Source organism: Caretta caretta, chromosome 2, assembly GCF_965140235.1.
Source record: "Caretta caretta isolate rCarCar2 chromosome 2, rCarCar1.hap1, whole genome shotgun sequence".
NCBI lineage: Eukaryota > Metazoa > Chordata > Testudines > Cheloniidae > Caretta > Caretta caretta.
Genome location: NC_134207.1, coordinates 221,258,136 through 221,330,224, shown reverse-complemented (window position 1 = coordinate 221,330,224; position 72,089 = coordinate 221,258,136). Strand labels below are relative to the sequence as shown.

The 72,089-nt window shown below is 42.5% G+C and overlaps 1 protein-coding gene and 2 long non-coding RNA genes across 3 annotated transcripts; 1 reads left to right on the top strand and 2 right to left on the bottom strand.

The window, feature by feature from the left end:
• Positions 1-15,480: 15,480 nt before the first annotated feature.
• On the bottom strand, positions 15,481-68,463 carry LOC125631458 (uncharacterized). The gene is made up of 3 exons (XR_007354948.2): positions 67,826-68,463; positions 67,476-67,582; positions 15,481-17,711 (listed from the first exon to the last, which is right to left on the bottom strand). It is a non-coding gene; the product is annotated as an uncharacterized LOC125631458 (long non-coding RNA).
• LOC125631457 (uncharacterized) lies at positions 35,509-66,079 on the bottom strand. The gene is made up of 2 exons (XR_007354947.1): positions 65,730-66,079; positions 35,509-36,059 (listed from the first exon to the last, which is right to left on the bottom strand). It is a non-coding gene; the product is annotated as an uncharacterized LOC125631457 (long non-coding RNA).
• DLX6 (distal-less homeobox 6) lies at positions 59,433-65,032 on the top strand. Its single transcript, XM_048838207.2, has 3 exons — positions 59,433-60,814; positions 61,978-62,171; positions 63,945-65,032. Exons 1-3 carry the CDS (start codon positions 60,448-60,450, stop codon positions 64,194-64,196), a joined length of 813 nt encoding a protein of 270 aa, XP_048694164.1. The 5' UTR covers positions 59,433-60,447; the 3' UTR covers positions 64,197-65,032.
• Positions 68,464-72,089: the final 3,626 nt, after the last annotated feature.

Below are 72,089 nucleotides of genomic sequence, written 5' to 3'. Positions count from 1 at the left end.
TGACTCTGCTCCTGTTCTCTTTCATTGTCTTTGCAGATCAGTACAAGTTTGGCTTGAAGAAAATCATGGCACAGGGGTTTTTGTGTCTTTGTTTGTTTAAATATTTCAACCAAAAGATAATTACCTTTTCCAGTATAATATCTGTTTACATTCGGTACAAATAGAAGCCAAAAGCTTGTGACCAGTCTTTTAGGATGGAAGATTAAAAGCTGACCTCAGCTACCAACCCCTGCAGCCAGGTAACTGTTATAGAACATGATGTTTACAGCAGGATGATTTCCTAACTGATAAAATCCATGGATAAATAGTGGTACTCACAGTTCTTAGCAGAACTTTGTATGCCTAATACAAGGTGAGTCTACCTTTCTGTTTCTGTTCTTACTTAGCACTATCTGGGAGTTCCTTCTCATTTCTGGAAGGAGAAACCCTATTATATTATCATAAAATTATCTTTTTCTGGGCTAAATACCACATTTGTTTATGCATGTTTTACTCAGCAAAACTCCCATTGATTTCAACGAGCAATTTACCTGAGTAAGGACACTGGACCCGAGCCTGTAAATCCCTAGTAATCCTCACTTATGTGAGTAATCCCATTGACTTCAACAAAGCCATCTGACCTCAGAGGAACTACCTGCAAGTGTGAGGGTTTGCAAAACAAGCCCAGGAAAAGGATTGTAGGATTTAGTCTTGTCATTTTTAAAAAATACACAAAGAGAAATCTGGAATTATATATAAGTAAAGTTGCTTTTTGATATTACCACTTAATTTCCACTTCTGGCAAAGAGACTTTGCGGAGGCTAATTTGGACACATTTTCAGTGAGCACCTTGGCACTCTTATGTAATTTTCATAGAGGTCTTATTCACTGAAGAGTTGTGGCTGCCCGTTCCCTAGTTCTTCAAACAGAGCTATTTGTTGAGTCTCTTGAACTGCTGTATGAACAGATAAACATGTTACACATGAAGTACATTAGGTGGAGGTAAAATACAGATGATTATATTTAAGGGCTTACAATAGTCATTAAGAGCTTCTAACCACAGGCTCTGGCAGAGCTAGTCTTGGGCCTGCGCTGCATGTCTTGGCTACATCCTTAACTGGCTTTCTGTTTCTATGCATTGACACATGGCCAATCTTGTCAGTCTGGTGGCAATGAAAAATGAAATTTTGTTAATAGGATTATAAGATTTAGGGAATATAATGTTGTTGCAGATGATTTATTTTGAAAGCTGATTTTGTTTTAGTCCAAACAAGCTCAGCCCAGCACACTAGGGGTTTACAGCCATTATGCCAAACACAATCATTGCTGGTTTGAAAGATGTGATTGCTTTTTAATGTGGAAATTTCACAAGGTTACAAAGAGGAAAAAAATTAAACTCCTTTCTTATAACAAAGTCACTTTGGGATATGTGCTACAATGCCCTGACAGTGTCCAGACACCCTGGCCACATTACACATCAGAAATGTGGATCCGTTTGATTTACACCATTTCTCAATTGTGTTTCTGCTATGCCTTTGAAAGAGCCTATGTTTTTAGCAAAAATAAATACGGAGGTTTGTAAAATGTATTATGAATTGCAAAACCACAACACAAGGGCCAACCAAGAACAGGATGGATAGGAAGAGCACAGACAAGCAAATAGATATTATGGGGACAAAATAATCTCTCACCATTTCATAGCTGTGGGTCCAGAATAACAGCTGACAATTTGGCATACGCAAAACTAGTGGGATTGTCTTGGTTCTTCAGGGCACTAGACAAGCTTCTTTTAATTGGCTAACAAGATAAACAAATATAGTACTAAACAGCCCAATCATTTCCCAAAGCAATTTCCCTAAGGATGTAAATAGATTTCCGAAATGATGGCTAAGCCCTGTTTCTCCCTGAGTTTTAGCAGAGATTGTATCGCTGGCTTTGCAAAATCTTTGTTGTGACAAGAGCCTAATGGCACATACTGGATGGGGCTTCTTAGGAAAACATGCATTGAGCCAGGATAACCTACATCAAGGAATTAAGCAGCAGAGCCAGAAAAGAATTAATTAATTCACATCTTTCAAGTGTGCCCTTAAAATAATTATGTGAATGGAGTAGCTATGCTGTGTGTATGGAGGGCAGGATGCAATAACTGGACCTATTTTCCCCCTTTCCAGCAAAGACTTCCTATTGCTCTGTAGTGCAGGGACTTCTCCTTCCGGAGGGAAATTGGGGTGTGGGGGGAGGGCACACAAATGATGAAGCTGAAACCTTGCCTTGTAACCGTGGGTTGAATTGACATGTGCGCTACGGAACCTTTTTCTTTTCAAAGTAATTTGCTACCATTATATTGCCTGTGCATTTTGAATCCATGTCAGCCTGTTCTCTTTTACCTTGGGGGAGGGGAAGGGGATAGTATTGCAAGACTCCTTGCAAAAGCTCAGCAGCCATTATTATTACATCTGCTGGCTGCGGCAGAGAGAGCACAAAATGATACGTGTTTATTGAAAGGAAGAGGGAAGGAAATGCATTCAGTTGTTTTTAGGGATAGCTGGGTTGGGAGAGGGGTTGAAGGATTTAGCATGAAGAAATATTCCAAAGACAAATTTAGGCTGGCTTCCATCTCTGTCACTGCCATTCAGCGTCTAGCTGGTGCCATTGAAATACATTCGCCTCATTTGCCTGGATGCATTCAATGGGAGATATCCAGAGACTCTCAGCAACAAATCTGACCAAGAGTTTAATTCAGCTGTGGCAAACAACAGGATTCCTATTGCCTCAGGTATTTTCATTAAGACTCCCCTTCTATCCCACAATCTCCTGTTCTCCTTCTACCTGGCTGGAAACATTGTGCGGCTGTTTTATCTGTGCAGTCCATTCCATTTCCAAATGGCCTGGGAACATCCAAAACTTTCGGATAACTGGGCGTCTGGATAAACAGAAGTGCTATTTTGAGCTGCAGTTTCACTGATCCAGAAATATGGAGAACAAGGACTAACACTGATGCTTGCTTAATATTTTGCACTTGATGAAAGAGTTAGAAAACAACTTTATTGATCTTATTAAAATCCCAGAATGGGATTAAAGCCACTGTGGACCTAATTTAATTCTGAAGAATTTATCTTTAAAAAAAAAAAAAAAAGACTAATCACAGTCTGTCATTTGTGAGCATTTCTTTTTTGTACACCCTTTTGATGGAGTTGACACAACAGTAGAATTTTACGTCATCTGCGTCAGCCTGCTTTTCTAATCAAATGATAGCTTTCTCCAGGCACCAGTCAGGACTCCCACATCACCAGTTTCACGAACTTTGGTCTGCTCCTGCTGTAACCCAGATTACACAAGCTCACTGCCGGACTAGTCTCTGTACCCCACATCAGCTTTGTCGGTCTCAACCCGGTTTTCCGCCTCCTGGGCATGAAAAGAAAATTGTTTGCGAATGGTGCAGAGGTTGTGATTGCTTCTTGCTCTTGATCAGAGGCATCAGATACACCAGGGGTCTGGGAGCCCGATATTCATAGGTGCTGGAACTAGGGATGCTGCTGCACACCCTGGTTTGAAGTGGTTTCCATCATATCTAGGATTTGCAGTTTGGTTCAATGGCTCTCAGCACCCGCACTGTACAAATTGTACCAGCACCCCTGCCTATGTTTCCATAATCTCCAGCAGTTGGCTACAGAAAGGTGTGATTGGAATCATTAGCTGTGCTCATTATTTCACTGATACTCATCTGATGGGTGCCATGCCGCTGTTCAAACCAGTTGAACTGTAAAAACTGCCTCTTGGCCATTCAGCTCTCTGTGGAAGTGCTTTACCTTCTCTTTAAGCCCAGAGCCGGATATCAGGGTACCTTTCATGCAATTGTGTACAACCCACATGTGTACTGCATAATCCAAGGCCTTGTCATGGCACACATGCATGGTTTTCCTTTCTTTCACCCAGACGCCGCTGTCCATGCTCACAGCACAGCTCTGCAGCTTGTCCCTCACCTCCCAGACGTTGCAGATGGTGGAGTGATCAGTGTTGCACCCAGGAGTGGCAGAAGCTTCCTAAAAGTGGGAGAGGGGCACTAGAGCCCGACTGGTGGCCCCTCCCCTTACACCACCCCTCCCTCCGAGGCCCCGCCCTCACACGGCCCCTTCTCCCCGAGTCACCACCCGTGCACCACCCCTTCTCCTCTAGCCCTGCTCGCTCCTCTCCTCCCCTTCCCACCGTCTCTCACCCTTACAGCCAGTAAAAAGTAGGGCGGGGCCGGGTCACCCTGTTCCGGCACCCCCGATTGTAACACTGCATGACGTCAAAAATATCAGTAAACAACCTCAAGAATCTGTGGTTTCTGCTCTAGATCCAATACAGATCTTTTTCTTTTTGACATTGTCCTGCAGCGCTGCTGTTGCTGCTGAAACAGAATTAGGTCTCACTAACCACAGGTAACCTCTCAGAACCACTATACAAATGCAGCACTGTTTATTAAAGCGAACAGGTGCTAAGAAGCTAATTGAGAGGTTACAGGTGGATAACAAGGATTGTCAGATAAAGGGCATTTGGATAAATGGGAGTGGAGTGTATATATAATAATGAGTGGGGGTGTGTTTGTGACAAAGTGGGGTTTTTTTCACCTTGTTATGTTGCATGTGAGTCTTATCGTCCTATACTAATACTGTGTGTACCTCAGTTTCCCTCTGTATTGCACCAATGCCTAGACGGTGGGAATTGGGTGTGTGACTTTTGCTGAGGCCCTCAGGGCATGGGAGGCTGCTCAGAGGTCTGCACATAGGTGATGGCTGACACCCTTTGTAACCTGAGATCCAGGAGGGGGATGCAACAAGGTGACACCTTTTGCCAGGGAAACAGGACAAAAGACCAGAGGAGAAGCAATGGGCTTGTCAGAGGCCAGGCAGGAGGATGCGGGGCAGTCTGCTGTGGGGGACTGGAAGAGGGGGAATCCAGGCCATCTGGCCTGGAGTTCCCCCAAGAGGGACTCTGCTGAAAGTCACTGACTTCTGAACAACCACACTTTGTGCTATGCTCTGTTCCTGTTGACCAGTAAAGCCTTCTGCTTTACAACGGTGGCTGCGAAGCACTGATGACTGCAGAGTTGGGGTGCGGGGCCCTCTGGCTTCCCCCACCAAGGTGAAGTATGTGGCATGAACCGGGATGCTGAATGCTCCAGGATCAGACCAGGAAGGCCATTGCCAAGGTGGCTTTTTGCCCTGGACAGCATGCCCTGAGTGGAGCCACGCTACCCAGAATCCTGTCTGGCTTCCTACCAAGCAGTTCCAGAGCATCGAGCCTGTGACTCTGTCACAGAGTTGGGTTAGAGAGAGGGCAGGATGTGTATTTTGGGGGCAGAAAAAGATTTTAAACAAAATGATAATGTTTCACTTCTTCAGCTGTTTCCCTTCCTGATCAGATCCGTGGTAGTAGAGTCTATATGGCAATGTTCCTGGGGTGAGCAAGTGTTTGCTTTGAGGCCTGACCTATATATTCAGTATTCGGAGGTTTTCATCTCCGTTTCTGTGCTTCTACTTATTATGAGAAGGAAGGGCAAATAGAGCAGGAAATCTAGTTTTGGTTTATGATTCTATTTTCCCCTCGTGTTGATTTGACTGAGAATGACTGAGCTATTTCTACAAAAAGGCTTTCATTCTCTTTTTGGATTGAAAAGTTAATAATGGTTGGAAGTGACCTTCAGGTGAGAGAAGGGCAAATCGTGACCATCTCTGACAGTTTTGCTTTCAGCTAAGAGATTCTACTTAGGGTTCTTAATGATACTGAGAGGTGATACAAATTCATTAGCTTCTCCTGGTCAATTATATATAGCATGAGTTGCCTCTTCCTGGGTTTCAGTGGTTGACGAGATATAGGATACTAGAATAGAAATCTTATGCAACCAAAACCCTACAGCAAAGACCATTCACCAGAAAACTGCAGTGGTATTTTGCAATACAGACCCATTAAATCCTTCTGCAATATTGCGGTTCAGTAGTTGACTTCCTTTTTATTTTAATAATAATAATAAAATGGTGGTGATTTACATTTGTCCCCATCTGTCTCAGAGCCATTGACAGAAATCTGAAAAGGAAGGTGGCATTGATGCCTGGTGATGATGCCTTTAATACTTCACTCTGTAATGATAGCCTCATAAAGTGCTTTAAAAGGACTTGAGTGGTCAGGGCCAGGATTTGGGTTTGGAAGGAGAGGCAAACAGGCCTCGCTCTGTGGTTTGTCATGCGATCTGGAGGAGTGTTGAGCAGTGAGGAGCCTTTGTGTGTGTGTGTGTGTGTGTGTGCACAGAAGGCCCAACAAACATAATGAAAAGCGGAGCTTGAAAGGACACCACTGCATACAGGTTTCTTCTGGTATGACAGGCTATTGCAGCCCTAATGGTAGGCTGCTGGACTAGAAGCAGTCTTTCATTGAGTTTGTCTTACTGAGAGGAAAAACTGCTTTGTGTAATAACTTTATGGCAAATGTTGGCAGAAGATTTGCGCTGCATACTGAAAGAGAGACATTTCTGACCGCAGCTCATGAACCACACGTATTTACTCTGGCACTGGTCCATTATTTGTTCACAGGCTTTCTGTCTCTGCTAAATGTGTTCCAATTTTGGGGGCTAAATCGTTGCCAGTAGTTTCCAGGACATTCTGCTAGGCTAAGCAAAATTGCCCTAAGCAGTAGTCAGAAACCACTGGAGTAGTATTTTAAATACAGAGTATTTGCAGAAAATGAAAGATACTGAGTGCCCTATCTGTCTGGCTCATGGCGCTTGTGTGTTGTAAAAAGTCATGTAGGACAGAAGAGGAGGGATTCAGGCTATATGTCTTCCTTTAACCATTTCTTGTCACTTCACTTTAAAACCGGAATAAAAGGGAATGTTTTAAAATCTGTATCAGTCGTTCCCCAGGTATAGCATATGCTCACATTAGCAAACTGTAGCGTGCAGAATTCTAATTATTCAATCATAAGATCTCTTTGTTGCCAAACACATGAAGAAAGCCATGGCTGTTGTTGACAGTCAATTGATATTATATAGCCCAGCAAAAACACCTATCTAAACTCAGATGGCATATGAAAACAGGAACTGCTATAATGGATCAGACCTATGGTCTGTCTACTCCAGTATCGTGTCTCCAACTGTGGCCAGCACCAGATGCTTTGGAGGAAGGTGGAAGGAATCCCACAGTAGGTATATGTGGGATTATCTCCCTCCCTGGAAGGTCTCGACTTAATCCCTAATACTCAAAGATTGGCTCAAAGCATGAGATTTTATATCTTTCCATACTCTTTTTCTTAGCATCAACTATGATAACGCTGGATATTGTTGTCCATATGAATGTCCAGTCCTTCTCTGAAGCTTGCTGAACTTGGCCTCAGTGACATCCTGTGGCAAGGAGTTCCTTGGTCTAAGTAAGCACTCTGTGGGGGAAAATCTTTCCTTTTATCAGTGTTAAATTTGCTGCCTTTTATCTTCATTGAACGTCCCCTTGTTCTTGTGTTAAGAGACAGGTAAAACAGAAGATCCTGATCTATCTTCTTAGACAATTCATTATTTTATATATTTTTAACATGCCTCTTCTTATCCTTCTCCTTTTTAAGGTGAACAATCCCATCTCTTTCGATATGAGACCATTTCCATCATTCTTTATATTCATCTCTGATCTCCCTCTTATTCCGCAATGCCCTTTTTAAGATGAGGTGACAAGTCCTGCACACAATATTCCAGATGAGGCCACACCATTGATGTATATAATGGCATTGTAATATTTTCTGAATTATTCTCCATCCAATTTCTTATGCTTCCTAATTTTTCTATTTTAATGCAGTTGCACATTGAGTCTTCAGTGAACCAGCCACAATGATGCCCAGGTCCCTTTCTTCAGTCAGTATTGTTAATTTAGAATCCTGTAAGCTGTCTGAGAAGTACAATTTCTTCCCCTTCAATGTGCATTACATTGCATTTGCTAACACTGAATTTCATCTTCCACTGTATTACCCATTTACCTAACTTGGTTACTACCCTCTGAAGTTCCTCACAGTCCTCTCTGAATGACTAAGAAATGAATGACTAAGAAAAATAATTTTGTGTCATCTGCAAATTTTCTAGATTCCCCTTTTCCTGATCTTTAATAAATAGACTAAATGTCAGGCTCTAGATTCCAGATGGTCAGGTCTGGTGGTTGGAGCAGTGGTCAAAAATAGTTACCAAGGGTTGAGGCCAGATGTAGAGTTGGAACCAGGCCAAGAGCAGTGCTGAAACTGGGGTCCAGGGACAGGTCAGAACCAGGATCAAAATCCATAGACAAGCCAAATCAGGATTGTAGTCTGAGTCTGGAAGCAGGCCAAAGGTCAAAGCTGGGTTGGAGTGAGTCCAAGGGTCTGGGTTTCAGGAGGCAGGTGCAGGGCTGGAGTAGGTCAGGAACAGGATATGGATAAGCTGAAGTGGGCTGGAATTAGGCTCAGGCAGGGACAGGATCAAGGGGGTAGGTTGGAAGTCTAGGGAGTCTGTAACACCATGAGACAGCAGTAGGTTTCCTAGCACAGATTAACCTGTGGCTCTGGTAGTAAGAGTGAAATACCTGTGCCCTGGGGTCATCTGACCCAGGCTCTGCCCAGGGATAGGCTGCTGCAGCGTGCCTGAGAGATGAGTCACTGCACGTTCTGCAGCAAGCGGTCCTGGTCCTGCTGCAGGTTTGCCTTTGCACTAAATGACATTGGTTCGAGTATGGAACATTGACATATCACACTCTTAATGTTTTCCTCTGTTGAAAACTGACCATTTAATCTTACTCTTTCTTTCCTGTCTCGTAGCCAGTTTTGGATCTATGACAATACTGTACCACACCCCCTTTACTAGTTTACTTGTTTCTTCAGTGGCCTTTTGTGGGGGACCTTGTCAAAGTCCTTTCATAGATTCCAAGACCAGAAGGGACCATTGTGATCATCTAGTCTGACCTCCTCTATCCTCTAAAAGGCAAACTGTAGAACTCCACCCCCCCCCGCAACAAAAAAAAAATCCAAGAGCGTAACTTTTAGAAAAGCACTCTTCTTGATTTCAAAATTATCAGTGATGGAGAATACACCATGACCCTTAGTCAATTGTTCCAAAGGTTAATTACCCTCACAGTTAAAAATTTACACCTTATCTGTAGTCTAAGGTTGTCTAGCTTCAACTTCTAGCTGTTGGATCATGTTATACGTTTCTCTGCTAGATAGCAGAGCCCATTATTAAATATTTGTTCATCATGGAGGTATTTGTAGACTGTAATTGCATCTCTCCTTAACATTCTATTTTTTCAACTAAACAGATTGACCTCCTTGAGTCTACAAGACATGTTACCTTACCTTTTAATCATTTTTGTGGCTCTTCTCTGAACCCTCTCCAATTTATCAACATCTTTCTTTTAGAAGACTAGACACAAATTTAAAGAACTCTAAGAGACTGGTGAGACACAATTTCCCTTTGCAGAATCCATGCTGGTTAGACTCTATCAGATCATGATCTCCCAAGTGTTTGATTATTCTATTTTAACTTATCTTTTTGACCAGTTTACCAGGGACAGACCTAAGGCTTACTGATCTGTAATTCCCTGGATCACCTCTAGAATCTTTTTTATTTTAGGTACAACATAATTGCTACCACCCAATCTTCTGGAATAGTAGCTATTTTTGCTGGCAGCTCTGCCACTTTATGCTTACTCCCCTTCATGAACGTGTACCACCCGGCTCTGACGACCTATTGCTTTTTAATTTATCATTTTGCTCCAACATCTTTTTTGACAGCTCAGTCTCTGACCATACCTTCTCTTTATTACTAGGAGAGAACAGGGCCAGGGTAGGTTTCTTCCCAACATCATCTGTAGTGAAGACTGATGCAAAGAAATCATTTAGCTTCTTAGCCATTTTCTTATCTTCCTTAATTGCTCACTTTATCCCTGGTAATCCAGTGGATACGCTAGTTCTTTTGCAGGCTTCCTGCTTCTGATATACCGAAATAATGTCTTGTTAGTTTTAATGTTTATAGCTATTTGCTCTTCAAAATCCAGCTCGGCCCTCCTACTTTCCCTCTTTTATCTTGCCTGCTGTAATTCGGCAGCACTACAGTCTGCTGGTGTATTACAGTTTTCTATTTAATAAGGGAAAGGGACTGCACTGGGAAAGCGAAGGCATCTGGAAAAATCAAACAATATGAATTAACAAATTCTTTGTGGGCTAGAGGAAGCAATGGAGTTCAGAGAGGCCCTTGGATGTTATGTTTTACAATGCCTCTTGAGGCTTGAGACCCACTGAAGCCTGTTTTCGGCCACCTTTGACTGAACTGAAATTAAGTGATAATAACCCATAATTAAAAGTGTGTCCCCTTGCTGTATTTCATTCCTTTTGTGCATTTTAGCTTTCAAAATTAGACAGAAATGAAGAAGAGATAGGCAGGTATACAGAGCAACCACATCTCTTAGTGGGGCCGGGGGAACATTTGACACCTCTTGGTTTCAGGGCCCCCTGGCTGTTTTAATTTCACTAAATCATTCCCGGCTGGGGATTGTGTACTTTCAGTGGCCTCTCCCAGCAATGTGGAGGTGCATTGTCCATGTGCCAAATCCATCTAAGCTCCAGGGAAGTGTTGCAGTTTTATAAGATGTCAGGCACATGAGGAACGAAGGGACTCCTCTGCTCTGGGGACCAATCATTAACAGAATTTAACTTGGATCTAGAAATAAAGCCAAAAAAATCTCACTTTCATTTTTACCTTAAAGCTATTTTAACAGAGCAGGTGAATGGTCTGTGTAACAAATAGGTTAGTAGACTTTTTCCATGATGGCTTTGAAAGCACAATGGTGGTGCTTTGTGTCTGAAGGTTCCTTGTTAAAGAGCCCATGACTGCCGTGGTTTTTATGCAGGCAAACAAAGCTCCTACTGCCTTCAACAGATCGGGATGGATATGGCTGTAGGTAACCTACAAGAAAATGGGTGTTGCAAACAAGGAGAATTCAGATGGATTTCACAGTGCGACTACTAGGTAGGGTGGAGAGTCTGGGCCCAAATCCGTTCCCACTGAAGTCAATGGAAATTTTGCTAGCAGTGTCAATGAGGGGAAGATTGGACCCCAAGGGTACAGCCACGCTGCTATCAAGGGGTGTGATTGCAGCTTACATAGACATACCCAAGCTAGGTTTAATCTAGCTAGAACAGGTACCAGAGCAGTGAAGCCACAGCAACTCATATTTCAATGAGGGGTAACCCCACCAGTAATTACCCAGGTACACCCTGAGCTGCACTATTGCAAATTCACTGCTCCTGTACCTGAGCTCGCTAGAGTAAAGTTACCTTGGGTTATGTCTATTTGAGCCGCAATCACATCCCACAATTGCAGAGTAGCCATGCCCAGAGTGACACAGAGCATGAATAAACTTGGAAGAGGCACAGACAGAGGGAGACTGAGCAAGAGATGCCGATAAATAGGAAAAGACATAAAACTCAGTCATCTGCTCTTCAGAAATTGCATATTGATCTCAGGCTGAATCTTGTTCCTGCAGGACATGAGCCAGCAGACCCTTGCTGAGGAGAGCAAGCCTCATCCCGCGAGCACCCCACCGACAAATCATGAATGATGAATCGTGAATTAAAAATACACTTGTTTGTGTACAAATCCTCCTGTTCATGTGTGAATCCTAATAATTATATGACTAGCCATCCCCACATATACTTGTTTGAACAAACAAGCTGGCGCCTGCTCATGAATAGAAAGGGGATGAGAACATGCTCATGTGGAACAGTCATTCAGAATTCATATAACCATTCACGAACAGCTTTTGTAATATCGGAGCAGCTCTACTCATGGGAGTCAAAGGGCCAGATTCATCCTTGAGAGAACTCTAACTCTACTGAAGCCAATGTATGGGTGACCATATTTCCCTAAAGTGAAAACAGTACATTGGGTAAGCAGCAATGCCAGGCGGCTCAGGCCAGCACCCCGTGGCCCTCTGGGGTGGCCGCTTGCCCAAGCCAAGGTCATGGACGTCATGCCTTTTTTGGCAAAACTGGGCATTTGTCCCATTTTCTCTTGCCCCAACGTTCCTTCGTGGCCCCATTTTTTTGCCAATTTTGCCAATGATGTCCAGCACAGAGCTTAAAAAGGGGACTGTCCCAGCCAAAACGGGATGTATGGTCACCCTCCAATGTAGTGACTCGAGGGATTATTTTGGTCATGTGAGCAAGCAGGATTTGGCCCTAAGTACTAGCAAAGATCCCACAGCTAGAGTATGCAGCCTTGGGAAATTCACAGTGCTGCTGTATAAATGTTCTCTTAGAATAAAATGAATGACACACGTGACATGATGGTGAGAAGATGAGACAATAAGATACCAGAGCCTGTGCAGTTTCATTAACTGAAAGTACTTTTTTTCCATTCTAAAAGATTTTTTCTTCCTTGAACTCATTGAGATTCTCTGTGCCGTTAGCATTATAGTGACTTTGACTGTAACAGTAATAATTATTTTCCAGTGCTAATGTTGTGATCTTAATGAAAGGAAACAGAAAAGGGGGTATCATCTCACATACACAGATCTGCACTTCATTTACACAAAATAGCTTCTGAATGGCTTTTCTCCATGTTTTTGGTCAACATCACTCTTTTGGAGAAATGATAAATGTCTAGAATTGTTGGCTGTTGAACAGACGAAGCAGATGCTAGTCATTACAGTCTTTGCAATGCATGTTTTGCTACTTTCCAACAAGCAGCCACTGTGGGTCATATGTTTACTTTTTTTTAAAGTTCCTTTGTCCTTAAATTATTACCCTTTTCATAATTAATTATTAATATTGCAATAGCATTATTTTATTAATGAAGTCACTGACACTTTATAGAGTTATCAAGATAATCAATAAATAAATACAAGCCACATTTATAAAGAGTGCGTGTGGATAAAGATGTACTGGGAGATCACGTTAGAATAAACTGCCGTGATTTTGATTTGATCACAGTAGACCTTTCAGGCAGGCATAAGATAAATTAAGAAAACCATAGGATTACTGATCATGCAGATGTTTTGAAAATCTTGCACTAGTGTAGCAAATGAAAGAAAAACAACATCAATTTGGACTCTGAATTGATGGGGGCATTTGGAGGGAATTATTTGGCTTAAGTAGTTTATATGATTGCAAAGAAAGAGGCATTGGGGGTTTTAAGGTTTTGATTTATTTAAAGAATAAAGATTTGGAGTTGGAGCCTGAAAGGGAGCTGTTCAGCACCTCCCAGAAATCCGGGCCAGCAGCATGAGCAGCCAATAGTAAGGAAAAGAGAGAGGAACTCTTTACAATCACTGTTGTATCACTTGCTTTCTGTTTTGGGCATGGAATTAACCCTCAGTTACACAGTGAGTTTATAGTCCTTACTAATGCAAAATTCCAATTAAATTTACATGAGTAAAACAGCTAAGACTGGGCACAATTAAGATCATCCAACCTTCCTGTGTGAAGCCAGGAGGAGAAAGGAGTGCTCTAAAGTCTTCCTGTTAACCTCAGCCTTTCCTGCTGCCTGTACCCAGTTATTCACACGGCATAACTGGTGGTGGTGAGTCGAACACAAGACTCAATCCTCAAATAAGCCCATTTACCCCAAACTACTCTAAACTTCACCGATCTTGCTATGGCTCTCACGTACCAGCCAGGGATCTCCAGATTGCAGTGGCATTTGAGCTGTGCTCCCTGGACTGGGGACCAGAAAGGGACATGGCAAAGTAGCCAACTACTCTGGCTCAAAGCTACTCGGGAATTCTTCTACACCAGGAGAATTCCTGGAAGATCTACCTGAGGAGCAACAGGCCAGAGCATGACTCATAATTGAACCAGAGGATCTGTTTCTCTACTGCTGTATATAGTCACTCACACCTGTACCAAGTGAGTGTAAAATGAGACCTAATCAGAATTCTTAATGGTAGCATTTTGTATCCACTTTACACAAATATAAATACAAAAGGTGCAGAGCAGTGGAGTATCTGTCCAGGAATCTTAGGATCCTCCTGGTTTAAGATCTGAAGGGAAAAACCCGTCTGGAGCGATCACTGTGTATTGTTTAATAGAGATAATAATCACAAAGTTCCTCAAGAGGGACTGCCCTGAACATGCTACAGAACCTTCTCTTTCAGTTGTTCTTTTCTTTGTGGCTCAGTTCATAATTCTATAGATACTGAGAGACTCAGGTTAGTTGCTTATATGTACTCTGCAAAGTAAAGGGTCCCCTTATTGAGTGTTGTGTGCTTTCCAGGCTGTTAAATCTATAATGAATTATTATTTTCCTGCACCAACTTGCTCCTTATCACAATTAAGGTTAGATCTTCAGAGACACACATTTCAGGTCTTCTCTCTAGGAATTTTCATTCTCTTGGGACATTTGTCATCAGATACTGCCATGTTGGCTGCTAAGTAAAATATCACAGATAATTAGGTCTGGCCCTGACAATGATTCTATTTCAGCAGTTCTCAAACTGTGGGTCAGGACCCCAAAGTGGGTCACAACCCCATTTTAATGGGGTTGCTAGGGCTGGCTTAGACTTGCTGAGACCCAGGGCCAAAGCCAAAGCCCAAGCCCAAAGGCTTCAGCCTTCTGCAGCAGGGCTCTGGTTACAGGACCCTTGCCTGGGGAGATGGGGCTTTGGCTTTGCCCTCCCCCACCCCCAGGGCAGCCGGGTTTGGGTGGGCTCAGGCTTCAGGCCTCACTCCTGGGGCCTGTAGTAATTTTTGTTGTCAAAAGGGGGCCACGGTGCGATGAAGTTTGAGAACCCCTGTTCTATTTCATCATAAATAAAAGTTACTGTGAGGTAGACTTCGCCTTCAAGCTCAGCCCGGCAAAAGGGACATGTAACCATGCTACCCAAGGGAGGATCTATGACCCTCTCTGATTCCCTCCCCTGCTTGCTCCAGCAGGAAGCAATTTGCTTATGCACCTTACCAGGTGTGACATATTCCCCACCTTGCGCTGGCTCAGCAGCACAGGCTGGTGCATTGTGGGGGAAGACTCAAGGTTCCATCCTCTCCCCACCCAACTGATTAAGGGTCTGGCACAATAAGGGCCATACTACATATGGGCCCATCACTCCTTCTAGCACCTAGAGTGCAATGCAGGAGGGCCAGGCAGCAGTGGGAATGCCTTACTTTCTCTTATACCCCTGAAGAGTCACTTCTGGATGAGCTAAAATCTGGCCCTGTGTCAGATCAATCAGTCTTTACTATATTTGCTTTCTTATCATGGTAAGCCTTGTACCTGAAAATTTTTGTTCCTGTTCCTGAACCTGTGTCAGGCAGAGGGAGGGCAGGGACTATTAGAGCAGGTGGAGTTCAGTTCCATTTTCCTTCTCTTTTAAGCTTAGTGCTGTTTTTGGTGCTCCAGCTACAGAAAAGCTGTGTTGATTCTTTCTCAGAATGGTGCCTCCCACTGCTACCCTGGGCAATACAGAACATCCTGAGCTAGCAAGAGCTGTTTGCTGAGAGAAAAAAAAAAAAGCAACAAACTAAGAGTAATTGCTTTAATGAGGTAAAACCCTTTAGAATGCAAACATGCTTGACAATATAAAGAGAAACAATCAAAAAGAAAGTGTTTTTATATAGGCTGCTGTAAGAGAAGGTAGTAAAAACCTTTGTGCCACACACACAGTTGCATAAACACTCTCACAATGGAAGGCGTTTGTGAGCGAGCAGGACTCTGAACATGTAATTGCTCTCACTAGTCTTTCTTTTAGTATAGAACAGTGCACTCAGAACCGAATCTGGGGCCTGATTTTTAAACAAAACATTTGTTTTTCAGTCATGCTGTAGAAAAGATAGTGAAATACAGTATTTCTCTTTGAATGCTATTTTATTGCTTAAAATGTCTAAGGGATTATATTTATATAATAATATCTAACTCTTATTTTGCACTTTTTATCTGGAGATCTCAAAGCACTTTACAAAGGAAGTCCATATCATTATTTCCATTTTATAGGTGGAAGGTAAAAGTGCTGGCATGAGACCAAAATGATGGACAGTTCTTCATTCATGCTACTGGATCTGATCCAAAGCCCAGTGAAGCCAGTGGGAGTCTTTCCATTTACTTCAGTGTTCTTTGGGCCAGGAGATGTAGCATTCAAATGTTGTTGTTTTTTCATTCATGAATCTGTTACCACGAACCCAATGAACACAGAGAAGCAATAGCAGTAAATATCAAACATGCTGATTAGTAAGCTGCAGAGCACAAGAGTGCAAAAGGCTTGCAATGCTTAAAAACGTTAATTACACTCATGAAGCATTAATGTGAATATTCTTTGATGTATCGGGAGGTCATTCTCTGCATTTAGTGAATTCTGATATATACTCTTATAGTTAGTGCATCAGTTCCATTTGGCCCAGAGTAGTTTGTACATGGTCAGAGACAGGTAAACTCATTTGCCTCTTTCCTCTCTTGACTTTTCGTCTAAGAAAAGTATAGAATTGTCAATGTGGCGCTGTGCACATAAATCAAAGGATTTATGAAAAGTAGTATACAAGTAGTATACAAGAAGTATGAAAAGTTCCAGGGAAAATGGCTTTCTCATGCATGAATATGAATGAGCCAGGTTAACTTAATTAATGTTTGCATGTATTTCACTGGCTGTGTAAGTTGCTGTACAATTTATGTAGTACTGTATGGGCCTTATTGTGCCAGTCGTTTGTAAGCAGGACTCGCCACGGAAATCAAGGAGGAGTTCTGGTTCCAAACAAATGGTACAACCTGGCAGTAATCTTGACTTTCTTTGCTCATGTTCATTCTTATTTTTAACAGTAATTTACAGAAAGAAGAAGCCCCTCCCATATAACACATAGTAACAGCGTGAGGGGGTTTCTATTCTATAGGTTTGTGCTCGTCCTCTAACCTACAATAATTGGCACTTTTGCCTTTGGACTCTACTTTGGTGCTCAATTCCACCTAATAAATAAGAGCTGTAGGTTGGGATTCACAAAGGTATTGAAGCACCTCACTCCCATTGATATTAATGGGAGTGGGGCACCTAAGTAGGTTTGTGAAACCCATGCGCGGTTATGTTCATTATCATCATTACCACAACCAACCAACGTAGTAGTATCTCTCATCAAAAGGATGCTACTAACTGTGCACTGCTCTTGGGGTCATTGTTGCATTATTGCTTTATATCACAGCTGCCCAAGTGCAGGTTGTTCCTGAAACTATGGAATTTGGTAAGAAGCATGGACCTTATTCCCCTCCCTTCAAGAATTAAGTTACCCTCAACATTCCACCCCAATGCACTCGACTGGGGTGTCCAGGAGGCCACCAAGCAGCTCAGTTATGTACACCAATTTAAGAGTAGTCCATCAAAACAGCATGGCGCTCTCATAGTAACTCTCTCTCTCTCTCTAATTTATGCCTTGTTCACTGCAAGGTCAAGTATGGTTTCTAATCTCCCAGTGTATGATCTCTGGACCCAAATGGGAAAAGTACAAATCAGAACAACATGGATTCTGGAAGTTCCATAGTGCTATCCAGTCCTACTTTACTTTAACCAATGGCTTGAAGCTGGTTCTTGATGATGGTGGAAACTGCTTGTGCTGCATGATGAGGGTCATAACACATAATCCTGGTCCTTTCCTAGGTGATCCAGCTTATGCCTTCATGGTATTGCAGCTGCGAGCCCAGCCTCTTGGTGGCCAGGAATTGCTAAGCTCAGAAAAAAATTCTATGGTCAGCAGTCCAAACACTCCAAGGGAACACCCTGTAGAATAAAATATAGTAGAACAATTAGAAAGGTAAATCTGTGATTTACTGTCACAAAGCCTTTGCCACATCCTGGCAAGGACAGACTCCACTGTCAAAAGAAGCAGTACACCACATTTCTGTGCTACCCACACTTCTGCCTGCCTGGTGAACTCCCTAGGCATGTTCATAGATTCATAGATATTTAGGTCAGAAGGGACCATTATGATCATCTAGTCTGACCTCCTGCACAACGCAGGCCACAGAATTTCACCCACCACTCCTGCAAAAAACCTCACACCTATATCTGTGCTATTGAATGAAGGCACTGCTTGCCTAAGGTGGAGGAAGGAGGTCATAGAGACTCTGGAGCAGCTGCAGATGCTCTGGCATGGTATTCTGCCCCTCCATCCCTACTCTCCATGTACCTTGATGAAGGCAGACAAGTGAGCTGAAGCTTTGCAATAAGCAATAAGCACAAAGCCCTGTGGACCGAACGGCCGCTGAAGACTCTCCTAAGGAACTTGGAGTGCTGAGTTGCCTCCCAGGAGTCAGGGCCACTGTTAGTACCAACAGCTACATCCCACAAGTGTCTCTGAGCAGCACTCTTGCAAACCAAGAAACACTGAGGATTAGTAGCCCATGAAAGTGCTGGCAGCACCTATCAAATTGTGTGAGGGGCTCCAGTGGTGACCAAAGAAAGTATGGGACAAGCAGTGGAACCCAGGGCCAGGAGCAAAAGGCATGGTGCCTTAAGACTTCCATAAAGTTAGACCAGCCAATGGAAAGACCATCTTAGTCCTTTTCCATAATGAATGCCAGTCAGAGGCAAGCTGGCCACTTCTTCAGTCCACAATGGTCCTGAGACGCAGCAGGGGAAAACAGAGGCAGCCATTGCCATATGCAAGCTTGGCTCAGATGGTGGGCCAGTTGTATTCAGATTTCTGGCAGTGACGCATCATGTTACCATACTCAGTGATTAGCTTTATTTAGGGCCTTGAAGTTGCACGAGATGAAGCAGACTTTAATTCCTTAAGTCTTATGCATTTGTTTGTGTTGTTAATTATGTATTTTAAATAGTAGACTCAGTATTGTTTTCTGGAAGTACACAGAAGAAAAAGCCAAATGCCTGATTTTGCTCCGCATGACACCATACAGTGAACACAACTTTTAATGTTTGTAACTCCCCTCTAGATAAAAGAAAATACACTGAGATTCCACATTGCATAATCTCTAAAACAGGTGATTTACAAAGTATTGCGGGCCAGATCCTTGGCAGGTGTTCGTCGGCAGAGCTCCAGTGACCTCAGTGGATCAATGCCAACTGAGAACAGCTGAAGAGCTGGCCCTGTGTCTTTATTTTTAACACATCTGACTTTGTTAAAGTTGCTGACAGAATGAAAGAAGACGGCAGACTCATTAGAAGAAATGTAGCCCAAGCGAAGTTTACTTCTCACGTTATTTGGAAGTCATTCCACATGAACCATCTTAATGATTGGTTTTCCTGGACAGAGACACTTATTAGTAGCAGTTAATGTTAACAGATTGGAAGAATGCCTGAAAATGATGGATGTGCTTTCTGAGAATATAGGTTTCTGGTCATTTTCCATGGCAGCTGTAAACATTAAAATAATGTCCAGTTAATCAACGAGTAAAGAACAGAATTTTCAAATCTGATACATCTGCTGACTTGTTCATTAATCATTTGCACTGAATATCCTTGTTTGCTGTGGTAAATTGAGTCATGGTGGATCTGACAGCAATCTCCCCACTTATTCTAAAATCTGCATCATGTCAACACCCTCTGGAAGAGGTGTGTTTTGGCACAGAATGAAGATGTTTATCAAATGCTAAAATTCCTCCCATGCTACAGTACCATATTTCCCAGCAGACTTTGACCTAAAGTAAAACATTGAGGAAATAATGTATTTATCTAAGCCTTTTCCTCAGAAGGATAGCCAATAAGTCACTGTTTGGCCATGAATTTAAAAACCAGCAAATTAAATCAGATTTAAATGACACAGTCTTGCACTCAGAAATATCCTGGGGATTTCTGATATTCTCTGAAGAATTTGGAATTCATGGGCCAGATCCTCTGCTTGTATAAATTGACATAGCTCCATTGAAGTCAATGGAACTATACTGATTTATCCCCTTGAAAGATCTGGCTAATACTGTGTGCTTCATAAGTTATTTCAGTCTTTGAGGTCTATGTAAATCTTGATTCTACTGTCCCCGTTTTCTGTAACCTAACTTGTCAGATCGCAGTATGTGTGAGAATGTCCCACAATGGAAACTACTTACAGAAAATGTTGCAATAAAGCCATGTCATGCGTACTGTGTGGCTGAAGTATACTTTAGGTTTTAAAAAAGACACAATTAGGATATTGCCAATTTTTAGAACAAAATTTTCATATCTTGGCTTTGCATTTCTTGGTTATATATTTTTGGCTCCTTCTTCTGATAAAATTTTTGGATAATTTCCCAATACAGATACATTAATTACATAGTAGTTACACAATGTAATTGCAACATAATTAATTTGTGCATGTTATTACCATTAATTTACATAACCAGATTAACTATGTGACTGAATTACTTATCATTACTGTTTAGTCTGATATTTAATGTATTTTTAAAATCTAAGTAAAAAGTACCTTCAAAGTAATACTTATCGATACATGTATCTACTCCAAAATCAGCAGGTTTACTTCAGGGCTGAATGACTTGTGCGTATTCCCAGAGTTTGGCATGCAATACTTTTTTTTTTTTAATCTTGGTATTTTTTACATACCAAAGACACAATTTAATGGAAGTCAATTTCCCTGGAGTTATGTTAGATTTATTGCGGTAATATATGTTTCATTCAGTTATGTAACTTGAAGCATACCAACAACATAGATCTCTTGGTGTTCGATCTATGTCATTTTAGCATGTACTATGCATCAGCTTTTAGCATGAGATATTCAGATACCCCAGGCAGCTTTGAAAATCTAAGCCTAATCTATAATGTAATAGGGGCTTTGTTTCTGAATATAATTAATGTTTTTTTCTTTTCTTTTGTTTTGTTTGTTTTTTACATTTTGCTGGTTATATTAACACATGTTTTTGCTTAAACATCTGTGACAGAATTTAATTCATAATTCATGTTATGCAATTATTTATTTAGATTTATAAGTACCTCTGTGGGTACCAGCCTTATGCTCTGGAAGCCCATATAAATTAATATGCACAACACAAAACACAGCTTAACAGGCTGCTCATTGTTTTGACCTGGAAAAGGGAGAAGTGCCAGAGACTGCATCAAGTCCACTGTGGACTTTGCTCTTGCTATTGATTTTATGCTTAGATAGTTCTAGTGATGGGCAACATCTACCCTAAGGTAGATAGATCCACTTGGCCACATAAAATTATAGAAAATATACCAGTTGAAAGTCAAACTCATACAAAAAGATTCTCTCTGGCATTAAGGCTGCTTAGAATTACTTTGATTCAAAGCTTCCTAAATCCACTGTGCCTGGCTGCAGGAGAATCATACCAACATAGCAGGACTTCAAGGAAGGAGAAGAGCATATCTGAACACAAACTGTCTAACCTAGTGAGGAGGGCTTTAAACTAGGGTTGATGGGGGCAGGTGACAAAAGCCCACTACAACGGAGACCTGGAAGAAGAGTCAGAATCAGGGGGGAGCATGGTCTGTTATAGCAGGTATAAGGGAGGGAAGAGAGAACATAGGGAGGAAATCAAATCAGTATCTTAGATGTCTGTATACTAATGTTAGAAGTATGGGGAATAAGCAGAATGAATTTGAATTCCTAGTTAATAAACACCACTATGACATAGTTGGCATCACAGAGACTTGGTGGGATAATATGCATGACTAGAATATTGGAATAGAAGGGTACAGCTTGCTCGGGAAGGGCAGGCAGGGAAAAAAGGGAGGAGGTGTTGCCCTATATATTAAAAATGTATATACTTGGATGGAGGTTAAGATGGAAATAGGAGACATGCTTGTTGAAAGTCTCTGGATAAGGATAAAAGGTTTAAAAAAACGAAGGAGATGTCATGGAAGGGGGTTTCCTACAGACCACCTAACCAGGAAAAAGAGTGGATGAGGCTTTTTTTAAACAACTAACAAAATCACCCAAAGCACAGAACTTGGTGGTGATGGGGGACTTCTACTACCCAGACATCTGTTGGGAAAATAACACAGCAGGGCACAGATTATCCAACAAGTTCTTGGAATGTATTGGAGACAATGTTTTAGTTCAGAAGTGTTGCGGTTCAAATACAAGACAGAACAAGGCTTTAAGCAAGCAAGCAGGCTGGTCTGCCGACGGGCTGCTCTGCCTGTCAGCTTTCCACCCTCTCTTTTATTTCTCTCCCTCCTCCTGCGCATTACATACTCCAACAGATAAAAGGAATACACTGGCTTTGTTTAATATTCTTATTTACCAATTTCTATCTACCGCATTCCTTGCTCTTGGGCCTTGAGCCCAGTCCTGGGAGGCTTCCCACGGTTCATGTCATCTGGGCGAGTTCCAAGGTTCATGCCCTTGAGAGGAGCCATGTGTGCACTGCTCCTACACAACACTCCGGGTGTGCCCTGAATGTTGCCAAGTGCATGAACCCTGTATGAATCCTACACAGAAGGTGACAAAAGCTACTGGGGGAGGCTTTTCTAGATTTGATTTTGACAAATAGGGAGGAACTGGTTGAGAATTTGAAAGCGGAAGGCAGCTTGGGTGAAAGTGATCATGAAATGGTGGATTTCATGATTCTAAGGAATGGTAGGAGGAAAATGGTACAATAAAGATAATGGATTTCAAGAAGGCAGACTTTAGCAAACTCAGGGAGCTGGTAGGTAAGATCCCATGGGAAGCAAGTTTAAGAGGAAAAACAATTTAAGAGAGTTGGCAGTTTTTCAAAGAGACATTATTAAGAGCACAAGCGCAAACTAGGCCACTGTGTAGGAAAGATAGGAAGTATGGCAAGAGACAATCCTGGGTTAACCAGGAGATCTTTAATTATCTGAAACTCAAAAAAGAGTCCTACAAAAAGTAGAAACTAGGTCAAATTACAAAGGATGAATATAAACAAATAACACAAATGTGTGGGGACAAAATTAGAAAGACCAAGGCACAAAACAAGATTAGACTAGCTAAAGACATAAACAAGTAACAAGAAAACATTCTACAACTGCATTAGAAGCAAGAGAAAGACCAAGGACAGAGTAGGCCCATTACTCAATGAGGGAAGAAAGACAATAACAGAAAATGTGGAAATGGCAGAAGTATTAAATGACTTTTTTGTTTCAGTTTTCACCAAAAAGGTTAGTAGTGATTGGACAGCTAACATAATGAATACCAGTGAAAATGAGATAGGATCAGAGGCTAAAATACGGAAAGAACAAGTTAAAAATTACTTAGACATGTTAGATGTCGTCAAGTCACCAGGGTCTGAAGAAATGCATCCTAGAATACTCAAGGAGCTGACTGAGGATATCTGAGCCATTAGCGATTATCTTTGAAAGTCATGGAAGAAGGGAGAGATTCCAGAGGACTGGAAAGGGGCAAATATAGTGCCAAATCTATGAAAAGGGACATAAGGACAACCCAGGGAATTACAGACCAGTCAGCTTAACTTCAGTACCCAGAAAGATAATGGAGCAAATAATTAAACAATCAATTTGCAAACACCTAAAAGATAATAAGGTGATAAGTAAAAGTCAGCATGGATTTGTCGAGAACAAATCATGTCAAACTAACCTAATAGCTTTCTTTGACAGGGTAACAAGCCTTGTGGATAGGAAGGAAGTGTAGATGTGGTATATCTTGACTTTAGTAAGGCTTTTTGATACTGTCTCGCATGACCTTCTCAAAACAACTAGGGAGATACAATCTAGATGGAGCTACTATAAGGTGGGTGCATAACTGTCTGGAAACTGTTCCCAGAGAGTAGTTATCAGTGATTCACAGTCAAGCTGGAAGAGCATCTCAAGTGGGGTCCCCCAGGGATCAGTTCTTGGTCCAGTTCTGTTTAATATTTTCATCAAAGATTTAGATAATGGCATTGAGAGTACACTTATAAAATTTGCAGATGATACCAAGCTGGAAGGAGTTGCAAGTGCTTTGGAGGATAGGATTAAAATGCAAAATGATCTGGACCAACTGGAGAAATGGTCAGAAGTAAATAGGATGAAATTCAATAAGAATAAATGCAAAGTACTCCACTTAGAAAGGAACAATCAGTTGCACACCTACAAAATGGGAAATGACTGCCTAGGAAGGAGTACTGTGGAAAAGGATCAGGCAGTCATACTGGATCACAAGCTAAATATAGTGTAACACTGTTGCAAAAAAAGCAAACATCATTCTGGGATGTATTAGGAGGAGTGTTGTAAGAAAGACACAAGAAGTAAGTCTTCCGCTCTTCTATGCACTGATTAGGTTTCAGCTGGAGTATTGTGTCCAGTTCTGGGTGTCACATTTCAGGAAAGATGTGGACAAATTGGAGAAAGTCCAAGGAAGAGCAACGAAAATTATTAAAGGTCTGGAAAATATGACCAATGAGGGAAGATTGAAAAAATTGGGTTTGGATTGATAGATCATTTTGATCATCTCAGAACAGAAGGTTAGATTAATACAACCTGCAAGCATTACCATGAAAATTTACCATGTTTGACAAAATCTACTAATCTCCTACAATACTGTGATTAATGATAATGAAAAAAAAGTCAATATTTTACTCATCTGTCAAAAAAATTACATGTGGGGCAAGTGAGCAAGTAGAATTTTGCAAGGCTGGATCAAATGTGGACTTCACTTTTTATTTTTTTCTACACTATTATTTGTTAAGAACTGTCTTCCAAGGACGTGGATTATTACTGTATGATCCCACCTGAAGGGTTGTTATAAAGCAAGAAGTTTATCAGAAGTTTAAATAGTGTAACAAAGCATAGGTGACAATTTGTCTTGCAACACTGCAGACTGTAAGATAGATATCAGCTGCTGTGTCTTTGTTATATATAATCCTGAGGTGAGATTCAGTCAAGGAAGAGAACTAATCTTAATTTAGAAAAATCTATCATGAAAATATTGCCAGCATATATTTATTGAATTACACAGTGGCATAAAAAATATACCTCAATACTAAATTTAGAAAACAGTTTGTACCACAGTAATACCTTCAGACATGTCCTGCTTCTGTCAGAAATGACAACTACATAATTAAGCACCAGCACCCTTCACAACTCCTACTTTGAAAAATATTATGTTTTGTCTGCTGCAAACTTGATGAGCCAGATTCTCATCTCAGTCATGCTGTCATAAATCTGGAGTAAATCTATTCGCTCCAGATTTATACCAGTGTAACTAAAAGCAGGATCTGGTTATTTGCTTTATATGGCTAGAATGAACAATCTGCCACCAGATTTAGAACTAAATAGCATCTTTCAGTTAGTTCTGAAACTTCTGAAACAATTCTGTCACTGGATTTAGAATTAAATAGCATCTTTCCGTGAGTTCTGAAATTTTGGCAAAGTCATATTACAATGTCACTGTGACATCGGATGATCTGTTGCGCCTATGTAGAATTACCGTGATGCCTGACCAGTGAACACTGTAGCTTTTGTGTAGGTACTAAGGAGGTCACTAATGTACGGCACAAGGAGCACTGGCCTGAAGATGGGGCTTTGAAGAGCAAACGCAGTTAAAGATTGCACCGAAGACATTAGACATTATGTGGTTGACAGCTACTTACAATAGCAATTAAAATGATGTGATTCCAACCACATGACAGTTTAATACAGTAGATCCTCAGTCAAACAATCTATCACTTTGATTAATGGTAGCAGCAGCCTTTTTTGAATTTTATAGATATACATCTTTACTATTGTCTAGGAAATCAACGAAGACTAAGGCCCTGCAATAAGATCTACTAGTATAGACCTGATTACAGAATCAGGGCCTACATATGGTCTCTGTGTTTTTTAATCGTGTTCAATATACTAATTACAAATATTTATTTTAGCATGCAATATGTTTTCGTAGATGTTTCTTCCACCTGAATATTTCTAGCTGCAAATATCTTAGCTGGTGCTTAAGCCAATGATTTTAGTGAAGACCCTAGAAGGTGTCTTCTGATGAATCAGAATGATTCACCCCAAAGTCTATATTTTGGAAATACTGGCCCAGGCCACACTAGGGCTCCTATAAAATGCTGAGCACCCTGAACTACTGCTGAAGTCAATGTGTCCATGGGAATAGAGGCCATAACCAGAGTATAAGGAAGAAGCCAAGGAACTCCCATTCCTAGTAGCATTATCCCACTTCATTGCAATGCTAACCAGTGTAAAAAAAAGGACTGAGCTAATGATTTTTTAAATTAGCACTACCATCCTGCTACGGGAGGATTCCCAAAGAACAGTGTATATCCAGTGGTAGCTCAGCCAGTAGGCACTTATATTGCCAGTGCTGCCAGGAGAGACCTGCAAAGAGCATTGAACAAGAAACCATCCACATGTCTGGCCAGGGATTCAAGGGTTTCCCATGGGTTGCCAGCCTCCACTTATTTCTTGGCCCTGCTTCTTGTTACCTTGTCCCCTAGACCCACCTCAGGGTGCAGCCCTAAAAGCTGAACTGTAAAACCTGTATAAGAGATTCCTTCTGTATATTTTGAAGAAAGAAGGCAGCAAAGCGGCCTGGTTTTCCACTATGTAAAGAAATAATGCTATGCATTTGCTGGAAGGATTGTTTCTGCTACTGTAGTTATTAAAAGCAAAACAAAACAAAAACCACACTTTTCTGCTCAGGCATCTTCACCGAGATCACAACCTCTGAGCTGGAAGACTTCTGTGCATGACTGTAGTGAATATAGTTCTGCTCCCATTGTAGCCACGGCCATTTTGTAGGAATGCAATGAAAAGTGCAGTTAAAATTAAGCTAATGGAAAGGTTTTGTCAATGGTATCTGCCATCTGCAACAGTCCATTCTTCTGTATTTGTTATTTAGATTGCCTTCACTGTCCAAGAGACTATGCAGTGTTGCTGTAGCTGTGTTGGTCCCAGAGTGTTAGAAAGACAGTGTGGGTGAGGTAATATCTTTCATTGGACCAGCTTCTTTTGATGAGAGAGAGAAGTTTTCAAGCTTACACAGAGCTGTTCTTCAGGTCTGGGAAACTTACTCAGAGTGTCACAGCTAAATACAAGGTGGAAAGTAATACAAAGTAGTGAAAACATATCTCAAGGGACATCCATGGTGAAGTGGCCCATTAACAACCCTCCAGTCATAGGGAGGAAAGGAAGGGAAGGGGGGAAGCTGCTGGGGAGGGCAGCTATGCCATCTTTCTCAGGATGTTGGTGTATACGGAGGTGACATCCATGGTGGCAAGGAAGGTGCTCTGAGAGAGGTTGTTAGTGCTGCGGAGTTTGTGGAAGAAGTTGGTTGTGTCCTGGAAGAAGCTGGCCCAGTGTGTGGTGAGTGGTTTGAGGATGGTTTTTTTGAGTCCCAATATATAGCTGTCTGCCTCAAATATTTACAAGACAATGGACAATCCTCAGATACCCACCCCAAACACATAGCCAAACTCATCCATGTCATCCTCACCCTTAACAATTTTATATTCAACAACAAAACTTTATCCAAACCATGGGAACAGCCATTGTTATTAGGATGGCTCTTCAATATGCCAACCTCTTCATGGACTACCTTGAAGAAGAATTTCTGGACAAATGCACTGTGAAGCCAATGATATACCTGAGATACATCAATGATATTTTCATCCTCTGGACAGACAGCTTAAACTCCCTCATAGAGTTCCACCACAACTTCAACAACCACCACCCATCCATTAAACTGTCTCTGGAACACATCCACACCAGCATCAACTTTCTGGACACCACAATCAGCTTCAACAATGGAACCCTACAGACAGCTACATACAAGAAACCCATGATCAGCACCCCTATATTCATAGATCCAGTAACCATCCCAAACACACCAAGAAATCTGTTATCTACACCCAAGCATTCAGATACCATGGAATATGCTCTTAGGAGAAAGTCTGGGATATATACCATAACACACTCAAAACCTCCTTCACCAAACAAGGACACTCCATCAGAGAAGTAGATCACACCCTGAAACAGACCACCCAAATACCCTGAGAGAACCTACTTCAATACAGAAATAAAACCCCCTCCCACCACACACCTCCAGTTGTCACCTATCACCCCCCACTGGAACCTATATGGGGTATCATTAAACAGCTACAACCCATACTTGTTGGGGACTACATCCAGAAAAAAATCTTTCCTGAATCCCCTCTTTTGGCCCTCAACAACCCCCAACCTCTCCGAGCTCATCATCAGATGTAAGATTCCCAAAGACCAGGACACACCAACTCAAAGCAGCACCAGATCCTGCCAAAACAACAGCTGCAAAACCTGCAGACATATCTCTAATGCTACAGTGATCAACACCCCTCACAACATATCTTTCAAGACGTGTGGGTCCTGCACATACCTATCACAACATGTGGTGTACCACATCCAGTGCACTAAATGCCCCAATAGCAACTATGGGTGAAACCAGACAATCGCTACGCTCTCGAATGAACTCCCACAGGAAAATGATAAAAGACAAAAACACCGCATTACCTATGGGTGAACACTTTTCACAAAGTGATCACTCAATATCTGACCCATCAGTCCTCATCCTCAAAGGAAATCTGTACAACACTTTCAAAAGAGGAGCCTGGGAGCTTAAATTCATAACTTTGCTAGACACTAAAAATCATTAACTGAATAGAGACACTGGTTTTATGTCTTATCAGAACATCTGATAATCCACTAACATAATCCACTAACAACTCACTCCCTTGCCCCAGCTGCTTTCCCCCCTTCTTTCCTCCCTGTGACTGGAGGGGTGTGAATGGGCCAGTTCACCAGCTAGCCATAGTATCTGCTAAGTTGCCCCTCCATCCCCCCAGGTTAACACTTCTACTATATAAACAACGATGTAAATAACCTTTACTGTAAGTTGTGGTCATTTGTTTGCACAATAGATGTTATGTTATAAATGAAGTACATTCACATTTTAATTTTCTAAAAAGAAGTCTGCAGGCTTGCTGGCAAATTTTTTTTTGGGGGGGGGGGGAACTTGCATATCATTAGACCTATATCCTGCCTCACTGCAGAAGAAATGTATGTCAGCTGTGTTGATTCACAGGAGCCTACCTGGCAATCAGACACCTCAAGTTGCACCACAACATACTGCATTTCCCAGAAGACCACCTGAGCATCCAGAACAGGGATTATAATCAGCAAGAGAGAGTGAAAGGTCCCCCAAATCCATACAACCAGCCCCCTTGTTTTCAGCACTGGTGGCTTAACCTCTTCTGTTGCTCTGGGCTAATTAAAATGGTTATTCTCTCAGCCTCTTAAGCACAGAAAATAAAAGCTTGCCAACAACAACCAACCTGTGTTGGTTTCCTAGACCTTAAATTGAGCAACAGACAGAGCCACAATTGAGTGCAAGAACGTAGTGGACAAAGTGTCCAAGTGATAAGAGAGCCATCCAGTGGACCATAAAGAAATACACAAACAAGTCAAATCTGAACAAAAATGGAAAATGTTTATGAAAATGCCATCTCTGTGTTTCTCTGTTGACTGCTGGGTATTACCTCTCAGCTACTGTTGCCCGACTCCATGGCCCGCAAGTTAATAGAGCAGATGTTGTAGAGTTGTCCTGAGGACAGATCCATAGCCCCAGTGTCTTTGGTAATATCACTATCCACACCACGAGTGCACATACTAAGTGACAGCACCCCTGCTGTAGATTCAAGGAAACAAATCACACAGCTCCTCACAAGGCAAGAGGTAACGACAGCCAATAGACTCTGAGAGCAGGCAGAGCGTTTGTGAGAGCTGCTGGAGTATAGGCAACAGATTGCAGATTAGTGCTGCCTGACGCATGTGCGGACATTGCATTCTCTGTTGATTCCAGGAACTACGTTATTACAGTAAAATAAACAAACTGGAGGGCCTGCAGATCTTAGCAACGAAAATTACCAATAGCCATGAAATACTGACATGATGAAATATTAAAACAACGAAATGTGTTTACTACCGCTTGGTGATGGCTAAAGGCAGCACATATTTTAAGAGGAGAAATTGTTTAGTGTGGCACATGGCAACATATCTTGGAGTAGTGGGATGAAATTAAGAGAGGGGGAATTTAGGCTGAATAGAAGGAGAAGCTTCCTGACAGTGAGATGCATTAGGCTTTGACGTAGTCTCCAAAGGGAAGTGGTGGAAGCCCAATTGCTTGGGCTTTTAAAATTAGAATGGACAAAGAACTAGAAAATGTGCTGTGGGGAACAATTTGGCAGGGAGATGGGCTGGCTGAGCTAACAGATCTTTTCCATTTCCAACTTACAGTGTGATGCAGTTGGATGGTATTTAGCAAGTAAAATGCAGGTTCTTACCACGGGCTTCATTGTGCCTTTGTGACAGAGCTCCATATTGGAAGTGGTGTGAAGTCTTATCACCCCAGCAGGAGCTCTGGGCACTACTCTGCCACTAGAAGGCAGGGCGTGGCCTGGAACAACTCTGCACCCAGGCAGAATGTGCCCACTATATATCCCTGTAGGGGCTGCAGCACACTCCCTCCTGCATGGCCAGTCAGCTGGACATTACACATGGGCTCAAGACCATTGACTTGCCTCCTCTCATCTCCTCCCCATTCATTTGGAGAGTATCATGTCCCAGAGCAAGGAGTCCCTGCCCTCTGGGGAACACAAGGACTGTACTTGTATCCCACCGATACATAGCTATGCAACAGGGTGCTCCTTGTGCCTTCCTTACCCTGTGTACATATTGAGCAGCAGAAAATTAGCTGTCCCCATGTCAACTGAGCACACTTACAGCTTCTGATTAGCTTTGGGGCAGGGGCCATCTTTTGCTCTATACAGTCTCTAGCGCAAAGGCACCCTGATCCTGAGTGGGGTCTCCAGGTTCTCCCATAATACAAATGCTAAATAATAACAGGGACAGTTAGTTATGCCAATCCTTGCCCATGTATCCATTATAAACACATAAATATGCAGTTATCTAGTGTAAGTGCACAGGTCAGCACTCTTTAGCCATATTACCCTCCTCCACAGACAAAAGAAGGCAAGAAAATTATGGAACTATATTTACTGGTTGTTTAATAGTATCTTTTCAAATGAACATGACAGGGATTTTAGGAGTCTGGTTCCTAATATATATTTATGTATTTATCTAATTTCTGAGGATAACTTTAGCAACATTGTTTGAGATGTTTAGGTATCTGTCATTTATTTGGTGAGAATATACAAAATGCTTGAGATTTTCAAAGCAGTATAGAGGATTTCACCACACATCTCCCATGTCTGAGAGCTTGTCTACACAGTGGGGAAATGAGCACTACAGGAGTGGGATTTCTAAAGCCGCTAACTTGGTGTGCACTGATTGGTCCATTACCATCCTGCTACTGCACACCATTGGTTCCCTATTGTTCTTTAGCATAGTATTGTCTCAAACAGCCCAGAGTCCTTTGCATGGCTTCAGAAGTGTCAGCCAGTGTTCTCACAGCACCTGTATGTCACAAATCATTTGAGGGCCTCATTCCATGGTTAGATTCACATTGTGGATGCCCTGTTGTGGTATAAAGAAAGCAGGTGTGCAATTACTATTCATTTGTGATAGTTCCCACAGAGTGTTAGGTCCTTTCCAAACATACACGAAAGGATGGTCCCTGCCCCAAAAAGCTTACAGTCTAAGTAAGGATAGACAGGCAGACAAAGGCAGGGAAGTGAAACAATAGAGGGGTTTTTCTACACAAATCAGTGAGATTCATTATAGGCATCATGAGAAGGAAATTAGGCAGTAATTTAAAGTCTAGAAGATTGGCGTTAAACTCACACGTAGTGCTGCACTAGGAATTATTTTGGGGACATTCATTCTATGGCCTGTGTTATACAGGAGGTCAGACTAGAAGTTCACATTGGTCCCTTCTAGCCTTGAAATCTATGGATCTAAGACACAGAGAAATCATCCAGCTCTTGTTATCTTCAGATCAGAAGGAAGTATGCTGACCTCCACAATTCATGAAAAGCTGCGATCTAACTGCTGTACATATCTGTGGAGGTGGCATGCCAGAAAGCACTGGGTGATATTTTTGCAAAAATGATAAAAATTATCAAAATTCTGAAGCTCTTCAAGGGCTAACCTCTTTTTCCCACTGGATCCCTCCCCCCCTATTTTGGCTGTCTGAAGCACAAGTGACCTCTAATGGAACCACATGTGCATTTGGGCTTCTTCAAAGTTGTAACCAGTTGGGAGCTGCTTCCCTACATGCGGGATGAAAGTCTCCTTGCTTGGTAATGCACTTGGGCTGGCATCTGAAATGACATTTGAAATCTGCCCATGCCTCTTCAACCTTGGTTGGGGGTTGTTGTTTTTGCGGGGGGGTTCCCCCTCCTTGTTGTCAGACAGATCATGATGACTCATATCTCCAGCTTGATCATAATGGTTATTCTGAAATGTCAGCTGTTGCTCTTTTCACACTCACATGGTTTCAGATTTAGGCTGAGGTTTCCCTAATGCATAAACAATTACTAAAATTGTGGTTTTTGACAGTCTAGGTACTGCAAAGATGCTATTCCATTGTAAAAACCTATATTTTCAAAGTTGTAATGAAAGGCTGGATCAAACTGACCTATATGTTTCTTTGTAGTTCACCCAAGAGGAAGTCTGTATATGTCTGTCAAATGTGTTTTGGCCATCAGATGTTATCTGACAGGAGAAATAGCTAACAGTGTTATCATGTAGTCCTTTACTAACTGTAAAGAGCATTATTTGAAGAATATGACTTGAATATTCCTAAAGATTATTGCTTGATTAAGAAATGTGGTCATAATTTATATGATCTTCCATATGTGATATAGTTCCCTTGTGATTCTTGTACAGACCTCTCTGCTCCAGTGATGCCCTTTAAAGTCAGCTTTTGGAGCCTTGTGGTTTCAGCAGAATAAGGATTGGTTCTCTGCCAATGGTCTTACTAAACTGGTCCGTGTTATTGCAGGTAATGAAATGATTCTTCACTCATTTACATGAGTGTGTGAATCAGGAGCCAGTAGAATAACACAAGTGGAAGCCAGCGTGAATGAGAGGAGAATGAGGCCCTAGGAATCTCATTTGTTACCTTAAAGCCAAAATAAAGCACACTTGAGAAGCAAAATATATGTAAATAGAAAACCTTGCTGGGACCAATGAAGGGGGTGAACAGGACCATGTTATTATAGATAGATAGAAATGCACTAAAAGAGTAATGCCACTCAAAGCCTGATCTGCCAGCGCAGAAAACTAAGGACTGAATACCATATAATGTATAGAATGTGCCTATCCCATTTTCTAGCCACAATAAATCCTGCAACCACACACTAAACTAAAACACTGCAAAACTGACATAAGTCAATTGACCAGAACTCAACCAACCCTCCAGTAAAAGAAATTCAGCCCTACCTCTCCACAGGGATAAACCACCCCTCAGCATACTCCTGAGTGACTAGATAAGGCTTGCCCTGAAAAACAACATGCTCAGGCCCTGTGAGATCAATGAGAGAAGCAAATTCTGGATTTGTGTGTCCTCCAGTGAGAAGACCCTGCCTCCAGATCCAACATATGAAAATCTAGGGATTATCTGTGAGAGCATCTCCTGATCTCATCTGTTGGGATAAAATAACAAGGAGAGGTGAGTGCTAGGATAACCCTGATAATAACCTACATTCTGTATCCTTGTGGCATACAGTTATCAATACTGCTAGCTTGGTCATCATTAAGAAATGAACCTGGACCTCCACTGTTAAGAGCATATTAAGCCTCTACAGCTTGAGCTAAAGGGTTACATGGCTTTTGCTGGTAGCTATAACAAACCCAGATCCTCTCCGGATCAGTCACAAAGGGAAATATGTAACACACTGAACAGTGGGTTACACAATCACAGATGATTTTTTTATTTTTTAGAAAAGGGTAAGCTTTTCACCAGGATCATCTTTCTTTGTCCCAAGGTACTTCCTTTGGATGACCTTTCTCTTCCCCATTTTCTGCTTTACATTTGCCCCCTTTTGTGTTACTGCTGAGTGAAGGGTTTGGCATCCCCTCCCCTGAACACTGCTTTTAGGTTCTCATACCACACTTAACACAGCTCTTGTCTGATCCTGTGTGTTTAACAAGACCCCACAAAAGGGTGCACCACCTGAGATATAACAGGCTTTGAGAAGGACACCCCAAACCAGGACTCAATAAACGTGCCACTTGGAAAGGAATCCGGTGAACAGAGCTGAGTCAGCTTGTTCCTATGAACAAGTGCTGCTTGTCGTTCTGTGTACTCAAAAAACGTGAAATGTCACAAAATGAAATTCTGCTTCTCACTGCTCTCTAATGTTGTGGTCACTGTTATGAACACATTGTGGATGGCCATGCAGTATATCATAAGCTCCCAATCTGTACAGGACTCAGAATTGTCTGACCTGCTGTGTGCCAGGGAAAGAAACAACACAGGTTACTTTTGGCATTCACAGAGCAGCTAAACATGGTGCACCATTGCTTTTGGGTTCAGGAAACAAGCACAGAGCGGTGGGGTTGCATCATTATGCAAGTCTGGGATGATGAGCGGCGGCTGCAGAACTTTCCGATGTGGAAAGCCACCTTCCTGGAACTGTGCGTGGAGCTCACTACAGCCCTGTGGCACAAGGACACCGAAACAAGAGCTGCCCTCTCGGGGAACAAGTGCGCGGCAATCACGGTGTGGAAGCTGGCAAGGCTACAATTCTACTGGTCGGTCGCAAATCAGTTTGGAGTTGGGAAGGTGGTACTGCATTAATGCAAGTGTGCAGGGCCATTAATTGCTTCCTGCTACAAAGGACAGTGATTCTGGGCAATGTGTGGGAAATAGTGGATGGCTTTGTGGCAATGTGATTCCCTAACTGTGGCGGGGCAATAGATAGCACACATATCTCAATTTTAGCCCAGACCATCTTGCATGGGAGTATATTAATAGAAAGTGGTACTTCTCTATAGTATGCAGGCACTTGTGGATCACCATGGGCATTTCATTGATATCAACACAGGGTGATCAGGGAAGGTGCATGATGCATGCATCTTCAGGAACACTGGCCTGTACAAAAAGCTGCAAGCAGGGACTTTCTTTTCAGACCAGAAGATTCCAGTGGGGGATGTTGAAATGATCATAGTGATCCTGGGAGACCAAGCCATGGCTGATGAAGCCTTACACAGGAAATCTGGACAACAGCAAGGAGTGCTTCAACAATAGGCTGAGCAAGTACAGAATGACTGTGGAATGTACCTTTGACAGATTAAAAGTGCACTGGCGCTGCCTTTATGGCAGGTTAGACCTAAATGAGGAAAATATTCCCATGGTCATAGCAGCCTGCTGTGCACTCCATAATAGTTGTGATGCTAAGGGTGAAACGTTTTCCCGGGGGTAGAATGTGGAGGCTGATCACCTGGCAGCTGATATTGAGCAGCCAGATACCAGGGCTATTAGAGGGGCATAATGGGGGGCTATTCGAATCAGGAAGGCTTTGAGGCACCATTTGGACAATGAGTTCCAGTAAGGTGTCTTTCTATACAGCACTCTGCCATGCTTTGTTAACTTGCAGGAAAATGTTGATGATTCCTGACCATGATTTGTACTCAGCAAATGATCAGATTGCTGCTGTGTATTAATTCCAGCAGCAACCACCATGTGTAGGACACAAATAAAGATTGGTTATCTTTCAGAGAGTTTGTTTTTATTAAATACTAATTAACAACACACACAAAAGGCTTGGTGGGAAGGGAGATAACGATGAACATCAATGTAGGCTCTTATAGCTGTGTGTAAGTCCAGCTATCATTTTGAAGCTGTCAGAAGGGATGGAATAAATGGGGTACCTAGACAGGCCAGGAAGTTGCAAGGAATATATGGGAGGAGTTTCAGGGGGGCATGGAAAGCAGTTCTGTATCGGCTGTGGTGGCGGGGAAGCATCATGAATGTCTCATGCAGCATGATTAGGGACTTCAATATCTCCATTTGCTCTTCCATCACTTTTATAATCTGCTCCTGAACCACTAAAATTCACTCTTGACTCTCCTTTCTGTCCTGCCTGTATATTTTATAATTTTCTTTTAAAGTCTCTCTCCATGCCCTGCATTCTTGTTTTTTGGCCTCTGAGGATTGGAGCACCTCTTGATTCATGTCCTCCTTACTCTTCCTTGGTTGCTTCCTTATCTGGTGGAGGCACTCTGCTGGTATGTAGGGGGTTCTCCTGAAGGCCACATCTGTAGAAGAACGAGAATCAATAAAAAGAAGCATGATTTTTAGTTCGTGCACAACATCAAATCATTATAGTAAAATGCACTTCTTTTTAAATACAAATCAGTTTCTCACTGTCCCTTGACAATCTGGGTGAACAGGGTGAGTTTGGCCCCGGGGAGGGGGATGACCCTGCGTACTTCACATTGTCCTCCTACTCAAACTCCTCATCCATGACTTTGTCCTTGGGGTTAATTCTGCTGTCTGCTGTGTCCAGCCCCACCAAAGTATCCATGGGACTCTTGGTGATGGAGGTGAGGTCGCCACCAACGAGGGCATCTAGCTCCTTATAGAAGCAGCAGGTCTTCAGCACAGCACCAGGGTGATGGTTTGATTCCCTTGCTTTCTGGTATGTCTGCCTCAGCACCTTTGTCTTTGCACAGCAAAACATGTTCCATTTGTATCCCTTATCCAACATGCCATGAGAAATCTGCCCATAGATATCGAAGATCCTACGGTTGGAGAGGATCTGGGACTGCACAGTCTCCTCTCCCCACAGTGCCAGCAGATCCAACAACTCATGTGTGCTCCAAGTGGGACAGCATTTGCTGCATGGAGCCACCATGGTCAGATGGGAAGATGCAATGTGAGCTCTCCATGCCAAGCAAACAGGAAGTAGAATTTCAAAAATTCCCAGGCCTTTAAATGGGGAGGGGTGGATACCTGTATACCTAGGTACTGGGCAATGGAGTTCGAACTGCTGACCAGAGCAGTCAGGATGAGCATTGCAGGAGACCTCCTGGAGGCCATTTACAGTGACATAACCAAGCGCAGTGTCTACACTGACACTTTGCCGCAAAAAACTCTATGCCTCTCGTCAAGGTGGTTTTATTTTGTCAGCAAAGCAGGAGATTTTTATCATTGGAAGGAGCACTGTAGTCTGTACGCTTCCACCATTTTGTCAATGAAAGCTGACTTTTGTTGACAAAACTCTGTGGTGTAGACAAGGCCTCTGTTTCTCCAAGCGGACAGCCAATCAGATACATTTCATAACCTCAGAAACAAGACAATTTAACTATTCTGCCTTTTAGAATGAAACAAGGACTAGAAAAGTATCATATCCACTATGATATGTATATGTGACTATGTTGGACAACATATTTCATATGTAACAGACATCAGTTATGGAGGGCAAAAGCATTTTTCCCAAGAGAAGCATGTTAAATTCAATATGTTTCCTTACATTGAATGGCTGAAATTTTGGTGCAAAGTGTACTGGTCTGGCAAGGAGGCAGGAACTAGGGTGGGACATGTAAAAATGAAATAGTGGAGCAAAGAGATCTAACTTTGGAGAAAAACTACTTTTCACAAGTTGGGTAACCTTAATTAAAAGCCAAAGGGCTCTGTTCTCCTCTTCCCATGCTTAACTCCATGAACCAAAGTCAATGGAAAGACTCCCAATGACTTTAATGGGCATTAGACCAGCCCTTATAGAGGGAGAGGAGAATAGCTGATTATTTTCCCTTTTTCAACAAACCCCTATATAGTAGTTAAAACTGCTTCCATTGGGCAGTCCAGCAGTATAATGGTTTGTCTCTTACATGCGGGAAATTGTTCTAAATATGCTGATCTGAAAAATATTTTTCAGACAGTGTAAGCATTTAGAGGCAGATCCTCAGCACAACTTCATTGACTTCAATGGACTGGTGCTGATTCGCACCAGCTGAGGATCTGGCCCAACCCATTAGTCATTCTCAGCCAAAATTACTATTTGATTTCAATGGACAATTTTATCTGAGAATTGCATGTAGGATCAGGCCTACAAAGCAATAAAAAAGAAGCCTTGTTAGGTATGATTATGATTAATCACTGACTTGGCTTTTCCTTTCTCTGAATCCAGGCTCACATAGACAGATTCCTGCCACATGTGCCCCATCCCTCCTGGGGATTTAACAGACAGAAGCTGAAAGAATTAGATGGAAATATCCTATCTGAGCACCTCATAATCTTTAGAGTGGTAGCCGTGTTAGTCTGTATCAGCAAAAACAACGAGGAGTCCTTGTGGCACCTTAGAGACTAACAAATTTATTTGGGCATAAGCTTTCGTGGGCTAAAACCGACTTCATCAGATGCTGATGAAAGCTTATGCCCAAATACATCTGTTAATTTCTAAGGTGCCACAAGGACTCCTCATTGTTTTTTCATAATCTTTAGTGTGCTTATCTGCATAACAGCCCTGTAAGGTAAGGGAATGTTGTTAGTCACATTTTAAAGATGGGGAGCTGGTACAGAGAGACTAAGTGACCTACACAACATCACATAAGAAGGCTGTGGCAGAATGGAGAGTTAAACCCATGTCTTCCAAATCCGAAATTAACACCCTACCCACTGGTCCATCCTTCTGCTCCTTTCTTATCACTTATTCATCCTTACAACCACTGCTATATAAATAAATCCTGAATAAGATCTTTCTTTCTCTTTTTAAAAAAAGAAAAGGAGTACTTGTGGCACCTTAGAGACTAACCAATTTATTTGAGCATGCTCAAATAAATTGGTTAGTCTCTAAGGTGCCACAAATACTCCTTTTCTTTTTGCGAATACAGACTAACACGGCTGTTACTCTGAAACCTTTCTCTTTTTGTCTCTCCTGATTAGATATTCCAGTTGGTGGGTCTACCATCATCTAGGCCATGGTATCTCAACCTAAAAGTCACAAACATGTTTCAGGGGATCATGACCACCCTGCCTTTCCATATGGTTGGCTAAATGGGAAGTGGGTCCTGAAATATTTTCTGTTGTAACTTGGGGTCATGATATAGAAAAGTTTGAGAATCACTGATCTAGTAGAATTTCACATTTTGTATATTGTTCTTTTTTTTTTTTGTATGTTTACTCTGAAGGCTTAAGTACAATTTTTTGCAATGTTTGGATAAACTTTGTCAAACAGTGTTTTGAGTTTCAGATCATTACAAAATTGCTCTGCCTTGAAATGTTAACATGTGTGTAACATTTCTTTGTATCCCTCTAGCTAAAAAATGGTTTGTGACTACTCCAGATTTTCCACATGGTTAAATCTCCTTAAAAACATGTGCAGACTGGATTAGAAGAAGAAAATAGGTTGTAATTAAGTACAGTTATTAATAATTGTATCTAATTATAATGGTTGTAGTGCGTGTATAAGTAGTTTGCCTTCTGGTGGTTCGTAGATGAGTGGTGGTTTTGTGAATACCAGCGGGGGCCTAAATGTTGGACTTATGCACCTAAAGTGGCAACCCCCTTGTGAATGGATCCCCTTGTACTTTGTGGAGTTCATGACATCTGCAGGGCAGTGGAGTCTGGTGGTAACCAGGAGCCTTGCAGAGCTCATGGGATCTGTGTTATAGAGACCCTGTGGACCTCTTACGCTCTATATTAGTCCTACATAGTTATTAAAAAAAACTTAACTCAGTTAAGGTTGCTGCTACAGGATGTAGTAGTCTAAGGAATGCTACTGTTAATAAAACCTAAGCATTTTGAGGTATCAGTAATGAAGAGCTAAGGAAAGATAGATAAATATTCACCTCCTAAACACTCAGATATGTGATCTCTTAAATAGTGGTAGCTGAGGAGGTGATGTTTTGATTCACATGTAGATCCAGTTTAGGCCAGGTTCCAAGCTGTGTTCAAATTCATAACAATGAGATTTCATGAGCTATTGCCATGAGACTTTGGCTACATTTGAACCAGAGTCATAAAACAGGATTTAGGCCAGACCCAGACACAAAACTGTAGGAACAGATCTGTTCTTGATACTCAAATCCAATGCACCAACAACCTCAGATTCAAAGGGATTTACAGACAAGGTTCCAGACATATTCATTTTGGTTCAATTTATATAGAGATTACACACACACAAATGACATTAAAATAATGCTAAAGTTGCAAAGTCAAGCATCCAAACATTAGGAAATTCCAGAATTAGGGCTGTTGATTAATTGCAGTTAACTCATGAGATTAACTCAAAAAAATTAATTGAGATTTAAAAAATGAATCACAATTAATCATAGTTTTAATCACACTGTTAAACAATAGAATACCAATTGAAATTTATTAAATATTTTGGATGCTTTTCTACATTTTCAAATATATTGATTTCAATTACAACACAGAATACACAGTGTACAGTGCTCGCTTTATATTATTATTATTATTATTATTGATTACAAATATTTGCACTGTAAAAATGATAAATAAAAAATAGTATTTTTCAATTCACCTCATACAAGTAGAGTAGTACAATCTCTTTATGTGAACATGCAATTTACAAAAGTAGATTTTTTTTTACATAACTGCACTCAAAAACAAAACAATGTAAAACTTTAGCACCTATAAGTCCACTCAGTCCTACTTCTTGTTCAGCCAATTGCTTACATTTATGGGAGATAATACTGCCTGCTTCTTATTTACAATGTCACCTGAAAGTGAGAACAAGCATTCACATGGCACTTTTATAACCAGCATTACAAGGTATTTATGTGCCAGATATGCTAAACATTCGTATACCCCTTCATGCTTTGGCCACTGTTTCAGAGGACATGCTTCCATGCTGATGACACTCATTAAAAAAATACTGTCTTAATTCAATTTGTGACTCAACTCCTTGGGTGAGAATCGTATTTCTCCTGCTCTGTTTTACCCACATTCTGCCATATATTTCATATTATAGCAGTCTCAGATGATGGCCCAGCCCATGTTGTTCAATTTAAGAACACTTTCACTGCAGATTTGACAAAACAGAAAAAAGGTACAATATGAGATTTCTAAAGATAGTTGCAACACTTGACCCACAGTTTAAGAATCTGAAGTGCCTTTCAAAATCTGAGAGGGACAAGGTGTGGAGCATGCTTTCAGAAGTCTTCAAAGAGCAACACTCCAATGTGGAAAATACAGAACCCAAACCACCAAAGAAGAAAATCAATCTTTTGTTGGTGGTATCTGACTCAGGCCTTGTCTACACTACCCGCGTAAGTTGACCTAAGTTATGCTACTCCAACTGCATGAATAACGTAGCTGGAATCAACGTAGGTTAGGTCAATTTACAGCGGTGTCTACACCATGCTGTGTCGATGGGAGATGCTTTCCCATTGACTTACCTTACTCCTCTCATTCCTGTGGAGCATCAGAGTCGACCAGAGAGTGCTCTGCAGTCGATTTATCGGGTCTTCACTTTACCCACTAAATTGACCCCTGCTGTATTGATTGCAACAGCGTCGATCCCCAGTAAGTGTAGACATGGCCTCAGATGATGAAAATGAATATGCATCGGTCCACACTGCTTTGGATCGTTATCGAGCAGAACCCATCATCACCATGGACATGTCCTCTGGAATGGTGGTTGAAGCACGAATGGATATATGAATCTTTAATGCATCTAGCATGTAAATAGCTTGCAACACCAGCTACAATAGTGCCACATTAAGGCATGTTCTCACTTGCAGGTGATACTGTGAACAAGAAGCGGGCAGAATTATCTCCTGCAAATGTAAACTTGTTTGTCTGAGTGATTGGCAGAACAAGAAGTAGGACTGAGTGGACTTGTAGGCTCTAAAGTTTTACATTGTTTTCTTTTTGAATGCAGGTTTTTTGTACATAATTCTACATTTGTAAATTCAACTTTCATAGAAAAGAGATTGCACTACACTAGTTGTATGAGGTGAATTTGAAAAATACTATTTCTTTTGTGTTTTACAGTGAAAATATTTGTAATCAAAAATAAATATAAAGTGAGCACTGTACATTCTGTATTCTGTATTGTAATTGAAATAAATATATTTGAAAATGTAGAAAACATCCAAAAATATTTAAATAAATGGTATTCTATTATTGTTTAACTGTGTGATTAATCACTATTAATTTTTTTAACATCATGATTAATTGCAATTAATTTTTAAATGCTTGACAGCCCTAGCCAGAATTAAGGTTGCCTGTGTAACCTTAATTCATTTCCCTTGTGTGAATGGATTATGATATAGACTTTAATTATATGATCACATTCTATTTTTTTCCACTGGACACGAAAATATTCAGCGTGAATGGTTAAAATTTGTCACTTTAAAAAACTGAAAACAGGATTTTACAATGGGAAGTATCAGGCAACCTTAATTAAAGGCAACACTACAGCTCCACTAGATAGATAGATAGATAGATAGATAGATAGAGTGGACTGGGCATGGTAGTGTGCACTATATCAAATACCAAGGAAGAAATGTGCAAGACAACGAGTGCATGTCTGCATAAATGTTTCTCCTTCGTTTATAACACATTTCCTTTTTCATATTATAAATTCAGTATTGACAATGTTTTGACAATGGCAATGGCTATGTTTTGTTGTTGTTTGAAGACTCGGCACACCACTTCTGAAAGGTTGCCGGTCCCTGTTGTAGACTCTATTTGCAGGCAGTTTTCGTGACTTTTGTCACCTCTTCTTTCAATATTTCGTAGTCAAAAATTCAGTCTGGTCTTTTGAAACTTACCCAGGTCTTCTCATCTTTGTCTTGGTAGTTCTCTCAACAGATTGGGTGCTATTGCACACACACGGTGCTCTATGACCCTGTCTAGCCTAGCGGAAAAGGAGCTTTAAAAAAAGTTAGTTAATTTATTTTAATTAATTGATGTTAGCACCAAGGTTGTCCTCCTTTACAAATAAGTAAACTGTTCATAATCAACCCTAGACTCTCACCCCAGCCCCTCCTCCAAAACCAAAGTGAGGTTTAACCATTGATGCTGTTACTTTCCAGGCCATTAAGCTTGCATGCATCATCTTATATTTTCTAAAGTCCAACAAGTTAATACCTTTCGGATGGCTAGGGGTGGGAAGCACAGACACCGGGCTGTGAATCTACTGGATAATAGCAAGTGCTTGGATTGAAGTAGCTTCAATCTCTACCCGCAAATCGCAATTTGTTCCTTTATATTGACACGTCTGCGGTTTGCCACCTGGCAATGGAAGCCCTGAAGCCAAGGGAGATATCCTGCAAAAAGCTCATTTCCACAGCGGTGCCTGTCTCTGTGATGACCTGATTTCTGCTGTGATCATCCTTTAGACTAGAGATCAAAGCGGGATTAATGTAATTCTTTACACTTTGCATCGCACATCACCCAACTCTGGCGAGGGGGTGGCAAATAAGGACGAAGGCAGCCTAGAGATGCTGGGGGAAATGGAACTTGGCGAGTTTTGAATTAAAGGACACTAGTAAATGCTGACAGGCATTTCCCCATCGAGTAGTTTTTAAATCCGTACCCATGTAGAGTCCTTTCCGTTTCTTATGCATCATGCTAATACCATCCTGACATGGAGCTGATCCAAACCTCACTGAACTCAGTGGGAGTCTTGCCACTGACCTCAATGGACTTTGGATCTGGCCCGTCATGCGTAAATATCCCAGGGGGCTGAGAGTAGGTAGTGGGGCTGGCGCAGTTCGGGCCAGATGGTAGGTTCCAAGTTCCATCAGAACTAAGTGTGTGTGTGTTTGTGTGTGGGAGAGAAAACATTATTAACATGATCGTTCCGATAATGACTTTTTTCTGACACATACACACACAGCTGCTGTTGCTGCCCCTGTTCAGCGATGCAAGGGCAAGGGAACTCGCGGCGGGTTTTCACACTAAAGCGTTTTAGCGGAAATCTGACTCCCCACGACCCCCAAATCCTGTTAAAGATTCACAGTGTTTCGCTTTTACATTCGCTCTGGGTGTCACAGTCTGGGGCGCCGCGAACCCCGAATGGGCTTGTGCGACTCCAGCTTTTTTAAGCCAACCCCGAGAATAAACGCCACGCACGTTGTCTAGAAATTGCGGGACGGTGATCAAACCCGCCCCCGTTACTAGTGCATACTGTACACCCCACCGGGGGCGGGAAAGCGGTCCCTCCTCCAAAGCTTTAGTATTTTAACCCCAGTACCTATCGGAGAGCCACCCCCGTGCAGCGGACCCGCAGCATCGGAGATGATACAGGCGAGTGTTGATGGTTCCGATACACAGAACTGGGTCCCCTACACTCACACACAGAGTCAAGTAGCTAAACTCTCGCTTTAAATGGGTTGGGAATTGTGTACAATTGTACCGGCTGATGGTTCTTTGCACACAAAAAAAAGTATCTAAAGAGCTCCTTTATACTGAAAACTGAAGCGATTTCTCTTCCTCTAAGGGTTTCAGTCACTTTCCTGACTTTAGCAGCCCCGATGGGTCGCTGGCTGTGTTTACGATAAGGCTAATGTAACAAACACTGCAAAAATGTGTGTCTAGGGAACAGTCAATTACTCCTGGTCTCTAAACTATTGCATACAGACCGGGGGACAGTTAATTTCAATGTCTCCAGAGAGAAACTTTTATGCAAGTGTAGATTCAGGGCTCCATCCTGCTAATCCTTATCAGGGGACTAGCCCGTTGACTTCCTTGTGATTCCTCTTGAGGGCAAGATCTAGTCGCTTGAGCAAGAGTTGTAAGATCAGCGACCCCTTAGCTTTATGGACGTAGTTCAACATTTGCAAAGAAAGCATTTTGCTTCCCACTGGGGCAGACCGTCCATTCCCCCACAACAGCAAATCAAACTATCTACGCTCATTCTTTCATTGGAAGGCCAAACTGGCCAGGACGTATCCTGTCAGCGTAGGGAAACGACCACAGCCCATGAGAGGAAAAGAGTCTGGCAATGTGTGAACACAATTTAATGCTCCATAGTCTAAGATAGCCTGGGAAATGCATACACTGTTCATGTACTGCACTTTGGGGATACAAAGGTCATTCCACAGTGGCAACTTGTTAGTTGTGATTCTCCTCTGCAATTAAAGAAAATCTGAAGAAAAAGAACAAGGAGGGAGGGAGGAGATTTATTGGCCTTCCCCAATAGCTTTTCCATGAGTGTCCAATCCAGGAGAAAGCGTGTATATATGCATATACTTTTCATTAAAATATCCCCAGAGACCATATTAAATTAGAGTGCAAGCTTGAGCCAGCTAGGTGTATGCTGAGCCATATAGATGGCGGTTTTTTTGTTTGTTTTGTTAGGATGTCCCATTTGCAAGCGCTAAAAGTCTTGGACCACAATAACAAACGCTTGGTAGAGTGCAAACAATTAATATGTAATTATTATATATGTACAATGTATATATTGTACATGAATATATCCAAAATTGCCTGTTGGGCAGATAGTTGATGTGTATGCTCAGGCACAAAGGCATATCCCCAACAGGTAAGTCTGCAAGAAACATCACCTTAATCATTTAGAAAAATGAACACTCTTGAGCCCTTGGATTTGTGTATTTAGTATAATCTAATAGCAGCAGTGATTATATTTCATTGTTATCTGCAGTGTGATACTTTCAGCTGAAGAGAGATTTAAAAATCAATAATGAAGTCTTGTGCTTGGCTGGATTGGACACGCAGGGAGAAGCTATTGGTGAAGGCCAATAAATCAATGTCTCTCACTCATAGTTCTTTCTTCTTCTTCTTCAGGTTTTCTTCAATGCAGACGGGAACCACATCTAACAAGGTGCCACTTTGGAATACATTATACTTGAAGCCAACATGCTAATTATAGATTAATAGGAGGCAAAACTCGGTTGAAATGACATAGTGAAAAAATCCCAGCGGATCAAATTTAGTATGTCACCATATACATTATGGTCACTTAAAATTCTGTGTTTAAGAGGACGCTGCATAATCTGCAAAACCCCATGACTCACTGGCACCAGACTTTGCACAGACCAGTGCAGTAAGAATTCTTTAAAAGTTATTTCGTGGTAAAAGGTCGCTTTGGGAGCTTTTACAGCTTCAGTCAAGGTATGGCCAACGTTTCTAGCCTGATACAGCAGCAGCCTGTAAAAGAAACAAGAGATTCAAATTGTTTAAAAAACCTCTCCTCCGGTTTCATGAATTTGTTTTTAAACTATTCAGCTGATCTGAAAGTTGGATAAACATCAAGGAAGAACAGAATTATTTATCATTTTAATAAAAGTGGTTTACAAATATGAGGCCCAACTTATTTTTGCCTTTTCTAGCTTTTAATGTAGGTAAACAAACCTCGCTGGGCTAAATATTGAACGTTAGTCATGTGCACTAGTACATAGCTGTTTGGCAATCAGAAAAGATCTAAAACATAACCAGTGTATTACATAAAGTGAAAATAGAGGATCAAAAATAAGCAAGTGGATAAGAAGTGTAAATACTCCGATTTAAATACTTCTGTTTTAATAGTCTTAGAATGGCATATGTTTCCATAATAGTCAACACTTAAAAGCCTTGGTAGATAATCATACTTATTGAAAGACTGTTGAAAGATCATTTTTGCAGTTCTCTCTCTCTCTCTCTCTGTCTCTCTCTCTGTCTCTCTGCGTGTGTAGCTATAGACATACAGATAAAAACTGTTGGGTGGGTGTGTATACACACACATATACATACGTTTCTTTAAAATGTTTACATGTTCAGTAGCGTTAGCAGCTCCAGAATAAATGTCCCTTGATTTACAACACTTCACAGGTATTCCAACTACTGATTAACAAAAAATGTGATGTAAGAAATGAAGAGCTTCCCCATCCCCTCAAAAAAAGAGGGAGGAAAAGAAAGAAAAGGGGAACTCCATTTATTCTCATTTGTTTATTTCTAGATTCCCCCCCCCCTTTCTACACATTCATTTGAATAGCTTTCAAGCTGCAAAATGGAAATGTGGCTCCTGCCCTCTATTTCAGCAGCAGCGTCCTGGCAACAGAGCAATTTTCTATCATCAAGGATAAATGGCATCGAACAGAACATTCTGATAAAAAAGAAAAAAAGCTTTAGCCCAAGAAGCCCATGATTGCTGCCCTTCCTGTCTGTCATCCCTTTACAAAATCCTCTCCTCCAAACCTGAGCTGCATGCTGTCAGAGCTAATAATGTCTTCTAAAGAAAAGGGGAAGAAACAGCATTCATTCACAATGTTCCCATTTATTACATAGAGGGCTTATCTAAAAAATTGCAAATATCTCTGTTTGGTTCCCTGCAAATTAAAACCAAGATGTAGGAAGTTACATGATGCAACAATTATTAATGTCACATCAGAGCATCAAAACCCCATATCTTACTTTCTACTGGTTAATACTTTTTTTTTTAATGTAGGAAAAGTCCCTTGTTATGAAAATACAGCCACACTAACCTTTCAGGTATGTTCGTGTTACTTAAATCCAAAATAAATGATTATTGAAATAAAGTAAGTGGTATATAAAGACTTTGCATATTACCACTTACATTTATGTAGAGGCGTATGGCCCCCAGCTGATAAAAAAAAACTAACAACCCTTTAAGGAAAGTATAGCTTCAAGGAATTGTAATGCTCGAGCTCAGGTGGCATAGGGATTTTATAGTAAACCAGTAATATCGCGTGTCAGAAATCTAGGGGCCGATTCTGCGTCCTTAAGCAAAACTCCCCCTAATGGGGTCCTTGGTTCCTGGTGCTGAATTATAAATAGATGGCGGCAGTTCGGGGCTGCTACTTCGTAGGCTGGGGTTACAACAAGTGGCGCTGCAGAAAGGCGAGTGAATCTTTCCCAATTAAGTGGCCGATGTGACTGCCATGCACAACTGTTTGCAGAACAGGCTTTCAAAACGTTCACGGTGTTAAGTGAAAGGAGCATCTTCGTTTGACAATGGCCATGGAGATTAAGGCACGAGCCCAAACCTCAGACAACTCCCTTATGCCGAAACATTGCAGTAATCGGGGAAATTTCATCCCCTACAACAAGCCGTGGCCTTGAGGTTGGGGCGCCCGCTTCTTGAACCGGGGAAGGTTTAAAGCTAGTTTGCGGAATGGAGAGAAATCGCGGCGCTCACGCCTGCTAGGTTGGAGAAGAGTGTGGGGGCATTTAGACAGCTCCTTAAACACGTGCTTTAATTCGTGAATGGCAATAACTGAAATGAGGGGGCCAACAACAAGAGCGTGACGGTCTCACATGATGGTCTACCTTCTCCCCTCTCTCTGTAGATAACAAGATGTTATTTGTCAGCTGAGATGCTGCAGGCCATTAGCCCAACGGGTGGATTACGGAAGGGGGGGAGAGAGAAATGTCCTAGATTATACGAAAAATCGGTTACTGAGCATGCTCGGTCACTTTCTTTCGACAAAACCGGGGCAAGGCTGTTGCTTGCCGGGCCTCAGCGCGCATGCCCAGTAGCTGAGTTCACACGAGGGACTGCCGCGGCTCTGAGAGTTCAGGGGCGGCGGGGCTGGAGCAAGGCCTAGGTGAGGCCTATCCACAATCCCCGGTGGCGGCCGCGCTCCCTGAGGGCAATGGGCAGGCGGCGCTTCTGAGGGGGCCGCTGATCAAGCCGCTCAAAAGCCCACTCAGGAAAGTGGGGCTTTGTCGCCTGTCGGTGCGGGGGGTCGGTCAATAAACCACCTGTAGGTGGGGTGGGGGGGAGAGATGGGAAATGCAGGGGCGTGCGGGCAATGCTCCCCGCCCGTGGAGGGGCAAGTGGCTGTTTGGCAAGTCCCCTGAAAGCACGCTTCAGCAGGCTCCCTGGGCAGCGCGGGCTGCTGCGGGGCCTGGGGCTCACGCGCCCTCCTCGCTCGCTGTCCCCGGTCCGCCCGGGAGTTCTGCTGCCCCGTCTTCGGGTGGCCTGCTTTCACCGCGGCTGCTAGGCGGCCTGCTCTCTCCCGGCTCAGGCTAACTGAGCCGGTTTGACTGGAGGCACGGGAGCTGGGCTCAGCCTGGGGGGCAGGGTGGGGGAAGCAGCCTGGTCCCCTGCACTGGCTGGGCAATGGCAGAGCAGCGATTTCAAGGACGGGTGGCCGGGTCGGCTCTGCAGGTTCTGCCTTCTTCTTCAGTTTCCGTCGGTGAATTAAAGGAGAGTCTAACTGCACCGAGCAGCAAGGCCCCTCCCTGTATCCGGTCAGACGTGACGTTTTCGCAGATCTCCCCTCTGCTCCTGGGCTCTTATCTCCGACGCTTTAAGGGGCAGAGATCAGCGGATCTGCCCGAACGTGCTTTTGCGTTTGGCAAACTTGGTTCGGCAGTTGCAGAAGTTTCCTCGCCAGTCCACTCCGGGCCCGATCCTGCGCTCTCTTAATGAGCCCCACGAAGCTCGCCAGTGGCTTCCCTGGGCATGTAAGAAGTGCAGAATCGGGTTCCATATTATGGGGCGGATTTTCCTCCTCTTCCACGCAGTCACCAGTGTAACTCCATTCATTGCAGCGGGTGACTCCAGGGAAGGGGAGAATCAGGCCCAGTGATCAATGCCTTGACAACTTGTGAAGAGCTGTTTGCGGGCTAGTTTAACAGGACCTTCCTGAAATCAGGGATGAGGAGGGGCAAGGCCCTTAGGACACACCAGTAAGAGCTGAAGTGACACGTCTCTGCCTCCTTTGCTGATAGCAACATTAATGAGCGCTTTCAGAGTAGCAGCCCTGTTAGTCTGTATTCGCAAAAAGGAAAGGAGGACTTGTGTCACCTTAGAGACTAACCAATTTATCTGAGCATAAGTTTTCCTGAGCTACAGCTCACTTCAGCGGATGCATTCAGTGGGCTGTAGCTCACGAAAGCTCATGCTCAAATAAATTTGTTAGTCTCTAAGGTGACACAAGTCCTCCTTTTCTTTTTATTAATGAGAGCTGTGGCTTTCGGGGGAGGAGGGGGTTAACTTTAGTCCTCTAAAACTGCACTTAGGTCATTTAAAACGCTTTCACCGACTTTTGCTTAGTGCCACATAAAAGTGAATTTTTTTTTTTTAAGTAATGGAAACGATTTTTTTTTAAATCATTTCTTCGGTCTTGGGAAACACTTACTAAACAAATTGCCCCTTTGAGCGTCCTATCAGCCCAGCTTCCACTACTGCATGTTAATGACTGGAGGATTAATGATGCTTTTTTACCAACACTTGTCTTCTTCAGCAGTCGACACAGCCAATTAATATTTTTAATTACCGCTACATGGAGACTAACCAGAGCCTTTCTGATTTGATTTGACCGCTGAATTTTATCTCCTGTGAAATGAAACAGTCACATCCGTGAGGTAGGACTGCTGCTGTTTTCTTTTCACGCCTTTATAATGTCTTGATACCACCTTAAAAGGGAAAAAAACTAGCTAAAATATCTTAATTACACGTTATTGGGGCACAGACAGTCATTTTTAAGGATATCAAACCGTACTAAGAGCACCAGTTACAAAAGCACACACAGAAAGGAGAAAGATCTAGAAGCCTGTGAGACAAAATTTGCTGGAGACAGAATTATTACCTAGGGCCCGATCCTATTCCCACACATTCCCTGGAGTTTTTCTATTCACTTGGACAGAAGAAAGATGGGGGAGGGGGAGAAGGGGCTTTATAATTAATTTATAATTAAATATCCTTGCCTGTGTAAGTATTATACACGATAACCAACAAGCAAACCTTGCAGTAAGGCTACTGTTTCCATTTGGAATTTACGAGATGATCTTGTGCTTTTACTTTAAAAAAGACTAATGATGAATACTCCTTTCTGAGCAGAGCAGCCTTGGTATTCTGCTGAGAGTTCTTTACCAAATGCATACGTTTTGGAATGTGGGCATTTCTCCCCTTTCTTTTGGGGCTAAACCAGTATTATGACACTGGATTAGTCAAAATACTGAGAGGGGAGGAGGAAAAAACTTCCATAAGAAATTTATCAGCGGGGCAAAACTCTTCTGGGAATAAAAGCTTATAGATCCCATGACGGTACTGGTGTTGCTGGCTCTTTTCATACACACACCGATCAGCCGTGTGTAATACAACCATTTCCAGAAGTCTGACGTTTAAATGAGCAGACAGGCTATTTGGAGTTTTGTGTCTGGTTTTCTAAGAACTCGGTCCCTAGCCGCTTGTGCACATGCACAGAAAGAACATTGGGCTAGGGGCAGGTACTAGATGTTGAAAAAAACAAGTGCATTCCTGCCCTTTTTTCGTATGAACTGCAGGAAGTTTCAGAAACGGCCTAAGAGCAACCCGCTTCCCCCTGAAATGTGCCATATATTCTAGACCCGACGGTGTATGTGTTCCAAAACAGTCTTAAGAAGACATCAGCGCCGCAGAGTGAAGTGATAACATCATACAACTGTCCCAGAGATTTAAACTGACCTCCATCCTATACCAACCGTTATCTTATTTGTATTCCTCTAAATTATTTTGCTCGGAAATTCTGAATCATGAACCAGAGAGCAGTGGTATTTAGGCAAAATAAAGGAACCCCATTTATTAGCGCTTCAAGTACTATCGTTTTTCCTGACGTCCTTTGCGTTATTTCTGGTGTTTCCAGGCCTCGGAGGAGGCGATATACTACAGTAAAACAATGTGAATTCTGTCCTGAATGTGAATGAGGTTATGTGATGATATGACTTCGCTTTTAACTGTACTTCTCGGGGTATGGCTTTAATTAAATGTCTTCCGGCTCTGAGAGATTACATGTTATGCAAAATATATCCTAGCATGAAATTTACTTCCACGATATGAAATTAGGTTACTTATGTTTTCGTTAAAAAAAAAAACAAAAAACAAACCAAAAAACCCCCAAACGTTTCTACTTCTTCTGAGCGTTTTTGTTTTATTTCACAGAGAGTGGAAATATTCCAATGGGAGAGAAAGGAAGGGAGCGGATCTTTAAGGAGGGAGAGGGGGATCCAACATTTTTAAAGGCGCTTTGTAACAAAACCTGCCGGGGCAGAGTGGGGGAGGCCGGGTTCCCCAAATGCAGACAATTCACAAAGCAGGCACGGTAACCCAGATCTGATACGGTTCGGATCCGTCTGTCAGAACCCTTGGATACCTCCCTCCTTTCGTGCTACAGACACCTGGCCTATCCCCGCCCCCTTCCCTCCGTCCCTTTCTGATTGCATTTGCTCAGTGCACGATGCTCTTTGTCGTGGGGTGATGATTCCGGGGGCCATCCAGGTTGGGAAAGGTGACGATCTCCACTCACAGAAAATTAAATCTCAGTGTTGTATGTGAGAGCAATTAATCAGGCAGGCGAACTCAATACTCCAGTGAAAGTGAATTAGTGACGTTGTCAGGATCTTTTTTGCTCCAGATGATCAGACCATGAGGAATTTGGGGGAGACGGTTGCTAAAGAGGGTTCTACCTTTTTTTAAGTCCCAGTCACAGGTTTCTGTTTAGGTTTCTCTCCAGAGAGTTTTTAGATAATGAATCCCTCTGGGATATCTATTCCAGTTTTATTTTAAGCTTTGTTTTTTACTCTCTACCGAGATCCTGAAAAAGAAACAACAATATTGAAAGGAAAAATAGGAACAGCTCATTGCAATCTCTTCCAGATAATGAGGACGGCCTGAAGAAAAAGTAAAACCACGATGTTTACCTCCCTTAATATTAAATAAACCTCAATAACGGGATTGACTTTTTTCAGTGTTTACTACATTGCCAGTCAGTGGGTAAATGCATCCCTAAAGGTAGAGTAAATAATTGCACTGATCCCAACAAGGGAAATGTGTAGGCATTTGAAGCGCACTAAAAATAAACTGGGGCGAAACAGAATGAAAAGAGGACCTCGCGATAATTTGCTGCAATTAAAGCGTCTGCTTTCACTTGCCAAGGAGCTGGCGATTTTGCAAACGGTGCTGAAGTGACATACTAATCGTGAATGCTACTAGAAGCCCTATGTTTTTAAGAGACACGTTCCGCTGAGCGTCTAAAACATTGACGAAAGAGCTGCAACTCGATCAGAGGAAGGTATAAGAATTCTTGAAACCCTGAGCCCTGAGTTTGGTTTGGGGGTAGACTGGCTGGTACCGCAGAAGAAATTGTAGCCTGTGGCTGACTTAAAAGGGCCTAGAGTTTATATTAGGTTCTGAGCTTTTCCAAGTCGGGCATTTCGGAGTTTGAAAGTTTGAAGTGTGTTTTTCAGAAGGGTTTTTTCTTTCTTTCTATATAATAAAACATTTATTTCAGCACCACCAGAGCACTAGGGGGGCGTGCCAAATAAAAAAGCTTTGGAGACATCTTGACAGAGATCTTGAAATATTACTCTTAATTTTTGGAAGGTTTTCAAAAAAAAAAAAAAAAAGGAGGGGAGAGGAGCAGGGTAGGGAAAAAAAGAACCACAAGTTTCTCTTGTCTGTCACCCAGCTGCTAATAGAGAGAGGGCACCGATCATTTACACTCGGGGGAGCATTCAATCTGAAATTGTTTCGAGATAGACTGGGGAATTTTCCCTCATGAATCTGGGGACAGACGTACTTGTCTGTGTGTGTCTGAGAGAGAGAAAACTGAACACGATCAGTCGTGTTGGTGTGTTTTGCTCAATCCTCGTATCCTGGCTGTTTGCATGGCAGGTATATATTTACCCCTCACTGCCAAAGCCACCATGCTTAGCTCCCTGCCCAAAGCATTCTATGGGTCCCGCACCGATCATGTTCCCCAGCCAAGTCGACCCCTGGATCTGGTACCTTGGGAGAAGACAGAATGTGCTAGGCAATAACATTATCTCCCATCCCCTGACAAATGCGAAGAGCCTCGCAGAAATAGTCCTTAAACCTAATTCAATTGTAAAGCGGATTTTGACTATTAAAAGAAAACCCGCTGCAGAGCAACACATTGAATTAATCTGGCTGTAAGGTTTTAATTACAGCGCAGGCTTCGCTACAAATCTGTACAAGAGACAGTGGCTGGCTCTCTGCGGATCTTTCCCTTCTGAGTTCTATTATTTTGACCCAAGTTACAATACAGAAAGCTGCGTGTGTGATCCATCTGCAGGCTCAGAGGGTTTTTTTCCCCCCCTTGCCACTTCCTTCACACTAGCGGTATGGAAAGCCATCGACGCCTGCCTGTCTGTTATGATGCTAGTGGGTTGAAATCCAGAAAACCTCCACGCCGCTCTTACTCTTGGACTGGCAGCGTTTAACTCCCCAGCTTCTCCTTAAAATAGCTTGCTTTCATATTGAGGAGGTGACCTCTTTTTGTGGGATCCTTTGCTTCCCACTCAGTTGCTATTAAGGCGATGGCAATATGACATCCTGGCAGAAGAGACCAGTAATGTGTTTTGGGGTAAACAGGCGTATGAGCCTGAAAAGAGAAATGTGATCAGCAGATGTAGGGAGAGAGATTTTGTTTAGCCTTTCTCTGCTCTCTGGGAGCAGTAAATAATGAAGGCAGAGTGGTGCTGCCAAGGAAGGACGGTTTTAATCAGGCATATTTTTGCTTATTTGTTATGGAATCGTCATTCCCGGGCAGTTAACGCTTGTGAACAATGTCAAAAGTAAAGTATGTAGGAAACATGCCTCCCATGTGAACCAGTCGCCTTCAGACCGGGCTGTAAATTTAGAATTTATGTACATGCATAGTCCGTGTATTTAGTTAGTCAAGAATTTACTGTCAATAAAGGCAATACACAATTAACGATAGATAGATAGATAGATAGATTAGATAGAGCAGGGTGTATTTTAATATATCTTTACCAGGTTATCGCCAGGAGCAATATTTTCCTCTCTCTCTGTCTCTCTCTCTCACACACACACACATGCTTTTTCCACGGCTTAAAATAAATAACCTCCCTTTTTAAGCTCTTTTCACTACATCACCGACAGCTCCATAAAGAAATCATACAATATTACCGGCCTTTTTCCCCTCAGAAACTAAGTAACTAGATGCATTGTTCTGATAACTAGAAAATACACATGATAATAGCTCTATAAAATTAGTTCCTATCTGACTTTTCCAGCAATTCTTGGGTAAATAATTCCCTAGCTCAAAATGTGTCCATGTTTGTATGTGTTGATGAGGGTTTACCATCTCGGTTGTTGGCCTATGGGGGGGTGCGCCGATGTCCAAAATGCATAGAAAACTGCTTTGAGCCCTTTTTACAATAAGACGGTCTAAAATGGTCATTGAGCTAGCGTCTGTTTTTACATGCTTAGGAGTTTAAACTAATTAAAGACTCCATTTCAAAACAATAAACAAACAAACAAACAAAAAGCTTCTGGATTTTAGGTCCCTGATACAGCAGAGAATAAATCTCAGAAATCCATCCCTATATTGTCAGAATAAGCCTTAGTGTAAAGAAAAAGAATAAGAAATACAAATGTGGTGTTTTGTTTTGCTTTGGTGTTGTTGAATGAATGAATGAATGAAACAGAAGATGCTTGGAGGCATTTAGGAAGACTCTGGCTGATTATATAACTCCATATTATACCCTAAAAATAGATTCCTGTTTCCTGTTGTTGTCAATTCCTTCAACCGGTTGTGTCCGTTGTGTTACATGTAGCTTTTGTGGGCAAAGAAACATGACTTAAAATAACGTAAAAATAAAATAAAATAGGAGAGAGAGAAGTGGCTTTGTTAGTATTGCATGCTTTACATTTTCGTTTAAAAAACTATAAACAGATGTATACACGGTATGTTCATACGTGCATATGCAGATGAGGATAGTGTGTGTGTTTGCATATGTGTAAGAATGAATGTACATCATCCATTTCTCTCCAATTAATTATTTTCTGTTTCTTAAGGCCTAAATTCCATGGTGGACTTTTCTAGATAGCACTGAGTTATTTTTCCATCTAGCTGCCAGTACCGCTCTGAAAACAACAACAACACATCTCTCTTTAAAATGCCAACTTGCCAGGCATTTAACTTAATGTTTCAAATACAGTGGCATCACACATGCCTAATGCATTTTATTTCTATTATATGAAAGTCATTGTGTTTCGGTAAAGCTGCAATGAAATCAGCGTTGGCCTACTATTGACTAAAGGCCGGTTAAACCTTTGAAATTGGTTGTAGTTTGGGGTTTGTGGCCGTGAATAAACATTTTCTGGAACTGGTCTACCTTGCTTCGGGAGCTCGAATTTGGCAGTCAAAAGAAATGTACACAAGCCAGACAATTAGAAGAAAGATCATTAATGATTAACTGCTGCTTTTCATTTTTGGGAAATATTTGTTAAGGGGTGATGATATTTAAAAGTGGCTCTTTAGCTTTTGTCTAAATCCCAGAGAACCCAGTTGATGTCTACTGAAAAAAAAAAGTCGAAATCTTGAACAGTTCCACAAGGGACTGAAATGTACGAAGAGCTTTTCTAGTGAGGCTAGACCCTCTCACAACCCATCAAAACTAACTTTGCACACCTCAGTCCGGAGAGTATCTGGAAAGGAGAGCAAACTTGTCTTTGCTTCAGGTTTGGGAGCAAGGGATTTCTTTCTCTGTGCGGATTCACGATTTGCTTATTGATTTTTGATATATTTTCAAACACTTGAAGTCCATACTAGAAAGAAAGGAAGGCTTTTCCCATAGCATCTGATTCTTTAGTGACCAGGTAAATTAATACCAAGTTATTTCTGTGAATTCAAAGGCTATTTATACAGGTCTAATTTCTTTAGAACCAACCTGTTAACTGAGCCCAACTTGGCAACCAACCACTTCTCTGCTTTACTAGAGAGAGCTTCGTACAACACATTGAAGGGCACACACACATCTCAATGATAAAGAGATAGATTCTCGGTTCAAGACTCTTGTTTGAGACAGAAATTAGTGTGAGAGCCCTTTTCAGAAATTTCTTTCTTTCTTTCTCTTTCTTTCTTTCTTTCTTTCTTTCCCACCCCCCAAAAAGCTTAGGCCTCAAATCCTGCCTTTCCGTATGAGAAGAAATATCATCTACACCTGCCTCCTCTCCTCTCCCGTCCTCCCCTCCCCCCCGAAAGGCTTCGGCATCCAATCTTCTCCAAATTGCCTTCCGCCCCCCCCCCCCTTTAGAATAATAGAGGTCCCTTCCCGGGCAGGCATCGCCCTCCCTTCTCTGCGGGGGAGAGGACACCCTGAAGCAGTGGGGGCCGCAGGGACAATGGGGCGAGAGAGGCGCAGCCTAGCTCCTGCCGGCGATGAAACCAGAGTTCAGGAAAGAAAAGACACACACACACACCTTTTGTGCGGCATTACAACAACCCCCCCCCGCCCCCCAGCACTCTCCACTCCCTAAAGGTGTGGTCCCCCCGAACTCGAGGACAAAAAGAAAACAATCAATATTTACAACCACAATCGCTCCTTTTAGTCAAGAGTTATTAACATCAGCCAATCAACCCTGAAAAGCGCCCGCTCCATACTGACACATTTGCCTAATTAAATTGGGGGAAATTACCAGTATACGGCTTGATGTATTCAACCCTCCTATAGAAAATGCCAGTCTTTACTCTGTAAATTGCTCAAGGGACATCGTAATCTATATCTAGATATACACCTTGAGAATGTGTGTGTGTGTGTGTATACACACCGTGAGCAATAATAAATCACTAATAAATAAAAAGTATATCTATACTTTATACTTTTATTGTTATTTATACTCCTGTATTCTTTTATTATTCTAACGTGAAAGTCTACACACACACACTCCCCTCTGTGTTCTACGTACAGGTGCACACCCGTCACTTAGCCCAAGATTTGAGATGAAACACAGCTATACCCCTAGGTTGCCTATCCATGAAGCAGTTACTTTAGGCTATTCCTGTCTCTTGTTTGTTTGTTTGTTTTGCTTATTTGTTTCAGGACTAGGATGTCTAGTTCCTTCTTAAGCGTGGCATGTAGATTTTACTAAAAAAAATATGTAAAGCGTTCCACCTGTCGCAGGCTCTAATCCAGAGCTATACAGTATGCAGCCAGAGTCCTTCCAAACAAGGTGCTGAAGAATGCATTCTTAGCCCGTTGTCTGACATCTTTTGTCATGCATGCTCTTGCTGTTGCCGAAAAGCGTGGAGAAAATGGTAGTATGCGCACCTGCAGAAAAACGCCTTCTTGATGTTAACAACAGGCTGGAGGGTATAAAGCAATAAAACTGCCAAATGTACCTGTTCCTATTGAGTACGTTACCTACACCCTATGAATCAAGAGTCCCAATAGGAACTGGAGGCTGGAGCACGAATGTTATAGTCCGCTCTCTCCCTTGTCTTCCTCTCTCTCTGTATTACTATGAACATTTTTATTCATTGTAGACTTGTAAACGCGTGGATCGGATTACCCTTTCGCGTGTTAACGTGGAACTCCTGTTAAAAGAGGAGAGCAAAAGCGAGACACTTACAACTGCATTCAGAGTTACTGAACCGACTCCAGAGGCTCAAGAAGTTGAACACCGATGTGGTGGTGGGGGGGAATAAAACATCCCGGCCTCCCTAAAAAAAAAAAGACACCCCCCCTCAATTCCCCCAAATGATCAGATTGCACTATAAACGTCGAGAGATTAGGGGCTATGCACCGGGGGGGGGGGGGGGGGGGGAGAGTGGAGAAAAATATCTTAAACCCATCGACTGCATGTACGGTGCAATATGCAAATGGTGAGACCACGTTCTACCACTTCCACCTCTTTCCTAGGGCTAATAACCGTGCTGAGAAGCAAAGCAACGGTTTGTTTGTTTTTTAAATCCCTCTTGATGTTTCCAAAAGCGATGCGTTTTTAAATATTCTGCAAAGGTTCGAAACAAATCCCCTGGAAATGTCGCTCTGAGAGATAGTGTCAGGACATGTACTTCGTTTTGGATACGTTTCTGGGCTTAATCCTGAAAGTTGTTTTGCAAATTGCGGCTGCTGGTGGTTTTCAAAGCCCGAAGATTGATCCCATTTCCCAATCTACAGAACTTTCAGCTTTCTCTAGGTTTAACCAGTTGCACGTCTCCTTTCTTTCTCTACCTGGGTCCTCTTCGGTAGGGTCTGGCTCTGGAGTTCATGCTTTCTCTAGCTGGACGCGAGGAGATTTAAACAGGGGAAGCAAAAAAAAAAAAAAAAAAAAAAAGATAGATCCACAACAGTGCTGGTTAAAACTAAATGTCTTTCCCCAGTCCATCTTTGGAAGAGAAGTGGTAATACCACCTGGATGTTCAGATATAAATCCCCTAGCAAATAATAAATGGATTAATAATAACAAGGTATGAAGTTCTTTTTATAGAAAAAAAAGGAGAGAATTGAAACTAAATGCGGCAGTTAGACAACCATTTTGATAAGAGGATAATTGAGGCGACACTGGTGTATAATTAGAGGATAATTTATGCTATATCCACTTTTATTCCACCTCCCAAAATAAATCCAGTCCATAATCATTACAGGCAAATTGTTCTGAATTTTATAGCAGCAATTTGAACAAAGTACTGCAGTTAATCATGGGAGATTTTTGTGTATTCCTGATTAGACGTCTAATTGCCTCCTTCCAGAAAGTAAAAATAACCGTAAAACGTCTCTATTTTTATCATTAACAATGTTGACAATAAAATAAAATCAACTGGAATTGTAATCTAAAGACAAATTTAGGAGGAAGGCACTTTTTCTTGGGTAGTTTATATTGTAATCAAGATTTGCCAAACCACTAACCGCATGTATCATTTGCATATATTTGAAAGCATTACAGTAGCTTCTGTTTTCAATAGGAAAAAATGCACAACTGTCAGATCTCCAACGATTCGCTGCTGCAGTGAGCAGGCTGCTGCTCTTCCTAAAATATTGAAAATATTGTCTTGATCAATAAGGAGCGAGTCCCAGGAGGAACAAGGCGCTGGAGCATGCACTTGGGTTCTGTTTTTTCACTTTTAAATTTTCCTTGTCACTCGTGTTTACTGCGTGTTTTCAAGTACAGGAAAGGGAAACCTAAGGTGCATTTCAACTCTGGGCTGTACAGATGGACTGAAATACCTTTAGTAGGTTAGTAGCTGCGTTACACTTGGCTATCTGCTACATTGGCTCGACAATGCACACGACACGAGCAAAAAATGCCCGCCGTGACAGCAGCATACACGCCTTTTGTCTCATCGGTGGCTCGGAGGAAGCGAGCGGCGAGGAAGCCTGCGTTTGCAGAGGCTGGGGGGCTGCTGGCTGGCGGGGAGCGGCAGAGCTCCGCGGCAGGGGAAGGCAGGCGCGCGCGCGCACGCCGCCTCGCCGCGCTCGAGCCGGGCTTTGGAGCTGCCGAAAGCGGGCTCCGCTCGAGCTCGCACAGACGCCAGTCGCAGCCTCCGGGATGGTGACGTCAGGGGTTGACTGACCAATGGGGAGGCACTGCCCTTTGGAGACCAACCATTCGACTTGTGGCGTCTCTGCCTCAAGTCTAAAAGCAGAAGCTCAACTTTACCAGCATCCACCTTCGAAAATCTCCGCTTTAAACTCCGCCAGCCAAAAAACAAAAACAACAACCCCCCCCAAAAAAACAACACCCCCCCCAGCCACCACCAAGGGGGGAATGGAGGGGAAGAGGAGAGGGAAAAAATCACAGGACTAGCCCCCCCTTATACACCCCTCCCCTCACCCCTCCCTCCGGGAACAAGGCCCCTCTCACTCCTGCTCTCCCCCCCCCCGCTCCAAAAAAAAAAAAAAAGCCACCTCACTAATTCCCAGCGCAGGATAATAGGCTCTAAGGTGGCTGGGGAGAGAGCGAGCGCGCGGGGGGCGAGCCGGAGGGATCCGCTCTCTCACTCCCAAACTTTGATGATGACCATGACTACGATGGCTGACGGGCTGGAAGCGCAGGACTCCTCCAAATCCGCCTTCATGGAGTTCGGGCAGCAGCAGCCGCCGCAGCCGCCGCCGCCGCCGCCGCCGCAGCCCCACTCCCAGCAGAGCTCGCCGGCCATGGCGGGCGCCCACTACCCGCTGCACTGCCTGCACTCGGCGGCCGGCTCGCACCCGCACCACCAGCACCACCACCACGGCGCGCCCTACCCGGCCAGCGGCAACTCCTACAACCCCCGCTCGCTGGCCGCCTATCCCTACATGAGCCACTCGCAGCACAGCCCTTACCTCCAGCCCTACCACAACAGCGGCGCGGCCAGCCAGACGCGGGCGGACGATGCAGGTGAGCGCGGCCGCTTTCTTCTCGCGTTCGGCTCCTTCCTGCGGCCGGGCGCCGCGGCCGCCGCCGCCAGCCTGCGGGGGCCGGCTCCGGCGCTGGCCCCGGAGCAGCCGGGGCTCGCGTGTTTGCACAATGCGGTGCTTTCCCTTCGCTTCGCCCTGGGAGGGGGGGGGGGGTGCAGCGGTGTGCATGGCATGCAAATGCAGGAGCCGGCTTATGCATTGCAGACGGTCCCTATAGCTATGCGTGTCTATGCGGACATCCCGGTCTGGGTGGCCTTCAGGGGGGCACATCTCTTCGTGGGGCTATAAAGCCCGGGGCGTCTATTTCCCAGGGCGATGTCAACAGCCCTTCCTTGCTTTGCTGCCATCTCTCCATCCCGAGAGCGCTCTTTGGCGGTGGGTTTGGACTGTTGAGGTGTGGGTGTGTTTGTTTGTTTGTTTGTGTTGCCCATTAATACACTCCGAGCGCTGGCCTACTGCTCAGCTAAATTTAACGTGAAACTGGCCATTTGCATTTCACCAAGCGCCCTGCTTCTGCAGCCGCCTCTTTACGGCTGGGGAGCAATGCTGTAGATTGCGGTGATCCCAGCCTCAGCTAAGGGGTACGAGACAATGTTTGTTGCTCCTTTGTGACACTCGGCAAGGGGATCGGCATTAGGCAAATGACTGTAAACACCTGATGAGTGAAAGTTTCAAGATGAGTTTGTTGTGATTACCTCCCCCCGAAGTTAGCAGATTATTTTTATGTACTGATCTGAGGGGGTAAAAAAGCATTGTTAAAACTGCGACTGGTGATTCACTGACCACCAAACTGGCGACATTAAGTCAATTAGCAGTGTAAATGGCCAGGCAGCTAGCAATCCATTCATTAAACAAATACTGTGTTTTTGCAAGTAAAACAAGCCATCCAGCACACAGGCACGGCTTCTTTATGTCCGCTGATTCGCACTATTCTAATAAGAGGTATTCCGGTGTGATGCCTTTAGGCACTCAGACCGTGTGCATACTATGCCAGTGGGACTGAAACAGCAATGGGATTATTGCATGCGGGCTGTTCTGGGGGGGGGGGGGGAGAGAGCAACAAAATGCCCAAGTTAAACAGTCAAGGAGGGTTCTCTGCATTCTCTGCGGTGGTGACATTTCAAGTGTGTTGCTTGCTTGCAGATCAGCAAAAAACAACAGTGATTGAAAACGGTGAAATCAGATTCAATGGAAAAGGAAAGAAGATACGGAAGCCTCGAACCATTTATTCGAGTTTACAACTTCAGGCTTTAAATCATCGCTTTCAGCAAACTCAGTACCTGGCACTTCCAGAGAGAGCTGAACTGGCAGCTTCCTTAGGACTTACTCAGACACAGGTAAATTATGGGAAACCCAAATCATTGCAATCCTGGTCAGACAATACAAGGCCAACCAAAGAGAGATCTTCACTCGCACGTACATGATAGTAGAAAAGGTAACCCACATGTTACTACTATGCCAAATGTGATGTGAGTTATCTTATTACACAGTACAAAGTAACTGGCTTACTACTGAAATAACTGACTGAATCTGCACTTTCCCCTGCCGACTAGTTATCAAATTTTACCCTTTGATGGCACAAATAGAAAAAATAAATGGCTCAAAATAATTACTGCACCAACATGAAATTGTTCAGTTGTGACAAGAGCACAAAACAAAGGCAAGAAAACCTTAGGCCTGAGGCAGAGGTAAAAATAAAAAGCCAGATCGTGGCAACCTATAGAGACAGAGAAAGCAAGAGCGCATTAGAAAATACCTGTAAAATCAATAGTTAATTCGTCCTGGATGACTAACTCAAATGCAGTGATTACCCTTGGGCAAAATGTACAAAAGGTGATAATAGATCTGAAGATCAAAGACAACCGTGTACAAAATTATAGCATGTTAAGCCATAGTTAATAGTGGCTGGTGGAGCTGTCCTAGCTTGGCTAATTTAAGCTTGAAAGACACATGGTGGCATTACAGACTTCACAAGCAGGGGTTAGTAGAAAAGCAAATGGATAAATACTATCAATTCATTTAAAATATATTTATGTGCATTTATGACTTTAATAAATAATGTATATATTTTATAATTGCAATTGGCAACAATAGCTTACCTGGGCAATTGAGCGGATATGAGCGGATATGAATTTTGAGCGGATAGGAATTTTGAAAATATGTTTGCTTATTGTACAAATGGCATTTGTTCTGACACACACAAGATGTGGGCTTGATCCTGAAAATCTACAGACAAACGAGTAGTCCCACTGAGATAGTAGCCTTGCATAAAGACTAGGGTTGCAGGATCAAGAGTTTGAATCTCTAAATTACACCCATATATCTTTTGAACATGGAGGGCCCGATCCTGCAGACGCCATGCAGGGAAAACTCAATTTAGGGGAGTTTTACTTGTCTAGAGAGGGCAGGATGCGACCCAAGATGATTTATATCAGTTGCTCGTTCTGAAAAGGCAATTTCCATGCAAAATTGGTTTTAAAATGAAGATAAAGCACTTGCTCTAGTCAGCCCCTTCCCCAAGGATATAAACAAGGACAGCTTGGTGGTACAAATTGTCTGATTCAGGTTTTACTTTTAAGATGCCCTTTGACTATTAGTGGGTCTCCTAGCATAGGGTGATACGCTTCCCTCTGTTTGACCACAGTTTCTCCAACTGATCAAACGACCTCCAAAATACGGAATGAGGAATATGACACGTGTGTGTACATGTGTGTATTTGTATCTGTGTGTGTGTATATATATATATATATATATATATATGTCTGTGCATGTAAATAATTAAATGTACACACATAGGTAGGTGAGAGAGTGAGAAATTAAAACAGAATAAATTCTACTGTGCTCTACTTGTGGTCTGGACAAGAAAATGACACTCAATTTTAAAACCTACATCTCGATTCCCAGCGTCACTATTCCTGTTATTAACAATAGGCTAGTTCCAATGCTGGCGTGTTTAACCCCCTAAAAATGCCAGCTTGACCCCACATCTCCATCCCTACCATTTGGAAACTCAGGACCCTCTATATTTCAAAAATAACCCCCTTCGGGTGCTTCCTGCTGTCAGCTAGGTGCTCCTCAGCGGCCTAATCTCTTCTGCCTTTTGATTACAGGTGAAGATCTGGTTTCAGAACAAACGCTCCAAGTTTAAGAAGCTGCTAAAGCAGGGCAGCAATCCTCATGAGAGCGACCCTCTGCCAGGCTCCGCGGCCCTGTCCCCGCGGTCTCCAGCTCTGCCTCCAGTCTGGGACGTTTCAGCTTCTGCCAAGGGAGTCAGTATGCCTCCCAACAGCTACATGCCTGGTTATTCTCACTGGTATTCTTCTCCACATCAAGACACAATGCAGAGACCACAGATGATGTGAATTGTCCAAGAGAAATAATCTATCAAGAAGCCCTAGTCTCGACATGGCAAGCAGTCCGCTGTCTTGCCAACGGTGCCAATTTAACAGGCTCTGTGTGAACTTGTATGTGTGGCAAGGAGACAAGGTGGGGCTTTCGTTTTGTTTTGTTTTGTTTTTTTTCTTTTAGTAACCTCAGTGATTGATCTTGAACAGAAAGAGACTTTTTTTCCCCATGCTGGCGCACATAAGACACTTCTCTTTAGGATATTTTAATTTGGACTCGAAGGAACCAGCCTCGTCGCTTTGGAGTATACTGTCAAAGCAAACTTTTTACAGACTTTTTCCCACCAGAAGAACCTGAGTATACCCGGCAACGTTTTTACTTGTTTAATGAGCTAAAGATATTACATGATGAAAGGGAGGCTATTCAAGCTCCTGCATTTGTATTCACCAAACCCAGACTGGAGGGGAGGGGGCGCGAAAGTGCTTGAAAAGGAAAATATACTGTACGATTAAAACATTACCACGAAGCAAAAACTGCATGCTTTATCAAAATGGAATGGACAGCAACCAAGAAGAAACCACTGTCTCTCCCTCAGATCTCTCCCCCCAACTTCCCCCTCCCGAAGTCCCCTGAAATCTAAGAGGGAAAAGGCAAAGGAGGAACCCACCAAAACAACCATCCTATGGCTTTGAAAGGTTCAGTACTTGATTGGTGGTATTCTCACCAATTCACTAAGCTATAGAGACGTTTATATCGAGCAACCTTTTCTGTATATATTGCTGAATTTTAGTTGTAAATATACTTTGTATGTTTTTGTCTTCTTTCATATATAGAGTAAAAGCCACAAAACGTTCCTGTGTCCTGTATTTCTCTCTATATTATAAAGAACACCCGCTTAAATAGCTAGCTAGATATTCACACATTTTGTGACATAGAGAGCAATATATCTAACAACAAACCCTTGAAAAGATTTTTCTTAAAAAGAATAAACCTGAGACAATATATACGTAAGTATTGCAAAGAGAATCGTGGATGTTTCTAATCGCCCGGTCATTTCTTAGCCTACGTTACTTCGGTAATTCCAATATTTGAAAAAACATTATGGTGTCATTTAATCTGAGGTTTATCTCAAAGTAAAATTCAGTACTTTGCATTACTTCCTACACAAGTAGGGCGGGGGGATGGTAGAGAGAAAGAGCTGCCCTCCTTTTGATTTTGATCAACAGACAGACAATTAAAGCTGTGCAATATTTTGCAAAGCTTGAAAGGTGCATAGGTATACAATGCACTGACCAGGGCGAATTATATCTTTATTATATTGTATAAAGCACAGAAATAATGAAAATGAAAGTCCTTTCGTCACACAAGCCCCATACTGCGAGAATTAATGGCTAGAGACCTGGGCATCCTTCAAATTATGAACCTTGAAACCACTGAGCCATTTATCAGAAGTCAATAGAGATGCTCAGAGTGCTCCATATAATGACAGCTACATACAGTCGTGCAAAAGGACAGTCACTATAATTAGACACAAAGCAAAGACTACTTACCAATATACGAGTTCCTTTTTTTTGTTGAGCAACTTCCACGCTCAGTCAGTCTTCAGAATGGTTTAAAACCGATCAGTCTTGTCATTTTCTACCACTCGCATTGTTACATTAAGAAAAATGTTTTCTTTTCTTTTCCCCCCCTTCCTACTGTGAAACTTTGGGTTCAGAGCTCCCCAGGATCAATTCTGAACAAAGCCTCCAGCTGCAGTGCCATCCAATTTGAAGCAGACATTGGGGACAATTTAAGGTTTTTATCCACAAGAAGGTTTTTTTCCATTCTCTTAAATGCAGCCATAATTAGAGTAATTTTTCATGTAGCCCGCTGATTACAGCGTTTTTACCGTCAAAGATAATTACCTGTAATTTTCTTCCACTTTTAATACTAAAAAGCCATCTTTATTTAGATTCAGGAACAGGAAAGGCGAAACAAAAGAGGAAAATTATTCTGTTATTCATACACAAATTGCAGAGACGTAGGACCTAAAATTGAAAATTAACCAAAATTATAATGCTGAAAAGAATGGAAGAGGCTTCAGAAGTACAGCTGGTAGTGGGTCTTACTGAATTATTCAAATTACGGGAGAGAGAAAGCTACCATACATTTAAACAACCGGATTTTTTCTTGTTGAGACAATCCAGTGCATATCTACCTAGTCTCTATTTATGCAGGTTAATCCTAAACCAGTTGAAACGTTGCAAATGTATGTTAGATCTATCTATCTATCTATCTATCTATCTATCGATCTATCTATCTATCTATCGATCGATCTATCTATCTATCTATCTCTTCACTCACACATACTATATCCCAAGAGGACCATTTCTATCCGCATCCAAAGATACAGCAGTTGTCCCTTAACTGCGTGGGCTAATACTTAACCCTTTCCTAGCCACTGACTTAATCGGTGTGAGTGATCCATAAATATGATGAATCAGAAGAGCTTTACTGGTGTATTTTGGAGTAGATGTTGCTGCTGTAGTGTAAAATACATGTGCACGCTTTGTCAATAGCCATTGCGTTGTGGAGTACTGCATAGAAAGATATGATACGATTTTTCTTGTACTTTATGAATATTTCAAGGATAGACTTTTTTTTTTAAAAAAAAAAAAGGCAATGAACCCAATACAGACATGTACGATGACACAAACAGGCCTTTCCAAGAGTAATATGGTGAGCAAATGATAGCAAAGACAGTGTCATCTAACATTATATAGCTGCCACCAAAAGAGAGTTGCATGAAACAGCGTCCTCTATAGATAGAATTGGAACAAGTCTCTCTGTATTCTTTCCTTATGGCTTCCTACAATTTTGGTTTCACGGAACGGTTGTTCAGCAGCACGTTTGTATAATATTCGGTAAGCAATACATTTTTCTTCTAAAACTTTGGGGTGCATTAAAGTTTGGACCTCAAGAAATAAAATGATGGCTCCTTTCAAAGCCCACCCCTTCTCAGATAAAAGGGGAGAGCTTTGAACCAAACCTTTGGCAAAGGGTAGTTTACATGTGCCTCTTTGCAGATGGAACGGTGCTTGCCTGATCAGAAACTCTACCGCCTTTACAATAACAGTAAGCAAATCTTCGGAGTTAAAATGCAAGGTTAAAACGACAGCCTGTCTCTCAAAATGTACGGTGTATTGATGACAATGAATACGAGGTACACGAGTACAAAATACATGGCATCAGGGAAAGATCTGAATGACTATATCGTGCGCTCTTTGACTAGCAGTTCAAAAAAATGGACTCACGATTTACACTCAGAGTTATTGCGGTATAGCGATCAGCCTTCTTCCAACGCATCTAAATAGAAACCAAGTCCACTCTGAACGTCTATCCAGCCGACTAGCAAACCTACCTAGAGAAAGAGAATTTCCTATAGGTCCCCAGCTTCTGGAGCGAAAGCCATTGTCACAGAACTTGAACCAACTCAAATCCTATCGACTATGTAGAAATACTAATAAAAAGGACAGATTTCTGAATCTATGAAACAGCGGTCTAATAGGATGACAGAAATTACAAAAACTGCAAAAGTAACCACGAAAGTGTGAAAAGATAAAGATGAACTGTGCGTTGAAGTATACAAAAAATAAAAACTTACCCCCAGTGAAAATCTGTTAAGCAATGATCAGGGTCTAGAAATCTATACTGAACAGAAGCAGTCTCAGGGCAGAAGCTCTTTCTCTATATTCTTGGTTGAGTGAGCACATCCAGGTGTGAAATTGTTTGCACACCCCAGCACCTCTTATATTGCCAGCAAAATTAGCTGTTATTACTGTCACTGTTTAGTGATGGTTAGCTTGATAAAAAAAAAAAAACTGCTGTAATCAAGACCTGGCGCATCTTTGCAAATTACAGATAATTGTAAACGTCCAGATTATGATAATAGCATCCTAATCCAGGCTGCAATATAATTATTACAGAGTGTTACATCTGAAACTGTCCAGTAGGGCTAATTCAGCCATTATTTAGACCCTATTTTTGCACTGCAAATGGGTTGCTGAGTTGAAAATGTAGGATTGTAATTTCACGGGGCACTCAATGAGTAATGGTATAGGAAGAGAAAAATACAAAAGTGAAATGTGAACAGTAGCGATCAAATCAAACTCTGAAGGACAAAAGACTGTTTGATTCATACGGAATAGGAAGAGCGGGAATTAAGAAAATAGCAAATCAGTGGTCTGCAGTGTTACGTGTCCAAATCTCAGATAGTGTGAGTCTCTTGTGCATTCAGGAGCTGATACTTCTGCTAGCTGCTGTCTGAAATCATTCTTTTTCTCAGCTCATCTCGTCCCAGGCAGTATTTCCCTAGGTTTTTTTTAAACACTCCTATGGTCCCTCCCATCCCCAAAAGAAAGCAAATTTGTCAGTGGAGTGATTGCTTTCTCTCAGATGATTTAACCGTCTGCACGTCACCTTGCTAGGAACAGAACCATTTTCTTCCTAATAATATAATAATAATTAATAATAATAATAAATAATAATAAAAGATCCATATTGAATTTACATCCTATCTGGCCATCGTGGAAAAAGCACAAGAGTATCGAGCCCATAGGCCTAATTCCCTTTCTCGTTCACTCAGTGGAGAAGTCATCAGGAGTCCTACAGGAAATTAGCAGAGAATGCCTTAATGGTAATTAATTAAACAAAGGAACCTGACTATCACGGCTGCCTAACAGCTAGTCAGGTTGACTCCATGGGCTATTGGCTCTAGTCTCACGATTAGTTTATATTAACCCCGAATGTGAAGCAAACCATCCTGCTTCGTTTTTAATGGGCCAAATCATCGAAGTGCTTTTGTTTGTTTGCTTGTTTTTAATAACCACTGTATTAATGTTAAGCCTTTTAAAACAAGTCGATCCAGGAAATAGATGTTGGGTTAATCACTGTAGGTTTATGGTAGCAAACGGGGTATTTTCTTGCCTATAGTGTTGGTCCCACTCAGTATTAAACCTGGAAAGGAGTTCGAACTGTTCTATAGGTAAATTCCTATCGTTCCTGCAGAGTCCATTGTCCTGGGCTCCTTATAGGGCGGAATTGATTAATGCAGTGTGGATTTATGACCTTTAAGGACTAAATTCGTTCTTGGGAATGTTAATAATGTTACTGAATATTAATAATATGCGATTTGTATGCGCCTGTTCCTCATGGAAATCAATAAGAATACCCTGTAGAAAGAAAAAGGGAGGATCAGGGATAATACAAGTCGAAGCCTACCCAACACATTATATGGTACATGTAAAGGGGACTGTAAGGATTTCCTGGAATCTGACGTTTAGCGCCAGATCCTCAGCTGGTGTACAGCAACCATGAAGTCAATGATACTACCTCGATTTACACTAGCTGAGGATTTGGCCCTTCAAGTGAATTTGTATTAGAAAGGCTTCCTTATCGCTATTGCAAACGCATCGACTGAAGTCTTATGCACATAACAGGCTTTTCTGAACGGCAGAAAACAATGAAATCCTAGGATGTGCAGCCCATATTTCAGGTTGCAGTTCCCTGTGCTCAGAATTTAATCTGGTGGCTGGCCGTGCACAGCTGAACCTAAACTGAGCTTCCTCATCCGAATGAAATGAAAACTCTGTGGTGTCTTGAGGAGGTATTTTTCTTTGGTTAAAGGTAGTAAAGTGTGGTATTTTACGGGTTTGTATATTTCTTGTCTGAGGATGTGGATCAGGCCCAATAAGGTATGTATGTTTGGCAGATAAAATACTGCTTATCCCCATAAATCACATGTAAACAGAGGCACCGCAGAACAAAGAACAGAAATATCTAATTGCTGTCGCAAAGGATCTCCCTTACCAAAAAGGAGGCTCCATATAAATTACCCAATTTCTAGCTCCAAGGTTCTCGTCTGACCTAAAAACCAGGTTATTGCGTTACTGCAGACATCGCTCCGATGACTAAAAGCAAGGAGGGGTGAGTGTGTGTGTGTGTGTGTGTGTTTAATTTAACTGAAGCAATATATATATGTTCTGTAATCCACAACTGAACACCCTAAAGACTGTCAGTCGCAAAATTGCGTGGTAGAAATATTTAATAAATAACACATGTGCGAAGCCCCTTTCTGATATATTCCCACATCCGTGCTGCCAGAGCTGAAATGTGTAACGTCTGGAGGCCCGAGTGCCTGTACAAAGGAATAGTTGCAGCTCGGGATCATTTACTGGGGAGCCCTAGAGAAGTGAAAGCGAGAAAAATGCCTGCCTGCGCTGGCTGGGGTTTGTGTGGTGACAGGTTGGCGTGTGTATATGTGCCCGGAAGGAAACTTGGACATTTCTCAGGGGTGAAGGGCTCTCCATCCGCAGAAAGGGCCCGGGAGATATTCCGGCGCGTGACCCGGAGTCAGGAGGGGACGGGTTGTCTGTAATAAGGGAGCCCAGCAGGGACCCAGGATTAGGGGAGCCCGGCAGAGAGAGGCTCCTGGACGATTTATCCGCCCTCTGTTACTGTGATATCCGGAGCGATCGGGTGCCAAGGAGGACGCTGCAGGGCAGAGGCGAAGCGGGGACTTTGTGTGTGTCGCGGCGGCAGGGGTGTGTGTGTGTGTGTGTGGGTGGGTGTGGGTGTGTGCGCGCACTTTCCAGGGGCGAGCATGGTGGGGCTGCGTGGGGGTGAACGCCTGTGTGGGTGCACTGTCAGGAGCGGGGTGTGGGTGTGAGGCCCTGCGGCTCAGCCCTGGAGCCGCTCGGCACCCACAGGAATGCGGCTCCTCTCGGCTCCCCGGGTTGCCCCAACTCCACATGGCCGCCAGGAAAAAAAAGAAAAAGGCAGCAAGTCGCCGAGTACAGACTGAACGTCAGACAAAGGCCAGTTCATCTGGTCTCTTACCCGGAGAGGGCTGGAGAGAGCCCAGAGCTGGGCGGGGACCGGGGGTTGTGATGGAGAGGGGCACACAGGGATGGGGAGAAGTGTCCTAACATCTATCCGGTCCCATGCGGGTCCAAGCAGCGTTAGCTAGATATTGATGTACGCGCATCTGATCGGATGATGGCTTTCACACAGCAACTCCGGCAAGGGTGTGTACACAGCCACCTATTTCAGTGATGGGCATATACACTAGTATACACTGGGGGATTTATACCTAGCCTCTCTCCAGGCCTAGTCTTCTTGACATACCTGGCTTGAGAGCTCCGGGGCATTACACCATCGCAGATCTGCCCAGCACTAGGGGCAGCGTGTTTGTGGGGGGAGGTTATGGGGGTGGGGCATAATCAGAAGCAATTAAATCCTGGAGTGGGATTGACGCTGAATCCAAATATCTACGGGCAGAGCTGGTTGTTTTCGCGCAGAACTGGGAGCCGTTGCTTTTAATAACAGGCTAAACAATCCCAGACCCAAAGCTTCAAGGTCAAGGCTGACTATGAAATGCCCCCCCTCTTTCTTCCTCTCCCCCACCCACCAAAGTGGCTGAGATCAAACATGAAAGAAAGAAAGAAAGAAAGAAAGAAAGAAAGAAAGAAAGAAAGAAAGAAGCGGGGAAACTCTGGAAAATATATTTCCACTTTTTATGTCCTAACCTTGAAAACAAAAGGGCAGAGAATCACAAAAAGGGGGGAACGTCCATAGCAGGTTCAAAAGCTGTTTTGAGAATAACGCTTGCCTAGAGCAGCGCCAGGACGAGCACAGAATAAGAAAGAAATGGAGAGGAAGTTAGCAGGAGTTAAAAGTTGCGTTTTTTCAGCAGCTTCAGAGTAATGGAGATTCCCTAAACCCTTACAGTTACAATCAGCAGGCAATACTCAACAAGCAATCGAGGCGCACCGGAACAATGCGTAAAATGGAGCAGGCTGCCCCATAAGCAGCGAGTTAAAAAAAATGAATGAATGAAAGAAAAAGAGTAAATGTTTACAGATAACCAA

What these genes read in the sequence shown, in the direction of transcription:
- DLX6 (XM_048838207.2), top strand. Translation starts at nt 60,448, where the DNA reads ATGATGACCATGACTACGATGGCTGACGGGCTGGAAGCGCAGGACTCC. An exon ending in GACGCGGGCGGACGATGCAG is followed by an intron (nt 60,815 to 61,977) that starts GTGAGCGCGGCC and finishes GCTTGCTTGCAG; the next exon opens with ATCAGCAAAAAACAACAGTG. An exon ending in TAGGACTTACTCAGACACAG is followed by an intron (nt 62,172 to 63,944) that starts GTAAATTATGGG and finishes TTTTGATTACAG; the next exon opens with GTGAAGATCTGGTTTCAGAA.